We start from the raw sequence: 70,535 nt of genomic DNA on the forward strand, positions 1-70,535 counted from the left end.
AAATAAAATAGCAAACCATGTTTTTCTGTTTTCTAGTACTTAGGTACGGTCAGATACCTGCTACGTGCTTAAATAAATAAAGACTACTTAATCTTCTTTCAGCTTTTACCAGACAAAGCAGTTCACAGTCCAGGAGCACAATCACGGGGCCAAAGTCGTGTTTTACTGCAAGACAGTCATCCCAAAGGTAAAACCCAAAAATAACCTTTTTCGCTCAACTCTTACTTCATGCATAGAGATTAGTGGGCATTTTAATTCTTTACTATGTTTTTCCACTTCATTACAACAAAGAAATTAACTGGGAGTTTCAAGCAGGATTATACCAAAAGACCTTCTCTGAAGATATTTTGAAAGATGGAAATGGACAGTCTTTTTCACTTCAAGAGCATTGCTATTTTCTCTGGGAGCAGAGTTAACACCTTAAAGCTGCACTACTGAGTTTAAATGCTGTGTGTAACAGGGAGAGTATCCTTAATGCTTAAAGTGCTCAAGCTGAAGGTCACTCTTGCCCTTGCTTTTAGATTCACATTTGTAATAGGATCTGACATTCAAATCTTCAGCTGGAGTTGGAAAATGCAGGGTTAAATATCTCTAGTGAGCAGACTCAATTATGATCAAATGGATATAGTTACTCTGAGCTTTATGGGCTAAATTCCTTATGCTTGCTAGGAGCTGAATTTTCTTCTTTGTTTATGACAGTGTGGTTTGAAAAATTCCTATTAATTCTGTATAAACTTATGACCAGATAGTAGGTATTCCCCCCCCCCCCCCCCTTTCACTCAGGTCTTACAGTGTGAGAACTAATTTCTCTATTGTATTGACGTGGCTCTAAAAGTGAAAAACACTGTCTCAGTATATTTTGCTTCAGTACATTTCAAGCTGCCTACTGCATTTCTGAAGGATCTGCAGTGATACAATGTGTTCACTTTGGGTATAGGTAGAAAGCAGTGTTTCTTTGGCATATGTAGGACAGTACATAGAGATCTTAACAGACTTTGCTCTGTGGGCTTCCTCAACTTTATCAGTGTCAGTGGTGGAAGTCTTTATTCTCATTCTCTATCCATAGCTAGGCACAGTTTTTGCCTGTATGCAAGTATTTTCAGTCATGTCCCTGGTGACACTTTGTCATCACTTCCTGCTGGTCTGGCAAGGTGGATGACTCCTGTAACTCTTGCAAGCAACCTCACACATTTCTTGGTCTAGGAGCATGAAGACCAACAGAGTTAACATGACACCCTGTCTGACCGTGCCTAGTGTTCCAGCTGGGCACTCCTTGAATGTTGCTAGGACCTTTTCAGGTACAGCCTGAATTGTTTGAGTAAGAGGGCTTTGGCACTGCTCAAGTCTATCCCCTTTTGCCTTGCGAAGATCCTGTTTGGCAGCTCTTTACACGCAAGATGACAATGATCAAGGAAAGAAATGGCAAAAAGCTGTGTATAGGATGCCCAAGTGAAACCAGGGTCACAGCCTTAGACTTCCACATTTGCTTAATTTGTGAAAATTGGGAAGTCCAAATGATGAAGGATGCCCAGGAAAAACTAAAATCTCTGCGTGTTGTGTTGAAATTCTTCTCAAATTGGATTGAAAGCAATAAACCATTATAAGAACCTAAAGCTATTTACAGATGAACAATTCTGATACAATGTAGGGTTGTGGGGAATGGCAGTCTAACTGTGAAGGATGTTTTATTAGTATTGTGCTAACTGCATTGAAGTAGCAGTCCTTCTGATGTCTCTTCCTGTCCATTTTTGTTATACTAGCTAAAGTTCCCCAGTTCCTTGAGAACGTGCAGCGTATTTTCTGGTGTGGGAAGCATATGGAAAGTGAGCTGAGGAAGCTGAGGATGTTAACTATTTCTTGAGTGTGAAGAGACTGTGAGACTTGAGCAAAAACAGGAGATACTGAGAACCTTCTACAGCCTGAATCATCTCTTCTTCCTTCACTAGTTCCTACAGCTTCTTCAGTTTGAAGTTAATGCAAATGTGTGTGCTATCAGTGCACAGGCAGAGTATTTTCAAGATCCAGTCTGCAGCTGTCTTGTAGTGCTTCTCATCATTGCAGCCTGCTTGCTCCTGATTTCCACATTTTCTACAGCAGATTGGCTGTCCCTGTGACTCTCTGGCTTTACTCACAGTCAGTGACAGTCTAAGTACTTGAAGTAGCTATTCTTTTGCTAGCAGGACATAAGGTATCTTTCTCGCTTGCGATTTAAGATTCATGGTTGCCTGATGCTCTCCCTTCTTTGGTTTAACAGTGTTGATACTAAGTTCAGTGTATATGCTCTGAGCAGCCTTTGGTTGAAATGGCTGTGGCCAAACCCCTTGTCTGGTGGAGAAGGGCTGAGGAGGGCTTGTGTTAGTCCCCAGGGGGAACAAAACTGCCTGGGGCAATGGGAAGCTGTGTTTCCGCTTGTCCCTGGAATAGGGAATAGGGAGTGGTTGACTGAAAGAGGGTCTGCATTAGATTTGCTGGCACAGAAGGGAAGCATAAAGACTGTTTGATGCCAATAGGTAGCTTCTCTGTAGACTTTTGTGGAAGGACTTGGGGAAGCTGGAAGCTGATTCTCCTGATAAGAGCTCCATCCCTTTACAGGTATCGGACGGTGTGAAAAGGATCTGGGCAGCACCAGATCAGCAAAAGAACTTCTTCACCCAAGCCAAATGCCTCTGAGTCAAATATACCCTAGTTGTTGCTCTGCCTAAAACCTGGGGATGCACTGAACTTTGTGTGCAATGTCAGCATTAAGCTGCTATTCTAGGAACTGCCAAGGGAGTGATTTTACTTCCTTGCCCATAATTAAGGATCAGTTCAATAATCCCTGATGCATTTTCTAAGGTACTATGTATTATTGATAATCATTTGCAAGTGGAGGACAGAAGGACAATATGGCCACTGGCTCAGCATAATTTCACTTTACTACATGTAGTTTTGGAAACAGAAATAAGGAAGGATTGGTTCTTGGCCAGTATCTGTCTTTCTGCATTCATCTAAAAATTGCTACCACGTGTTTCTGGTGTGATGAACCAGAAGAGATGTATGCTGAAGCAAAGCACAGTGACAGTTGCTGAAGTTGCAGTTTTTTTTAATTGGAGTGCAGTCCAGGTGTGTCGTGTCATGTCATGTGGACCTCACCAGAGCCACTGATGTTCAAATAACTTAAAAACAAACAGCCTTTCCCAAGGTCCCTTCACAGAGTGTGGGGAACAGATGTTTAATGCTCAATTTATGGATTCTTTATACACAGGAACTTGCCACTTTAGAGATTACAAAAATGTGTTTGATTTGTTAGTAGGTCTTCATCAAGACTATGATAATTTCCTGAGAATTTATGGAAGAAGTGAGTGTGGGGAATATGATTCCCTTCTCCTCCCTGAAGGGTGGTGGAATGTAAAATGCGGCAGAGAATAGCACAGCAGTACCCATTTCCTCTGAAGAAAGCACTAGTTTTGTCATTAATGTCATCTTTCCTCCCCCACCCCTCCCAACATAAATCCCGATCTGTTACAGAAATGGGCTTCTGCCTAGCATTTAACACATCAGATTGTTAGTTTTGCCTTGGGTCTGAATTTGAACCGAAGAGTCTGTAGGAGAATTTGACACACTCGTGAAGGAAGGAAGGATGGACAAGAAATGGCTCTGCTCTAAAACTGATAAACTTGATGTAGAGAGAGACAAAAATCAATACAAAGTATCTTTTCAATATACAGCACTTTTTTAATGTTTTGCTTATACAGCCACATGCTTTTCATTTCTTGACTGATAGTATATTGTACTAATAAAAGCCTGTGCCTGTTGAGGCTATTGCTTTCTATCTCTCTACCACATAATCACCATTGTAATGTGGGGAAAAGAAAAGTAGAAGTGGAATCACTTAACTCATTGTAAATAGCTGTGGCTGGTGAGAAAACAAATTTAGAGGAATATTTAGCAGCCCTCTGTGTGCCTGTTTTTAACCTGTGAAAAAGCTAAGTGAGCTGAGTATTCCTTAGTCAAAATAAAAGATTAAGGAGCATGGGACTTTAACATGTACTCATACAAATAAGGGCTAGTATTTGAATGTTTTGGAAAGGGGTATTTCCAAACTTATGCAATGGTTACAAGAGATGGCAAATCCAATTGCCAGTTGCTTGTTAGCAGATCAAAAATGCCACGTAGCTCTGACGTGCAGTACAAAGTTCACACTGACTGCTTGCCTCTCTTCAAGCATTTTCAAGTCCTGCCTCTAATCTGATTGATTTTTTTTTTTTTTTTTTTTTTTTTTTTGCCCATTCTGCTGTTCTCTATGTGCCTAATTCAACCTGCTGGCCAGCCTTTGCTAGGCTTTTTGCTTCATATTGCTTTGTATTCTTCATATTTGCTTCATGTTCTTTGTGTTTGAGATGCAGCTTTTCTAGCTGCCACCCATATCCACCTTGAGACCCAGGCTGGCTGCAGCTGTGGCCTGCCTTGGAGCCTCATGCCTGCGTGTGGGGTGGCACTGAGAGCCTCCATGCCAGCCCGGTCATGCAATTTGGGCCCCAAAGCTCGGTGCCATAGACCATGTGGGCAGTCACCCATTTGATTGGCTTTGCCTAGTGTGCCTCAAAAATTACAGTGGTGGCTTTTTTTTTTTTTTTTTTTTTTTTTTTTTCCTTAACTCGTTCTCAGGCCTTTCTGGGCAAAAGGGATGCCCAGAAACGTGTGTATGGTTTTATTATTACTATTATTTTCAGCTGTAGCTGAGCGTAGTCACCGCTGCAAAACGCCGCCGGGTGCGGGTGGGGGTGCGGGCCCCTCGGCAGCGGGCACGGCTCAGCTCCCAAGCGCTGCCGCGCGCCATGCGCGGCGACGGCCGTTGCGGAGCGCCACGTTGGGGCGGCTGTTGGGGCTGGGCGAGGCCGCGAGGTGGCGCAATGGCAACGGCGGGTGGCGCCGAGGGCGGGGGAAAGGCGGGCCGAGGGATAAACGGCGAGCCGCCTGCGGGCCGGGGGCGAGCCGGCCTCCGCCTGGCCCCGGGGAGCGGATGGGGCCGCGGCCGCGGTGAGGGGGCGGTGGCGGGGCTTGGGCGAGGGAAACCGGCGGGCGGCGGCGCGGGCCCCGGCCACGGGTGGAGCCGGAGCCGTGCTGGGGAGGGGCGCCAGCGGGGCCGGCGCCGCTGTAGGGAGGCCCGGCGGCCTGGGGCTGTGGGCGGCAGCGGCGCGTTTTGCGCGTCGCTCAGTTTTTCTCTCAGCATCGGCTGCAGGCGCTTCCTGGTGGTGCCCCGTTACCCCGCGGGATGCGAGCCGCTGCGGCAGCCAGCGCCCGGCCGGCCTCGCGGGGCTGCCTAGCCGGCGGCGGAGGTACGCGCCGGGTCGGAAGAGGGGGTAACAAGTACGTTTGCATTGCCAATTGCATTGCCGGCGGCTGTATTTCCTGCTTGCTTTTCTCCCCGTCCCTAACTTGCGGGTGAGGGTTCCTTAAACGTGAGGTTAGAGCGCTTGCACATCGTGTGGTGGAAGCAGGCGCGTTTGCCCAGGCTAAAACTGGTGCAAGAAGCTGCAGCAGAGGCGAGCTCCTGCAGCGGCCCTGGGGTGACCTCTAGGTCCCAGCATGTTGGGGTGGGGGGGAGTTACCATCTCCGCTATGTAGGAGGCGAGTCTGGGTTAGAAAAAAGCCGTAGCAAACGTGCTGTTGTGTAACTAGAGCCGCGCAGGCGACTAGCGTGGATATGTGCCTCCGTGAAGCGGTTTTGCCCTAGTAAATGACAAGAGTTAGTGACTCGTCTGCCTTAGGGGAGTTGCGCGACACCTGTTTGAAGTAGCTACACTAATACGTGCTTTTGTAATATTTCTGACTTAGAGAAATATTAGGGTAGAGAGCTGACCATATTTAATGGTTTAAAAATAGTAATCCTGTAATTGAGCATCAGAGAACTTGAAGACTGTCCATAAAAATGTCCCTGAGCTGTGTTTTTTTGTTTTAACCTTGGGCAAGATGGATAATAACTTGATGTGTAACAAAGTTGAGAGGGGTAATACTTCACTTTTGAATTTTCTGCTATGTACTGTTTACAATTGAGGTGAAAAGCTTTTTCTTTTTTTTTTCCCTCCCCTAACCCTGCATTATTATAGTACCATAAAATTAACTTTGCAGTTAAGGAATTTTAACTGCTGTATTATTTTGCAGCACTGCAAACAAACCACCAACATATGCAGTGTAATAAATTTTTTTGCTGTATTGTTACCAAGGTTATTTTCTGCCTTTTATGTGGATAGCTTCGGAGAACGCTCCAAGGATAGGATAAGAATTTAAGGCTTTTTGATATACTTATGTGCTACCATCATATGAAAAATGAGCTAGACCTGTTATTCATGGATGATGAAAATGAAGTGTGTTAAGGCCTTTAGTGTAAAAAAAAGACAAACAAAAAAACCTATGCAATTTTGTGTTCTAGAATACATGTGACATTTACAGAAATACAGAGAACAGTAACTATTTTTCAGTAACAGAGCTGTATTCTCCCACACATGAAGCTCTGCTTATGATCTTTGGTGGTTATAGTTGGTCCGGACAGCATTTGGAGGAAGAAATGAAAATATGTGGAAGTAGTCTAAATGGCTTTTCTATTTGTGCAGAGTGGCTTTATATTAATTTTCAACATCTTGGGCTTTTCAGTGATTTAAAGGGAATTCTCAGCTCAGAGAGGAAAAAAAAAGAAATTTGCTTTTTCTAAAATGTATTTTTTTCTGTTACTCAAATAGTCATATATAGCCCTAAGTTAGCATTTTAATATATTTAGGTATAGTCATAATCAATTATTGTTTCAAACTCTAGTTTGTATTTTTTACGAACTTAATATTTTTAATTAATGCAGAACTGTTTCAACAGTCACTTTTTTGTTGCTTTCTGTGACTTTAACACTTACTTTAATGAGTGTCTTGCTCTTGCAATGCATGTTCATCAGTCAGAAATACAATCTCTGCAATTCTTTGCAAAGCAGCTGAAGTTATAGTCCAAGTAATCCTTATAAAGCAATTCCATGTGCAGTCTGTTTTGAGACTGTTCTGGCTATATTGGTAGTATTTTTTAGTTTTCTATTTGTGCACATCTAATGCCTGACTTATTAGCTAATTTTACTACTGATATTTAACATATCATGTCTAGTTTAAATTTACGCAGTACTTCTCATACATTCTTAATAAATTGCATAACTTCTCAGTCAAAGTTTATCTCTTCATTTGATTATGTTGATGTACTTGGTAGGTGTTTGTATGAGTAATGCTGCATTGAGCATATGAAGTTTGAAGAGACTGCTGTCTTCTGACTCTCTCCATCTGTTGTCCATTTCCAAGTTTAGAACTTCTCCTTCTGCGAGAATGGTACCCCTATTGCTTGCAAAAATGACTGCCTCAAAATAGTCCCTTAAAAAGGGGGAAGATGTAAGAGTCAAACTGAAGAAGCATCAAGCAGTGAGAACAGGTTTTCAACAGTTTTCAAGTCCATGGTTCTGTAACAGGTCATCTATCAAACAACATCAAGGAAACACTATATTTCATGAAAGTTAAGTTTTATAAAATGTGACTATTCTATTTTATTAGGCAACCTTGCATCTTTCCCAGCAGTCTTTCTTACCATTAGAGCTGTGTGAGAAGTAGTGATGTGAAAAGAATGATAGAAAATCAGAGAGGATATAGTTTAATATTAGAGAAGATTTCTGGAGTTTTCATTCAATCATTCATCCGGTGCATCTAACTGTGGTAGACATCTGGTTAACTGGTAGGTATTCTAGATATTTCCTTCCCTCTCCCCAGCAGAAAGCTGGAGAAAGCACCTTTTATCTCAGTTATGCAGACTTGCTTCACACCTTAGTCTTTACTAGCAACTTCTTGGAATCTCCTATCAGGTAAATATAGAGATGCCGAGCACTATTAGTTCTTGTTAAAATTCTTGGGTTTGTGATAGCTAGATGCTGATAGTGCGGTCCAGCTAAAGGATAAATGGGATGTTTTTTCATACTTGTCAGAAAGAAATCATGTACACTTCTTTTGCTTTTCTTTTTTAATATTAAATATGGATGCGACTGGTTTTATGCTAAGCTTTTGCCATGATCTACCCAAGAGAATTAAGTAACGTAACTGATTGTGCTTAGTGTTTAATGCCATAAAAATCTATTTTGACTTATCAAGTCTATTATTTTTGCTGCACCGCAAAGTTCAGCAGTTTACATACTTTCAGTGTTAAACTCGATTTTCTTTCTAATGTGTTTTGAGAACTTCATATAATCTTTGAAAATGCATTTGCAGGCATGAAGTGGAAGTCAACGGAACTCTGTCGTATGCTCCAGAGACACAATGACATTCATGTTTGTGGTGAATGGAAATCATGGCAGCATCTAACATGGGAGGGAAAGACATGAGTGGACAATGTGGCGGGACTCATTCAGATTGCAAATTTTCTGCCTGCTTCTGGCAGTACTGGCTATTGTGGTGCTGGTCCATAACTTTCTTCAGTTAGAGGTAAGTGAAGCCTGTTTCTTCTGCAAGTAGACTTGAGCAATATTATTGCTGTTTGAGTGTAAGGATAGGACTGTGATTAACAGTTTTTATCTACAACTTGGAATCACAGAAAAATTCAGGCTGGAAGGAAGGGATGTCTGGTGGTCTCTAGTCCAACAGCCTCCTCAAAGAGCAAACTTCAAAGTTGTCTTGGGTTGCTCAGAGTCTTGCACGGTTGAGTTTTGACAGTCTCTGAGGATGGGAGATTCCACGACCTGTCTGGGCAACTGGCTGCACCACACTCATACGGAACAATGTTTTTCTTATGTGCAGTTGGAAATTGCCTTGGTGAGGCTTGTGGTCATTGCCTCTTGTCCTTTCGCTGCATGCTTCTGAAAAGTCTGGTTCCATTTTCTCTGTTGTGAAAGACTGCAATTGGATGCCCTTTCAGCCTTCTCCAGGCTAAAGGAGTCTGGTTGCCTTAGCATCTCCTGTTATGTGATGTAATCCAGCCCCCAAATCACTGCAGTGGTCCTCAGCTGGTCTCTCTGGTACTAGCTGGCCCAAATCCAGACACGGTGTTCTAGATACAGCCTTACCAGTGCTGAGCAGAGGGGAATTATCACTTCACTTGATTTACTGGTTATGCTGGTTTTAATTCATTGCCATAAGGGCTGTGCTCCTGACACGTCTGATTTGCTGTCCAGCAGAATCCCTAGATCCTGTTCTGCAGAGCTGTTAGCTAGCTAGTTGGTCTGCAGCCTGGACTGTTGCAATTTTTTTTTTCTTGGCCTTTTCCTTTTTTCCCCTATTATGTCTGGTTTGCATACTTATGCATTTTGCTTATCATTTTAATGCAGAAGTGGTTTCAAACTGTATCAGTCAATATACACCTAAATAACTGTGGGGGTTTTTTTAATTTTTTTTTTTTATTACTAGGCCAAACTGAAATAAGATTATGTGTTGTCAAACCTTGCTTTGGTGTTGTGCCAGCTCTCCTGGATTTGACCGATTTAATAGAAACTTTCTGTATTTTTAATACAGAGCTGTTTCCCTCCCTTTTTAGGTGGTATCTAAAAGGTACACTGCTTATTTTTTGTAAATCTCATTTGGGGTTTGTATGTACATGTTTTCTGTTGTCTTTTTTTTTTTTTTTTTTTTAAATTAGCTATCATCTGTCTGTTCCAAAAAGGTCCTATGCAAATTATACTAAGATGATTTTACCAACACTTCCTTCTTTTTTTTTTTCTTTTCTTTTCTCCTTTCCTCTTGTTTTAAGACTTTACTTTTAGAGTCAGCAGAGAAAGACAAGTAACACAGTGGTTTGGTATACTTTTCTGTTAACATACTGTCTCTTCTCATCACTGTTTTTAGCAATAACGCTCACAAGTTGCATCCAGTAAGTTCAGTTCAGCCTCCAGTGTTCCATACTCATCAGAAAGATGAACCATATGATACGAGTACATGTGTGACAGGACTAGCTGGTATGTTAAATTGTCACTTAACATGTACTTTTATTATCAAACTTCTACCTCCATGGTGGTGGCTTTGTAGACTATCTGTGGAGTACTTGCTGCACTCTCACAGATCACGGTTTGGAAGCCACTGTCCTGTGGCATCAGATATTGGAAGGGATCACACAGACTACTTGAGATTGGAAGGGACCTTTTGATATCATCTAAGTCCAACCCTTGTGCTCAAAGCAGAATCAACTAGAGCAGGTGTGTACAAAAGATCCAAAGCCCAGCTGTGATATGGCCCAGCTGTGTAATCTTGGTTCAGACTTCTAAAAAAATTGCTAAGTTGTGAGAAAGAGCTATGGTAAAAGTCTGTAAAAAGAAAAGTAAAATTACAGACTGATGTAGGACTGTTGAGAGGGCATTGTCAGTAGCTTAAGGATTCAAGAGGGAAAATGCCAACATGAAAAGGGACAAAATCCTAAAAATTTTGTAAAACTTCATGTTGTCATACACAGTAGCATGCAACTCTAACCCATCTTATTGTGTTGATTTTTCTGAATGGGCCTGCTCTGGTATGGGTTTCTGTCTTAGGCGTAGCTTTCCAGGCAGTCTAGTATAGATTTCTGGCTAATTTTCAGACAGAGATCACAGCCAGAAAAAGTTTTAGAAAGCTTTCGCAGAATAACTGTAATCAAATCCATTGAGGCTCTGGAAGAAGTCTTATTGTTGGTTATTGTTGAAAATGTATTTGTAAACACATCAAACACTCCTCTGAGCATCAAACCATCTAGTCCAAGTTCTCTTTAGCTGGCTATCTTGTTTTTTAAAAAAAATCAAGCTAACCACAAAACATTTGATAGGCTGCTTATTGTGTAATTTGCTTTTTAGTATGGAGTCACCTCACCCTCGAGGTCCAAGGCTAGCCACTGCCTTACAGTACTGGAAGAAATGTCATTGTTTTTGCAAATAGAAGGGCACAGATAAAAATGTTTTATTACTTTCTACAAAGTATCAGGTTGTTGCTAAGGAGTAATGTCCTGATTTTAGGATACAAAAGAGTTTCTATGTGTTTCTGGAGCAGCAGAACCACTTCAGGATTGGTTGTGAGCATGCTTTGATTTAAAAGCACTTTGAAAAGAGAGAATTTGTGGGGAGAGGGAAAGTCTATTGCAAGGATGAAAGAAGAATGATATATGTGAAATCAAACAGTTGAAACTGAACAAAAGAACAAGATAACAAAGTTTCATTTTTTCATTGTTGCTGCTAAATTGCAGGTGCCTGCAAAGGATAATGGCATCATCTTATTCAGATCATTGATGGAACATTAGTCTGTCAGATGATGGCTTGTTAGATTATCTTTGATGCTTGGAATAACTTAGGACCCTCTTAGTGCTGTGAGACAGAGAGTAAAGACAGTGAATTGTTTTCATATCTGTCTTAGGCAACAAATTGGGATAAAGTACCTAAAGCGTAAAATTACTGAATATAAGAAGACTGACCTTTCAGTAATTGGTGTTTACTCAGTTTCATATATTGTATGCTATGTAAATTAAGAATCACTATTGGGGGAACCTGAGTATTTGTTTTTTTCTGCATCTGTCATCTGGATATCTCCTGTGCTCTAATGTTCCAGTGATATATACAGGTTTACAGCAATTGTTCTGAATGTACTAGGCCAAGGTAAGAGTTATAGCTGATGGAGGATATTGTGCTTTGTGATATAGATACAGTTCTACCTTTGCAGAGGTAATTGAAATATTCAGCATTTTCTGTTTATCAGCCACCTACCTTCTTGTATTTAACTGAGGATGGGTCTTCATTGCATGTCTAACCCAAGTCCCCTGTGGTCCTAGAAAATCTTTGACAGTATGATTGTTTACATCCTATTTTTGTGTAATTGGCAGTGAGTATGCAGCTAAAACCAGAGTAACTGAGCTGAAGGTTTCATTAGCCCTCCTGAAAATACATCTTCCTTTTCTCCTGCTCATTCCATGTCTCTCATGCACTGGTAACAGTCTGCTGACTTGTTTATGCTTTATTGACCTGTAATCCATTCTGTCCAGCCTACTTTGCTCAGCAAACATCTATTAAATTACTTTGTGATCACATTTGGGTTCTGGTTAGCTGCTGAATGCAGCAAATAAACAAATATTAGGAATTACACTCAAAATCAAGACATCTTGAATGGAATATATCTGGAAATAAACAAAGTAGGGCAAGTGTTAGCCAGTATAGAGCTTGTATTTAAAAACTAAAAGAACATTTATCATAAGATAAAGGAAGAGGGCTCTGATCATGAGAAATGCTATTTATCTGCCCTACTATAAGAAATTTGACTGTTTTAGCTGCTGACCAGAGTAGAGAGCCCACATTTCTGCATGGCAGGCTTCTGAATGCACTTCATATGATTTCTTAACATAAAGAAGTAAGAGAGATTTGGAAGTGCTGCTTAAAGAGGGGACAGGGAATGGGGTGGGGTACTAATCTGCCCCAGAGCAAACCACGTATATCTTACAGGTAGGAGAGCTTGAGCACTTGTTTGGAGATGACCCTGGGAAGCACCTCAGAAAGGAAGACAGTTGAGAAAGCTTTTCTGCCCCAGTCGTGGAACTTTGATACTGTAATTTACTCTGGAGCTTTCCCTGCCTTAACTGGAAAAGAGAATCTCTGTAATATTTTCTCCTGTGAATGGCATGCACAATGTAGCTTGCTTTTTACAGGTTAGCTTATAATGTTGCAGTAAGAGTTGGTCTTGTTTGGGCTTGGAAGAGGGACGTGAAGATGAACAAGCATGTTATAAGAAGAATTGTCCTTCAGATTGTTGAAGAAGCTTTGGTCTTACCTTCACAGAGGTTTTTTCCCCTTGAAAATTGACTTAGGTAATACTTGTGGTATGGTCTATTCTGCATAATGGAGCATTACTTGGAGATGTTGGAGCTGAAGTGACAATGCTAATCTGGGACTTCAGCTGAATGCAAGTTAAGAGCCTTTTTGGCATGCCACTGGGCCTACGCTGTGCAGAGGGACTGCTTTAGAGACCCTGAACTGTATTCTCTGCTCTGTTTTGTGAACAATGGTTCATTGGCTCAATGGTGTCTGCACCCTTTCCCACTAGAAGATACAGATATGACCTTGGAGAGACTTCACAAAGGCTAGCTAGCTCATAAAGAACATCTTGTAAATCTTTGACAGAAAGACTAACTTAAAAACCCTAAGGAAATTTAGAGAAGGTTTAAATAGTGATAGGCCTGTTGTAAGGTCTTCTTAAATAGCTATGTGTCTTGTTTGTTTGGAAAGCATTTCCCCCCCCCCCCCCCCCCCCCCCCGTTGAAGTACCAACTGTTGAAGAACCAACAAAGCCCTGAAAGGAGAAATTTTGTCTCTTGAGAGCTGGCTCTGAACCCAAGAATTACACACATGCACATTTTCTCCCTCCCGCCCCCACAGGAAAATGGTTAAATATTTTTTGCTGACTCATGCATAATCGACAGCCTGTTGCATTAAAATATATAGTTAATTGTTTCAAAAGCTTTCCATTCAGTGCCCATCTGATAAACAAATATTATCTGTGCTATGTATATGCATGCGCTAGTGAAAGGAAGAGGTGGTGAAGATTGTGTTGAAAATTTGGTTTCAAAAAATAGACACAATGGCTTAATTCGAGAACACAGGGAGACAAGATTTAGGGTTGAAACGTACCAGTGTTTCATTCTCAGCTTTGCCTGAAATTTACTGGATTAATGGAAGTAATGCATAGTCATTCATCTGCATTTTTGCCTGCTGTGATGGAAAATGGAAATACTTAGGAATTACCTCAATAGACTTCAGGGAAAGTTTGTCAAATCCTAGGTGGAAGTGTAAAATAGAGGCAGAAGGTTCTGTTATAAAATTTTGTGTATCTGTGAATACCTATCAATTTACATTTTATAGTTAAAAGGTAACAAGTTACAATTTACGTTTTATAGTTAACATGGATATCAAACAAAGTAAGAGGATAATCGTCACATTGGGATTTGGATGGATATACAGAATCTTCTCTTAAGCTGATCAAAACTGACTTCTTATGTGACAGGCTTCAAAAGCCTGTAAGTTATTAATACTTTGTTAGGTTTACCTTTTTCCTAGAAAATATTTTGAATTTCTGTGTTGTTCAAATGACTTTAATATACTGACAAATTCAGATAAAATATATCAGAAGAGGGGAAACTACTTAATACATACATGTACGCTATGTGACATTAAATATGGACTAAGTAACGTTTAAAACAATAAATGAAGTCTTAATGTGAGTACTGGGAATTTGAGTACATTACTGAACAGTAAATTATGGAGGCGATGAACAGAAAACACTAGGTTATACATAAGTTAAACCAAAAAACCCCCTAAATACTGTATTTTTTTTTAGCAGTTTCTCAAATATAATGTAGTATATTCTCTGATGCCCTATGCATCATATGTTGTATAAATCTTTGCTTGAAAAAAGAGTTGACGTAGTTTGCTGCTATATGAAATGTGAATATAGATAAGTTCTGTTATATACAGCTGATAATTGCTCATTATCTGATGATTTTGTGCATATTTGAGGTGTAAGGTTGGGTGTGCTGATTAGAAATCTCATAGGTAACCCTGGAGTCTTAGTGACTGCGGTAAGTTATACCTTTTCCTAATGCAAACCCACAAAGTTGTGCAAGGTCGTGAAGAGGACGGTATCTGTTTTTGTATATAAATGGTTTTAGACACTGTTCTCTGAAGTCACAGCAAAAGTACCCTTCTCTTAGCCTAATGTAATATTTAACTTTATGAATTTTTAAACACTTCTGTGTGCTGGGGGATGCTGCTTTGCCTGTGTTTCATTTAGCTCTAGAAGTGGATGTATACAGATTTATTTATTTATTTATTTTCCCTTCTCCTTTTTTTGGTCTGTATAGTCCTAGTTTGTCCTAGATTATTTTATTCACCCTCCAGATTATGAATTCATTGCCCCTGAAATGTTCCTTTCTTCTCTGTCCCTTTCTTTCAATCTGTACTTGACAAAGAAGTCCATGCTCCAGCTAGTTAATAAGAAGCAATGTGAGGGTGACTGGATAAGTGACCACAGCTGCTATGTGTAGCAGGCTCTTCTAGAAGGACATGTGAAGGCTGCATCAGATTTATCTGCAGTCATTAGACTCAAAGGTCACTAGTCTCAAAGAAACTCTATTTTCTTGTATGGTATTGGGGAGATATTTGGCCTTATTGTGCTTTAAGACTAAAGTGTTACTATAGTAAGGAAGTTAAATGTTAATTATCCTTTACTATTTAATCGTAGGACCTTGTTGCCATTTTCACACTACTCATATTTACAGAATACACTGGTGTCCAAAATATTACCACAGAAAATGTTGGGCATGCTTTATAGAAAAGCCTCTTTGCCACCGCAGGATAAAATGGCCTTTGGGTAACCACCAATTGCATACCTGTTTTCTGTTGACCTGTTTGTTGACCCATGGTCAAGGTAATGAATTTGTGTGTTCTAGTACAGTTGCTGCATTTGGTCAGCTTCAGATCTATGTAAAGCAAAACACAGTTCTTAAGATCATTTCCTGTTATTCATAATGGTTCATATAATAGCACAGTTTCAGGTAATTTTTTTCCTTCCCAGCACCTAGATGATGTCACGATTTCAGGGTCAAATTGGATAACAGAAAACAGTGACCAGCGTACTCTGTCACAGACAACTAAAATTGCCAGGAAGCTTTACTGTGGTTATGAGCGGCAGACTTTGTCCAAGAGAGAACAAGCAGAAGAGGAATCGTTGCTTGCTGCTATACAGTGGCCAAAACCTCCTGATGGCAAAATCACTTTTGTACAAAGCACTGATCCTGCACGTAGTGATTTTGTGATTGTGAAACCCAGTGCACTCTTTAAGGTGGGTGATCAGTTAGAGGTGCTGGTCCGGATGAAGGATTTCCAAGGAAAACCCAAGCAGTATGGTGGAGACTATCTACAGGCACGAATTCACTCTCCTCTGCTGAAAGCTGGAGCAGTGGGAAGGGTTGTGGATTGCCTTAATGGCTTCTACAAGGTCTTTTTTACTTTACTTTGGCCAGGAGAGGTCAAAGTATCTGTGTCGCTTGTCCACCCGAGTGAAGCAATCCAAGTCCTCCTGCGCTTACGAGAAGAAAGGCCAGACAGAGTCTATTTTAAAAGCTCGTTCAAGTCTGGGAGATTTTCGGAAACCACTGAGTGCAATGTGTGTTTGCCTGGAGATCTCCCGGTCTGTAACTTCACAGATCTCTACACGGGTGAGCCGTGGTTCTGTTACAAGCCACGGAAACTGTCATGTGCCAGTCGGATCAGCCATGCCAAGGGTGGATATCAAAAAGGTCTTCTGACACAAGAGGAAAGTCTCTTTTTCCAGAGGTACGTCTGTTCTTGAATTTATCTGCACTCAGTCAAGTAATCTATCCTTTCTAAAAAACAAACAAATGAATTTAAGGTTAATGGTGAAATGTGATAAATTGTCAGCCTGAGAGGAGGTGTAATCTAATTCTATCTAGTTGTTTGATGCGAGTTGTCAGATATTCCCTTCCCCTCCATACAGTTGTGCAAGAACACAGTAATCTTAAATTTAAGAAACCCGAATATAGTTCTGTCTCTAGGCTTTGAATTCAGCCTTGAGTGCACCTGCTAAATTTCTCAAGAGCATGCTGTCCAAGTCTGGTGGTGGTTTTGGGGATTGTTTCCTTTTTTGTTTGTTTTTGTTTTTACATCTGTGCTTACAATACCAACAACTATACTTTGCGTTCTTTTTTTTTTCTTTTTTTTTGACAATATGAACTACGTATTTTAAAAAAATTCAGTTCTTAAGCTTATTTTTACACAAACTGTTAATGGCTCTTGTCGTCAGCAGAGGCCATCTTAAACATAATGCGGAGTGTTCCTTGTTGCTCAGTCCGACCTTCAAATCTTAGGCATCGCTTTACGTCAGTCGTGATAAAAATACTTGGTAGAACAAACTACCGAACAGTAGATGCATAAGAGGAAATGGTTTGTGCATGCCATAAAAAGTATTGAATTAAAGTAGTTCCACAGTCTTTCCTTCTGGATTCTGTTTTCTTTTTTTCTCTCTCTCTCTCTCTCTTTTTTTTTTTTTTTTAATCTTTAGTGTGTAGGTAGACATGACAGGACTGCTTTTTGTCAATACTCTCAGCTGAAATTAAACTGAGTTAGCTCCCATGTAGTGTCAGAAGTGTAGCCATGGGTTACTGCCTTGACCTCCAAAACAGCAACCATAGGAGAGTTTTGACTTCCAGCAGTGTCTACATTTGACTGGGAAAGATTTTAGAGTAGCTGCTCCAAATAGTTTAATTAGAAAAGTGTGTGTGTATGTATATTGGTAGCTGAAGACCAGAAATCAAAAACAAGCTCAGTGGAATTGGTTTTTTGGCTATTATAAAATTTGTAAGCAAGTGTTTCAACTTCCTGTGCCTCAGGTGATTCACATGTAAAATATAGCTGATATCAGCAGTGTTTCCGTTTCCAAATGGGGGTGGGAACTTTTGTTTTTGGTGTGTTCAGCTTTGAGATCCTCGACTGAAATGGTTTATAGATATTCAAAATAGTTTGTTTATTTCTTAAAAGGAAAAAAGTCAGAAGGGGTTCTCTTTAGGGGGGAAAAAAAAGGAGAGAGAATTTAGCATTAAACCTCTGTCTTTTGCAGCTCCACAGAATTGATGTGTAACCAACACAAAATCATCAGATTTCACTGATGTTCTCAAACACTTCTGGGGCCACTTAGTGTCAGGAGGCTGAACTTTGTTTCTGTATGCAGTAAATTGCTGTACTACCAGATGATTTTGCTGCTGGAGATCTCTGAAGTTGGCTGGACACTGACTGATGCTGCAGTTGCCCACAGAGGCAGGTCACACTACTGGTAGCATAGCCTAGAGCTAGAATTGCAGATCATGGTGGTGCTGGACTGCTGCAAGCTCTGCGTTGTGCTGCAGAGCGAGCTGTGGGATTACGGAGGCTGAAAACAGTAACTGCCTTGAAAAAAGGTATTTACTGTGGTAAGCACCTACAGAGATCCGGCAGAGCTGGGAGCTGCTGCTGCAGTACACCCTTTTCAAGTGGTTTGCCTCCTGGACACGTACCACAAGCTGGGAATTTCCAATCTTTGTGGTAACTCCCCCAAAGCATATAGCAGACTTCTGATAACTTGATATACTGCTTTATCTAGGTTTGTGTTAGTAAAAATGTGCATGAGACTTGTGTCCTAGTGCTACTAAATGTTGAATTCTGTCTGAGAACAGTGATAGTGGTCAGAAGGAAATTAATGCATAATGAATTCAGTTATAGAAAGTAGGGTAAACTTGAGAGAAAAAGAAAAAGAAAAGAAAAAAAAAACCTTATTGTGAGTCCTGTGTGCCTATTCAAAGTTGGTTAAGAAAAAATTAGGTTAATACTACCTTGAAATTTTACAGCCTTACTATATTATTATTTCAATTTTTGTTCAAGTGATGTGAATATCAAAAGGCCAGTGTTCCCCAGTGGACCTGATTCAGTGATTGTAAAGCCCAAGGCATTTACAGGTAAAGTAAACTTTATAAGATTCTTGTTTGTAATTCATTTTTAAAGTCATAAAAAGACCAATCGGCATGAGTTAATAATCAGTTGATTTTTTTCCTCGCATAGAGTGGAAATAAATGTTTAAAATCATATTGAGAAAATGGAGGTCTTTCAGTGTTACTGTAATGTAAGCTCAGGACTATTAACAGAGTGCATCTAAAATTATGTAGCTAAACAGGATTTTTGGCAAATAAAAAGAAATCCTGAGTTTGCCATTTTCCTGCCAGAGGTGTCTTTTTTTCTAGCATTTATTTAGAGATGTAAAACGTCTTACAACAACTGCTTGCCATACTCTCAAGTTAATCTACCAAAAGCAGCTTTGAGGTTTTGTTTCATCATTTTCTTTTGCTAAGAATTTTGTGTAATAGATTTTGATAATTTGCCTAAAAGTATTATCATCATTGGTGTTACCACAGGGTCTAGGAACCTACAGTTGTGGACCAGAACCTAATTGTTTTATACTCCTAAAAAAACCCTGCAAAAAATGTGATACACAGAGAGCTCCTGCTTAATTGAAAGCTTTTCAAACTGTTTTTCTGTCAGGCTGCAGGAAATGTATAGTCATGACTTGAGCAGTAAAGGCTTAATAGAAAACAACCTACAGCATCTCTTGCTTTTAGTTCTGCTATTGCAGACGCTAAAAGACAGAGTGCTGTTATTACGGCAGCAACATTTGTCCCTTTTCTTTCTCCAGACCCTTTAGATGAGGTTTTTTTTGTTGTTTCACAATTGCTTAGTTTTTCTTTATTTCCTCTTAGAAACTAATGCAAATTTGAGATTTAATGGTATCACCCTTCTGTTTTGGTGGCACAGTTACCAAGGGTGACGCCTGCTTGCATTTCTTTAGGATTAATGATGGATTAGGAAGTGTTGATAAGGGAGGCACAGTATTCCTCAGGGAAATTCCTTCCAGCAGAACAGTCTACATAGAATAAACTTAACACCATGGAATAATGATCATGAATGTTTGGATTTCTTAGGATTGATGCACAATTAAATTAATTGCTTTGCCATTTGATTTGTTGCAAATACATTTCTGTTTTGGGGGAAATATGATAAAGCTTATTTTTAAAACAGAGTCAAAATTATCTTTTCTTCTTCCCTCCTGCTATATCATAGCCTGCTTTTTAACCAGTACCTTTTCTGAAATACAAGCTTCTGCTTTTATTTTTGGACTGCAATTATTCAGATTGGAGCTTTTACCTAAAACCTGAAAGTAATGACTTTCTGACTTCTGGAGCAGAACTGATAAGATACTGAGAACAGAACTGAGATGTTGGTGTTAGGTTTACTGTGAGGCACCAATAAGCTGTTCTAATTTTATATGTGTATACATCTAACCTAAGAATCAATTAAATAAAGGTAAAAAAATACACACTTTTTACATCGAAACTTAAGAAACAAAAGAATTGAAGCTATGAATTCACATTATGAAATAGTCTTTAATCATGTGCTGGGGTTTTTCCTTTCTCTTATAGGATTCTTGTTTCATTCAGATCGGATGACTGAACTTCACTAATTGGGGTTTTTTATCTTCCTTCGTTCGGCCTGGTGCCTTATTTACTTCATACTATTTAAACAATTATCTGAAAATAAAACTACTAATTTTCTAAAGGCTTTTTCTGTGGCACTCGTGACTATATTGTTTGAGCAATGCAAACACAGCATTAGTATGCCTTTACAGTGTCCCTGTGAGATGTAAGAAGGCTAAGATCTACTGGTGTAGGACACAACAGAAGGTTGCATAGAAACATTAAGTCCCAAAATGGCATTTACTGATGGGTGTTTAAAGATGCCTAAGGTCTGATTTTTTTGAGTGGTTAGAGATTTTTGGCTACATCTATGCTATAATTTAAGCATCTACTAGGGGATGCTTCTAGGCACTGGAACTCTGCTGCCTGTACTCTTATGTAGTTAAAATGGTCCTTGGCTTTATTTTTGCCTATGGCAATCCATACCTTTCCAAATAGTTGCAAGTTAGGACATGCCAGGGACTGTTCTTAATAAGTAGTTGCCATGCTAAGGTAGCTAAAAGCTTAAATGGATGGCCATGGCTGTACCTTGCAGCTGGATTTGGCGCTAGGGAACAGCTCCACGCTTGTTCCATTTGCCGCTATAGATGTTGCCATTGAGAACTCTTATGTTCAGACTGCCCGTCCCAGGCAGTGAAAGGGGAAAGGGGTCTGTAGCAGAGGGAGAGTCTGAAATCTATGGAATTAGAGACTGCCATAATTCATAAATGCAAGGGGTACAGCCAAAATTCTTGGTGATAGCTTTAGCTCTGGCATTTCCTCATTTTGGAGTCCTTATGATTCAGACTTCATTTTTTTCGCATGTGTGGGTGGAGGAGGAGTGTCAGTATGTGTGTTATTCCATAGGTGGATTTTTATTTTTTTTCTCTTTTCTTCCACTAGAGGGAATAAGTGCACTTTGGCAGAGAGTACTGCAGGTACTTGTTGACAACAGAGGAATAGTGAGGCTTGGGGATTCTGGGGTCCTGTCCAGACTGGAAGAATTATGTTCTCTGCTGATCTTCCAGCCTGTGTCCCCCTGTACCTTTTGCACCCAAGACTGAGCACTTCTGTCTAAAGTGTGAAAAATGGCAGGTGTTTGTTTTTACTTTTTTGTCATTAGAGATAGCAGTTAACTTAAACTGTAAGTGGTCAACCAGCTCTGTCAGTAACTGTGAGTTTTGCTGCAGAAGTAGAGGGGAAAAAATACTTTTATGTACTGTATAGAAATGTGATGCTTTGAGCTTTTTTTTAATCTGTATGGTATATTATATTGACTTGCTTTAAGTTAGGAAAGATGCTCTTGCTTTAAGTTAGGAAAGATGCTCATACATCACTGGCTATATGCCCATGAAGGTTATGGAGGCTATTTTTGTTGTTGTATGTTAACTTAAAAGAATTTTCCTCTTTTAGATTCAAGCGATATGGACAAAGCTGAAGATCCCAATGTTTCCCCTTCTGGTTATTATTATCAAGACCAGTGGAGGCCCAGAACACACAGGATCCATCATTTTAATGAGTCAGATGATATTACCAAGTGCTTACAAGGAAAAGTAATCCACTTGTTTGGAGACTCTACAATAAGGCAGTGGTTTGAATATCTAACAGCATTTGTTCCAGGTTATTCTTTTTTTATTTGGTTTTGTCCTTGTAAGGCCTTTGCAAAGCTATTTCTCACATCTCAGATACAGAGTTGGTCTTTTTGAATGCTAATGGCAAAATAAAGAGGAAAGACAAAACATCATCACAGGTGCTGGCAGAAAGGCAGTCAGTCACATTTTTGAGCAGACATTTACAGTGTCTGCTCAACTGCATTGGAAAGAGGGCCACAACGTACCTGCAAAGTTGTCATTATAAAAAGTTCCATCAGTGAAGGACTCTGCTGTTAGCACTGTGAGTTAGCGTGTGGCCACCAGGTGGCACAGGGTACCTGCGTAAGGCCTTGCAGGAGCCCAAAAATACTAACTCTGGAACAGAGCAGTAATTGACTTCTGTTACTGTTAGGTGGTTTTGGACTCTTTCTTCCATTTCCCTTATTTTTAGCTTTTCCTTAAATAACAGAGCTTCAGTAGCCAATTAGACATTACTCTGTCACGTCCCATCCCCCTCCCCCCCCCCCCGCATGCAATTAAGTTTTGTTGAAATGCAGACGTAGAGAATTGTTAATGCCTACAGGTTAAGTACACTTCAAATTTAATGGAGTCCCAAAGTTGCTAGAAGGCTTCCCATTAACACTGGATTCAGAGGGCAGCTCTGACTGAAGGTGCTTATTTTGAAAGTTCCTTTTTTACAAGAGAAAAGAAAGAAAAGCAGTCTGGGAAGCTAGAAAAAGGCATTGGCATCCCGGTGAAGCTGAAGTGTGCTGTCTTGCTAACTTCAACACCCATCTCTGAAATACGTAGCTAGCACATGTACAATGCTCACCTTCTTTTTCATTTCAGGGTGCTGAGTATTATGTTCAGGTTCCCTTGTCTATTGTTACTGTTGCCCTGTGGCCATAGCATAGTGCAAGGTGGCATAAGAGAGAGAACTAATGCTTGTTCTTGGGTTTTCAGATCTAGTGGAATTTAACCTGGGGAGTCCTAAGAACGTGGGCCCATTCATGTCTGTGGACTTGAAGCGCAATATCCTGCTGAAGTTCCGCTGTCACGGGCCACCCATTCGCTTTACAACAGTCTTCAGCAGTGAGCTGCGCTATATTGCTAATGAGCTGAATGGCATTGTGGGTGGCAGAAACACTGTGATAGCCATAACTATATGGTCCCACTTCAGCACTTTTCCTGTGGAAGTGTATATCCGGCGGCTGAGGAACATTCGCAGATCAATTATTCAACTGCTGGATCGCAGCCCCAAGACTGTAATTGTCATCAGAACTGCCAATGTTCAAGAGCTTGGGCCAGAAGTGAGTCTCTTCAACAGTGACTGGTATTCCTTTCAGCTTGACTCTGTCATGAGGAAAATGTTCTCAGGAATTGCCGTGCACTTTGTGGATGCCTGGGAGATGTCTCTGGCTCATTATTTGCCACATAACTTGCACCCAAAAGAAGTCATTGTTAAGAATCAGATAGATGCATTTCTATCTTATGTATGCCCTCTACAAACTTAGCACAATTAGGTATCCCTATTACATTGTTTTACTGTAGCCAAGGTAAAGTTGCTCCTTGTCAGAGCTAGCAAACTATGCTGGATGGTGTGGAGGAACTCTGGTTATTGCAGTTGTGTGCAGTGTCAGTTGGCTGGCCTTAGCTTTGTGTAGCTCTAAAGGACAGTGAAGAGGAGCTGACTGTTCAGGCCATATCTTCCTGCACAAGGTTGGTTCCTTTCAACCTTATTATTCATAGATTATTAGACAGCTCCTTAAATTAAATGGACAAGATTTGATAGGAAAGTATGTGGGTTATTAGCTTCACTGGTTGCCTGCACTGCATGCCTAATCTGTACAACACTGATTCTGTTGCCAGAGTCTTGCTGCCCAAAACTGTGTGGAACACAGGAAAGAGATTTTTGGGAGCAGTCTTCCTCTCGACGTTCCCGGGTTGGAGAGACATCCCCTCCAGTCATACATCAGTCAGAGAAGCACAGCGTGCAATGTCTGCTCTTGTTTCAAAGCCCTGATTAGAAATCTGAAGGGGGTATCCTAAAACTACTAATACCAATCAAGGAAGCACAATTAAAATATCTATCTTGTTTATCAAGTCATCAAGAGTGTTTGCTGGAGTTTAATAGAGCACACTAATCGGGCACCCTCGGTGTTTTCAGATAGGTGCTAAATAATGCAAATAGCCAGCACTTTAGTTTGGGTACCTGTACTACTGTGCTCATCCGAGCTTTGATACGCTGTCTACTTCTTGCTTTATCTGTAATGGAGAAATGTGTATATGACTATTTAATGAAGACACCATCTCAGGTAGTTTCTGGAAGTTAAAATTAAAATGGTAGGTATGCCTACTCAAAGCTTAAGGTACTTCCTAATGAAAATGTTTACTTTCTCTGTTAGATGAACCTACTCTGTTATGTTCTGGCAAAGCTGGGCTTCCGCATTTGGTGTGGAGGAGCCAATTGACTTGAATGCACTTGACAATGTCTGGCAATGAGTAACAGTATAAGCCTGTCACACACTAGTGTCAAGGCCATACGACAGCTCCCTCCCTCCCTCCCTCCCTCTATTTGGCAATTCTTTTATCACTTATTCATCAGCTTCACTGCTGCCAATACAGATGGTAAAAAACAAAACACCACCACCAAAAAAAACCCCAAAAAACCAAACACATCCAGTGTTGTCCTCCATATGGATGCTTGGTAAATGCTATTTTACTAGTATTAAAGTTGGAGGCTTTTGAGCCTCTTGGAGTGGTGTTTTCTGCTGCTAATTTGATTGAAGCTGTCTATAGTTTTAACTCATGGCACTTTGGTTTAATGATTTGATTAAATTCAACCTGCCAAAAAAACTACAGAGAAGCATTCAGTGTTGTCTTATTTCTGATCCCACTCAAGCCAAAGGTTGTCTTTGCCAGTGGTTTTACCAAGAAATGTCTTAAGATAGAATGAAGTGCTTCTGAAGTTCATCATGCTTAAAGAGAATATGAAAGTTGATTCTTTCGGGAGCAAACTGAGCTGATGAAAGTTAATAAGATAAATTGGTAAGCTGCATGGAGTGGAATAATTGAAACTTCATCATATTAGAAATGTTTTACTCTGCCAGATTTCGTGCTATGTTTGCGAAGACTGTGCTCTTATTGCTGGAACCCGAAGAGAACTAATGCTACCAGCTACAGAGACAGTGTCTTATGTTGTTTGTTCATTTTAAAGGACAACTGAGAACTGTTTTCAAAACGTAAATGCTTTTAGCATCTGAAAGTCAGTAGCATCTGCTTATAAGCTTACTAAGTTTAAAAAGTTTAAAAATGACAAGAGGAGATGCATACACATAGATAGCATTGACCCTTACCTTTCCAGATCACAGTTAAGGAGGTCAGATTTGCCAGTTGTCACTGACAACTGCCTCACAAGGTATCTGTCCATATATTAGCTTTAGGTAAGTTTTTCTTACTTTAATATGTTAATGGAAATTTATCCTCTGCTAAAAAGAGACCACACCAATTCAGGTCTGGGAAGGTAAACCACCACAATGCCAAAATGACCTTTCATGTTTTCCAAGTGTGTTTTTTTTATGATAGGTAGAGCATAAAGCTTTCATCCTGAATAACAAATCTATCCAATATCCATATGTTAATAAACAGAAGACAGTTAAAGCTTAGACTTTGAAGGAAAATACTTCATTTGTGGACTGGCCCTTTGGTTTTCCTCATAAAGTCATATCATGTATGAATGTGCTGTGGGCTGAATGTTGTAGTGTTCACTACTGTTCCTCAACAGCAACTTGTTGTAGCTATTCGCTATCAAGAGTAAATAGGTAGGAACAAATCTCTGAATGTTTTGATATTTGAGGGAGAAAGAGTAGGATTGCTATTTGCAATGATCTCTAATCACCTTCTGGTAGAAGTAGTAGTAATCTTTTAGATTAACTCGGTTAATTCTTTTTAATAACTGATTAACTTTTAGGTCATGAAGTTGGAGAAGATTGCCAGTTAATTTGGAATGAGGACCAATATTTAATTTCTTTTGGGTCCAGAAATAGAAAGGAGAAGGGGAGAAACTGAAGAGTTATTAACGTTAAAACAAGATGAAGACTATGCTTTTACATGTCATTCAGTTGAACTATAAACATGTTCTTGTTTCTATTCTTTTCCTCTTGTTACAAGTTGCACCAGTTGTATATGTACTGTGTGTAGAAGTGTAATCACAAGCAATAATATATTTTAAAATCATTTTCTGTCTTTAAGCTTTTAAGCTTCTAAATGGATTTTAATGGGGACTTAGGTTAAGCTGTTGGTTATTTTTCAAATTTATTAATATGAAATAGGACTGGAAGGGAATTTCTGGGTTATCAGGCGTCTTCCTTCATATGTAAAAATTCATCTCTGTCATGAGACTTTCAATGCCTTGTTTTCTATTTCTTTCCATTTTCTTCAGTTGAGGGGAAGAAATTGTATTAGATACTTGCATTCTCACCCTGAGCCTTTTGATTATTAACCTTTCAGGAGCGAGATCCTCCCTGCCTTTTTTTATTATTATTCAATACCCATCTCATTTAAATCCCAGTGAAAAGACTTTATTTTTATGGTGTTTATCAGAAGATTTCAGAGCAATTTATAAAATGGTTGATGTGAAGCATAATTTCTGTTTTACAGATGAGACTGCACAGTGATTTTTCTGCTCCTGATCATTTTGAGAATTTTTGTATTGTGTTGGGCAGGTTTATTAGTGAAAATGTTTGTTTAATTGTTGGCGAAGAGAGAGGCTAAAAATCAGAAATTGCCATTATTTTTTTTCAAGTTTTCAACTGTTTCCAGTTTCATCCATTATGCACTGTTGCACCTTTGCTTTATGAGATTCAAATTACCATTTTTCAGTGTTCTTAATTGTTAAACGTAAGTATTTCAAAAATGAGAACTTTAACTTACCAGAAGGGTTTGTATGCCTTCTTATGTACTACAGATGACACTTTTATTTTGTATGTGTGACAAAACTAAAGATTTGAAGTTGTCTCCTGGGAAGGGTGAGGGTATTGGGGTTTTTGCTTTGTTTTTGTTGCAGAAGTGTTTCTTAAAATGTCTTTTCACTCATGATAATTTAAGTAACAGCAAAAAAGTTAAATCACAAATGAATATTTAATTTGTAAAGCCCTTACTTGCGAAGTCCAGGTCACTTCATGCTTAGTTTTGCGCTCTTATGTATATTTAAACTGTTTGGGAGATGCTATCATCTGTTAGTCACAGTGAAATACTCTATATCTATATGTTAGAAAAATAACTTATTTTCAAAGGGTTTTTTTTTCTAATATATATAGATATGTTATGGAAGTGCTTACAATACAAAGGCAGTTCTAATGTATTTTCTTTCCTGATGTGTGATCAAAAAATATTTAAATCACCAAGATGCTCAAAGAATAAAAAATTTCTAAAGAAGTGGGCAAGTTTGTGCTCTCTTATTAAAACTCTTTCCTCTCATCTAGTCTCTGTGTATCTTGTTTATCTAACCCCACATACTTTCCTTTCTATTTTTACAGTTGCTCAGAAGTGTGTCATATTTCCCTTAGTTTTACCTAACTATTACATCTTGTGCTGTCTGTTGGGTAGAAGCTTTACATAATGACTTATAGATTAAAATCACTCTGAAAAGATTTCTTTTTTTTTTTCCCCCAGTGATGTATGTTTGGAGGGGAGCAATCTCTGCAAGCAGCACAAGCTTGGTGTGAGACCTAGCACTGAAAGGCACTATGTTTCCTGTTGTCCGTGTGTCAGGCCTGATGCATAAGAAAACCTTGTACATAATACAGCTGCCTTTGCTGAGGGCTTTAGAAACCCAGCTGGCCAATGGAAAATCCTTAAGCCACTTCATTTTAAAAAAGCTGTGTGAAGAACATGGAGCTGAGGCAGCGCGGGCATTTCTTCTCTAGCTTACAACCAGTTTTTACTTTAAGTAATCGAAGGAAAATCATGGGTGGGCTATTAAACATGGGAGATCTCTGTTCTCTAAGGAAGTTGGTGTGTTGAAGGGCTGTGGGGTGTCCTGCCATTCCCCGGCTGCATCCTCGCTGCCGCCTGAGGCCTCGAGCTGCATCTGTGGGGTTGCCGGGAGGGAGGGAGCAGCCACCCAGCGCAGTCTGGGAGCCTCTCGGGTGCTTTGAGGGCTAGGATGGAGGGGAGAGGGGGCCGCTGCAGGGCTATCTCACAGTTACACTGCAGTCAGGATTTACAGCTCAGAAACAGGTAAGCAGGCTGCATCGCCCAGTGCACCAGTTTCCTCAGATGGCTGCACCCTGACCTGCAAATTTCCGGAGACTAACGGAGAGTGCGCTGAGGAAGTAGCACAAAGGATTTGCTCTTACTCTGTTCCCCCTTTTACTTGATGCTGGCTGCTGCAGGAGACAGAGCGTGGGGCTCGGGCAGTGGTGTGACCAGGAGGCTGTTCTTGCCCATTCCTATAGAACGAAAGGACTCATTCAACCCCCAGCCTGCTCTCAGTGATGCCCCCTGGTAGCTGCTAGGGAACAGGGCTAAAGGGATGTACAGCCTCTCTCAGATTTTCCCTGCCTTTTGCCCTGGAAGCTGAAAGTACAGTAGTAGTCCCATTGTGTCCCAGCTGTGTCAGCATTTGCTTAGCCAAAAAAAGGAGAAGGGCTACAGAGCACAAGATCCTTTGCTGTATGGTGCAAGATGAGGCCCAGGCATACTTAGAGGGGAAGTGGGAGTGTGGGAAGGGAAGCAAGGAGGACAGGATGGAGCTGCAAGGAAGAATGCAGTGGGTGCAAAGGTCTTGGGGCCTTTGGGTATAGGGTTGGGGATTCAGTCATGTGCAGGTTTCCAAAGGCAATAATGGCTGTGAGGGACAGAGTCACTTCTGGAATATAGCACTTCCCCCCCTCACCCCCCCCCCCCCCAAAAAAATGTGTGTGTGTATATATATATATATGCACACATACATTTCTCCAAAGGTGTCCAAAAGGAACAATTCCCCCCCCACCCCCAGCTGCTCATGCACCTCATTCTCTACTCCCTGCCAGTAATGCCGTAGCAAAGATTTGGCTAAGTACTACTGCAAAACTTAGCACCTGCAGTCTGTTTGGAGCCTTGTGTGTTGGGATTTCAGGTGTGTTCTACATGTATGAACTTCATCCACGTAGACATGACAGATAAAATAGGTGGGGAGCTTTTTAAAAATATTTATGATGAGAATAAGGAGCCGTGCACTGGCAGGCTTTCATTGTGTGCCGTGTGCTGTTTGGAGCTTGTGGTATGTAACTCACCTAGCTGACGCAGGTATTGAGCAGAGAAGGGACTTGAACCTGCATTCCTGAAAGCAAGGCTAGAGCCTAGTAAGGCCAGGCAGATGGACAGGGAGCTCACCTGAGTTGGTAGAGAGCTGAGACTGTAGGATTTCTGATCCAGTTGAAATGGGATTTCCTGTGCTAATCCCAGGGTTTAGCACTGCATCCCCAATTAGCAAGGTATTACATGGCTTCTAACGTATTTGCTATCCTATTAACAATACAGGACCTATGTATTTAAACTTAAGGCTACATTTTTTTAAATCTTCCTGAATCTGGATCTTTGAGTCTCTCCTGAATGTTAGTTGAGGTGCTTGTCACACAAATCCAAACTCTGATGCTAACCTAGCTGATACTTGGGCAGTGACCGTCTAAAATCCTCTTCAAATTACTCTATCCTCTGTCCACTCTTGGTGTCACCTGTTGTGGGGATATTCCACAGTATTCGGGGGTGAAATAAGTTGATCTGTTTTGTGATTTTCTTGCCATCAATTGTATAGGAACTTCTCTGCCTGGGACAGAATAGAGGGGTCTTGTTGGAAGATGTTAAAGAATTATGAGTATTTGAGTTATTTTGCATGAGTTCCAGTTGCAGGGTAAAGACTTAACTAAACCCAAGTGAAAGTAGAAGTTGGATCCCCTCACCCCACATCTCAACTGTGTCAGCTGGCACGGGCTTAACAGACCAGTAAACCTCAGGGAAAAGTTAATGAATGTGGCCAGAAGAGGGTTTTGAGGCACTGAAAAAAGAGTCTGGGATGACTCTCAAAAGAAAAATAAATGCCACAATGTGTAATAGTCTCATAGCTGCCACTGCTAAAGGTTTGTTTTCTCACTCTTAGGTGGTGTGTTTTAGAAATGAATGGCATGAACACCACTGGGTGAACATCTCTTATTGGGAGCTCTTTTTAGAAAGAAATTTAGCTGATAAAATAGATGTTATAACTTTAGGTAGGCTTAGGACTGTCCTCCTAAGGATGATTACTTTGCCATACATGTTCTGTTACATCTGATGTTTTTTCCTGACGTCAGGATAGAAAAACCCACCTCAAGTCATTTCTCCTTGTAATGGAGAAAATTTAGCAGGCTCTGCGATCTGACAGCAAATCCACAGTATGGGAGCCGGTATCCCCTGGTTCAGCCACCCATTAAGAATTTCGTCTTGCGCCTCCACTTGTTATCCTCTCTCTTCCCTTTCCAGCCTTGAAAATACACAAGCACTTTTCACCCACTGCTCTCAGGCTTGGGCCTTCTGCGCTTCTGTATGAACCTGCTATTTTTTCTTTAGCTCAGTACCGGGCTCTCCTTTTCACTTTGTCTGAATTTCCACTGCAGGTTATTTGCAATGACTGGGACCAGTTACGTGACCAGCACGAGCGCTCTTCCCCAGCGCAGCTCTCACAAAAGAGCTTCAAAATGGGACATGCCCTTTGGAGCTCAACAAGTGAGAGGCAGGACAGAAGTACCCAAACTAAAAAGAACCCACAGAATTCACTTTTTTTTTTCCTTGCCACCCTACATTCAGCTCTTTCCACTCCTTCCCGCCCTCTTGTTGGGTGAGTCATGCTTTCCAGTGCTGCCTGCCCTTTCTGCCTGAATCAGCTTCTTGCAGGGAATTGTCCCTTGCCACCGGCAAGGCAGCTATTTTGAGCCCAGCTGTTTCTTTCCTTCTAATCTTTTCTTCCATTTCTGCTTCACCTTTATTATTTGTGTCCTGTGTGCTTGCATTATTATTATTTTTGCTTCTGCCATGCTTCTTGCAGTTGTTTTGGTAAAAATAGAAATAAAAAGTTACTTTAAAGAAAGAAGACACTGGCTCAAAAATCTCATGATAAAATTCAAGAGTTCCAGAAACAAGCAAATATTGCAATTATTTTACATTGTCATAAAATGCGTCAAACATATGACTCTCTCCCACTCCCAACAATTTCATATCATCCATTGGAGATACAGTAAGGTTCTCTGTGTGAACAGATTTACACCCTCCATGTCCTGTTGTCCCCATCCCTCTCCTGCTCGACAAACATGACGTAGACATTCGTACTTTCTGACTGAAGTGATAACTTTTCTTTCCTGTCGTGCCACACATCTGCTGTTTGACCTTTATTTTGTTGCTTTGCCCCTTCTGTGCCTCAGTTTCTCTTTTTCATCCTGTTTGGGCTTCTCCTGTCCATTGAGCCTTTTGCAAGGGGAACCACCTCTGCTTGCACAGGCAAATGGCTCCTGGGAGGGTGCCGACTGTGGCTGAGTTTCCTCGATGGCTTGAGGAGACTGAGCATTTGAGCTATCCTGATTCAGGAGGGAGCTACAAGAAAAGGGGGAGAAGAGGAGGGGGGGGCCTGCAGGAAGGGTCCGGGTGAGCTGAGCTGCACTCCGACTGCTGCCCTCCCTGATGCCAGGCCCACCTACGCCCCTCTTGGGCTTTGGGCAGCTCTCGGTGCCTCTTGAAGGTGCTGGGTGGCCGCTGGGGTCCCTGACTGTGTCATGCTCTGCTCGGGAGTTGCCAGGGGAGAGAGCGAGGCTGGGAGGTCACCCATGGCATGGACCTTTGGGTGCCTTGGGCAGGGCTGAGGGCACCGTGGCTGTTCAGCCTAGCAAACCATCAGATACCAAACCCAGCTGGAACAAACTGCCCTTATTTCGAAGAAAAGCATTGAGACCATCAAGATTATCAGTTGAATATGTTCCAGCCCTATAATGCAGCTGCGAGCAGGAAGAGGGAGCCCACGCAGCGTTTCCTGCCCACGGGGCAACGGTTTCAAAATGATCACCTTTGGGAAGGAGAAGTGCTCTCCTACATCTTCCAGCTCACCGAGGCGGGGGTGGGGGGGGATGTTCTTGGCTTTACATCCACGACTTTACATCCACGACCCAGTGCAGAAGGCACTGGGGACACGATGGGCGGTGGGATAAGCTGCTCCGTGCTTTTACCCCTTTGGTGGCAGCCACCAGGAGCTGCGCGTGTTATAACTGCACTTGGGAAGGGTTAATGGAAGGCACTGAAGCCAGGAGGTGTTTGAGGGTGTTGGAGGGTCTTCTCCTTGCTTGCCACCTTCGATCAGCAAGGTGAATCGGCATCTCCCTTGCATCTGATGTAACAGCTACACAGGCACCCACGTGTGCGGATTACACGCTCGTGCCAAGGCAGGAAAGGGCTATGAAATGCTTCCTGGCAACATGTGGATATACCTGCCGTACTGAAAGTACAGGGTGGTCGAGGAAGAGAGCCGAGTTTGGCATCAGGAAGGAAATCCTGCTGGGTTACGCTGCGCATTTCTGCCCACCCCAGGGTCACGAAGCTCCTTCTCGCTGTCCTTCCCACGAAACTCTAATGGCGACAACTCAGCGTGTTCGAGCTCCTTTCAGGCAACATTACACCAGCCCGGGGTTTCCTGCCAGCCTCAGTGGCAGGGGAATGTCCCCGAGAGGGCTCGCCCTGCCTGGGAAATTCCTCAGCGCCGAAAAAGTCCAAGGAGCCCCTCTGACAGCGCCCTCCTCCACCCCGCTGCTTCCCCGCGCATGTCGCAGCCTTCCTCCCCCTCGTCAGCCCGCCCCGTGGGGCTTGGAGATAAGCGTGGCTGAACCGCCCCAAGAAAAAGAGCCCCGTGGGTACACGGCCTGGAGGTGTAATAAACTCGGGGGGGGGGGGGGGGGTTGTTTAGTGTTTTTTTTTTTTTTTTTTTTTTTTTTTACCAGAAAGCCAGAGTAAGCGGGACGTTTGGGAGGGAGAAAAAAAAAGTTTCCCTGCTGCTGCTTCTCTGTTTCATGCCGTTAAACCTCAGAGGAACTTTTCACTCATTTGCACAGATGTGGCCATAAGGGACAGTCAGGTGCCAGTGGGGTGCAAAGCAGCGGCTTGCTGTCCGTAGAGCTAATTCTCACTTCACTCTTCCGACATGAAGGTACACTATTATTTTATTTGCTCTATTGTTTAAAAACTGTGATTGATTGGAACTATATTAGTTTGTTGTTTGTTATTATTATTATTTTTTACTTCTAATAGCATTGGAAGTGGCTTGTGCTGTAATTATCCAGTGAGATGTGTCTTGGGGTTGGAGACAGAGTAGTGGTTGGCTTTTGGGAAGGATAATGGGCAACAATCAAGTGTGAAAAAAAACGCACTGAACAGTGGGATTTTTGAAAGGCCCCAGGCAATTTAGAAGCAAAGTACCAGTGGAAATCGCTGGAGTTTTTACCCCTAAATCACCTAGCTGTCTCAGGCAATTCTCTCTCAAATAATCTGTTTTTTTCAGGGGAGGATGTAGTAGCCCTCAAGACTTAGGATGGATGGGAAGCTAAGCTCTTAGAGCAGTGAGCAGAAGAAACATGGTTAGTGGGAGCAGGTGTTTTGTATAACCTTGATTACAGTTTCTTTTTTGGCAGCTTATCAGCAATTTTGGGATAACAGAGCATCAGTAACATGCAAGCCTGGCAGCTTCTGCAGGTCAGGAGTATAAGGTCATGGTGCATTCAGAGTGTGACAAAACACATGTAAAAATAGGGATCTATACCTACTTTCTTGCAATTTAGAGAAATTTTGGAGGAATGAAAAGAAGTAAGTTTAACAAACTTAAACTACACTATGAAGCTTCATAAACCAAGGAATAAACTTCTTTTCATCATCTGCTGAGGGTTTCTTTGGCTTACCACGTGAGGTTGGCTGTGCAGCATCCCAGTTCATTACCAGTCTCCCGTATGTGACAGGGAGGGAAGGAAGCTCTTGCAGAGGACAAGCTGCGGTCTGGATTTTAGACTACTGTATTTTGCGGCATGGCTGTACCACCGCAGAACAGTTGTTTGAGACTTGTGTACCTGTTTGACACTTGCGTACTGCCTTAGATGGCAGCACAGTATTTTCAGCTTGGATATCTTGCCTTGACTGGAGGCATGAACCAAGTCGAGGACGCGTGATGCCCTGGGCTCTCCGCCCACCAGTCCAGGTGACCAGCTGCTGAGGGTAGATGGCCCCTAGGGGCACAGGGAACCATGCTGTATTTCTGCTCCTGCCGAAATTCCTCTATCAGCTTTGTTCTTGAGGCAAGTGACTTCCTTCTGGTTAGTTAAACCTTTCATTGGCACGGAAAGCCACATGTTTCCCTTTGTGTTTAGTGGAGTCGATGGGAGGTAGGGGGAATGCCCTTTGCCACCGGGTGCCTGGGGCTGCAGCTGAGCACGGGTGAAGCTCGGGACACCTGGGGTGGCAAAGCAGCCCCAGCCTGGCACCCTCTTTTGCCTATGCCAGAGCCCTGCTGCGAATAGGGCTGGTAGGATAGATTGGCTTCCAGCAGCTTTTCTTGGTGTGTCCTCCCCATCCCAGGGATGCCCAAAGCGGCAGGTGGCAAGCCTGGCCCCGGGCCTCCTTCCTGCTCTGCTGCCGGCACAGCCAGCCTGGCTCGGCCCCGCGCTTTCGGGGGCAGCACCATTCAACTCTGCCTCTGCTGTGCTTTTTGCGTTCCTGCTTGCAGTCTCCTGAGACTGAACGGATGAGGCAGGGACTAGAGCTGCCTTTAGTCCTGATCTCTTTTTAAGAGATTGCCAGGAAATTAAAGAGAAATTAAAAATCCACAGCCTAGCATCTGTGAAAAGCAAAAGTCTGTAAGACAGGATGTGTCTGACTCTAGTCGGCATCTTTTCCCAGATGAGAACTGAAGGAGAAAGCCAATGTGTGGGAACTGAATTTTGCATGGTGCCCCACTAAATCACAGGGTCTATTTCCATGTTTCTTGATACTTTATACTAACTGATAGGCAATGTACATATTGCTGTAATTTGTCACTACTATCCATTGTCATGGATTCCTTTTTAAATGTGTAGCAATTGCTTGTTAAGGTTGTAGAAGCAAGAACAAACATCATATAATATCCTTTACGCTGACATATGATACTTACTGTTGAGACATTTGTGGCAGCAAATTCTGACCCACAGATGGAGTGATGTTGTCCCAGCTGAAGATGATTGCACACATTTAACTGAAGGCAAAACCTGCCCTAGTATGTGCAGTTCATGCCAAACACCAGGAAACTTTTTACACCACTGCTTGGAAGCACCAAATATTTTCCTTATCATAGTAAAATGTCATTTGGTGGCCCTGGTTTAGGTGCTTTTTAAATGAAAATTTCCTGTTTCTTGAATTCTGACCTGACTAATGGAGGACAACTCTACAGCTGAGTTTCAGGACTTTCCTGAGGTCAGATAGCTGTGTGATTTGAAAACTGGGATTTCTCTCATGAATGGAAGTCTGAACTAAATGCATTTAAAATCTATAAAATGAAAATCATAGTGAAATAAGGTCAAGACATAAGATGTGAACAGCCTGGGCATTCACTTCAATAAGCTTTGCATCAAGTTTACATGATACAAGTGTCCTTCTTTCGCTGTGGTTGTCTTATTTCTCTCTGGGGTTTCCTGCACGCAGATACGCACACCTGGGTCGAGTATATGCTCGTAAGCTGTGTAGGCTTGTGCAAATCAGTGCTGAGGCTTCCTGCAGATGTTGAGCCTCCCATACAAGTACCGTACAGTTGATCTGGGCACATGCTGCCAGTACGTCTAGGATTTCTGGACAGATATCAACCCAGTTCGAAGTACTGTACAGTAGATGTGACTGGTTTGCCATGTCCAAGAATTGGGGCGAATGTCAAAATCTGCCTGGACAACATTTTTTAGTGGAAGAAAAGACATGTTTGAGAAGCCTGAATAGATGGAAACCTGAACCTTAGACAGCCTACCCAGTACTGTACATATGAGCTAACAGACTGGAAAAGCAGGGTCCAGGGCAGATTACAGTTTGAAAAATCGTATTTCTCTTGGTTAAATTCTCAGTGAGATGAAGCAGTTTTTCCTCCTTCCTGTACTAAACAGTTGAACAGTGATGCTGCATTGCAGAAGACAGCTCTGCATTTCCTACTAGATTTTGTTTTAGAGGTGGTTGAAGTGGTTCTTGTCTGTGAAATGTAAGAAGACTGAAACCAAAGTCCGCTTGAGCCTAACTCACCTGCTATGGTTACAGCACAGGTTCCTGCAGCTGACAGCACACAAGAAAAATTACTGTGGGCTCAGAATGAAAGGTTATGGCCCAAGTGGATCACCCGAGCTAGGGGAAAAAGTCCTTTAGTATGAGACCTGAGCAAAGCTCACGCTTAAACCTTTAGACCTACAATGAGACTCCTTACCAGCACCGAGGAACGGCAAAAATGGGATGAATTAATGTTTGCTAGTAGGGTATTGCTATATACTCCCTTTCTAAACCAGAATACTGTAAAAACAGTAAGCAAATATTTCTAGGCAAGAACATGCAGTATTTACTTCATCTATGTACACAGCTGACATCTGACGCTGCCCTTTGGTATGGGGAAAGAGTGTTCTGCTCCTTATTTATATGCCGTGACATCAGTGGTGTGTGTGTTTCCGTAGTGATGAGTGCCTACTGCAAGATGCTTATGAACTAATGAGATAGAGAAACTTATGAGAAATCATGACTAACCATGGCATGGACTATGCTGAGAGGAATGTCGACAAAAATAAGGTGTGCGGGAAAACTGTTTACTTACAAAGAACTCAGATCAACATAGGCAGCTTTGTAACACTTGCTGGGTTTGGTGTTTCTTTTTCTCCTGGGTTTGGTGTTTCTTTTTCTCCGTACTGATTTTAGCTGCTTTATAGCCACAGTGTGAAAGAATCTACTTAGGAGCAACCAGGTTTCTTTCTTTTCTTTCTTTTTTAAATATCAAACACTCTGAGAGAAAAAAAGCAGAACTGATGACTCTTTTCAGATCAAAGGAGCAAGCTGCAAAAAATACACGGAAATAAATAGTCTGAGTTTTCCTTTAATATGAAGAATTATACATGCTCGCTTTTGAAGTTTAAGTTAGTCCTAGAATGACAGTCTTGGAGACCAACAACTAGGAAAAATGTAGCAATACAAGCATAGCAAAGAGGGAAGACTCCTCTGTACTACCTTTTAGAGCAAAAATATGTCACTGACCGCTTCCAGTATGCTGACATGTGGTCTCCTAAATTGGTAAAGCAAATCTACCTATTGATCCTAAACAGGCTCTAAAAGTGAAATAGTTACTATGCTTTTATCTTCAGTTGTCTTGATGCTATTTTAAAAGCAAATTCAATGTTATGTTGGATTGTGTGGAATTTGTGTGCTGTGTGGAAATCCTTTTAGCATACAGAGGTGTGGCAGCTGTATTCCCGCACCTTGACTCAAAGTCTTCAGCAGGAGGCTAATTACACCTATTTGAGAACAAGGAACATCTGACATCGTACAGCAAATATTCATGTACACGAAGAAACTGGTTTGTGAGCTATAACATTTTTATTTCCAGATTAAGAAATACCAGAAAGGTTATACAAGAAAAAATGCACTGCAAACCCAAATCTTTGTTACTAGCAGTTTGTGCTCTGCCACTTCAGTTGAAGTGGGGCGTGCTGAGCCTCATGGCTCGGGAAAGGCAGGAGAGAGATGTTTATTCCACTCTGATGCCTTCTGACCTGCCGGTGCTCTGAGAACCGGCACGCTCCTCACTCTCAGGGGAGACCATGTGCCCTGCAGAGACGTCCATGTGCTGCTTTACAGAAAAAGGAAAGTCCCACTTTCTAGGTTTGATTTTTTTTAAGTCTACAACCCTTACAGCATTCACTCCGGTATGTGACTCAGGGACCAAGCAGTGCAGGCACGCTGGTCTTGTAAAGGCTAGCCTGTTCCCTACAGCAGACTGGCCATGTCTGTACAGCGTAGCCTTGGTCTCCTCTGAACTCCACGTGGTCTCCCTAGGACACATTTTTTGTGGGTTTTTTTTTTTTCAACTCCACACGCCTGAAATAATGTGTCACAGCCCACACTGCACTGCTTTTAAAACAAGATGTTGCATATGTTGGAGAGTGACTTGAAGCTGTAAGGGGATTTTTTGAGGGGGGAGACCAGGTAGGATACCCTTTTGGAGGATAATGCTACACAGAGGGAGACAGCTCTGGCACAGTTTTGCCCATCCTGCCTCTGGGGAGCGGTCCTGGAGCAAACCGTGCCCAGGTTTCATCCAAAGCAGTTAGTTTGCTTGCTTCAAAAGAGATCCAGAATTAAGCTCATGTAAGTGCCCTGTTACCAGCTGGGGACCAGAACATGAGGGTAAACTGTGGGGCCAAGTTATCTGACACAATAGAGGGAGAGGCTTACAGTTAAATGTAGGATTAGATTGGCGGCAATCACTTCCATACTAAGCTATAGAGGATGGTATTGGGTACTGGGGGGATGCACTTCCAGCAATGCACAAATCTCTGCCTGTGCTCTGCAGCCAGAGCGAGCAGATCAGCTCTCTACTCTTCAGAGTAGCAAGTGCCCAGGTGGCCTCTATCTAGTACCCCCTCTATAACCTCAGTTGTGGGCTTTGTAGGACTAATTACACCAGTTGTGCAGCAATTCAGTGTTAAGGCAGTTTTCCTGGACATTTCCGCTAAGCTTCCTTACTGCCATTTCGCAGTATGGGCTAGATCTCCCCTTCCCTGTGGTGGCGTAGCTCAGACCATAAAGCTCACATCAGAAAGGATAAACCAGAGTTGGTTCAAAACAAAATTTCTCCCTCAATCTGAACTTATGCTATCATTATTAAAATACTGTTCTCAATGTGAGGGCCCAGATACAAGAAAAAATATTATTATTATTAAAAAGGGGTTTGAAAACAATGGAAATATATTTTAACAACAACAACAAATTGAACAGGCTTCTTAATTTTACTTCTAATTAGGGCAGCTGTTTCCTTGTAACAAGAACACAGTTATTTGAGGTCTCATGATGAGAAAGCCCAGTACAGCATGTCCAGTGCATCTTTCCTAAATGCTGGCTCTGAACAGGATAGCAAAATGGAGACCTACAACTGTGACTAACCTAGCTGTTGAGCTGGTAATGGAAGTCAAAGATCTCATCTTTCAGCCTTTCTGATTTTTCCAATGGAGGCAGAGACCCTTAACCGCTGAGTATAAACTTTGAGACAGTTGCATTTTTTTTCTTATCTGAATTTCTACATCCCTTCAAAGTAGCTCATGGGTGTGCACAGGCTGCACACTCAAAACCAGTGATCAAACCTGTTTCAGTGATCAAGTATACAGGTATAACCTAAAACAAGACTGATAAGCTACAAAACTTATCCAGGCTATATTTTGAAGAGAGGGAAGAAGGGTTTTTGATTTGGAAACAAATGTGTTTTGTTTCTTATTTTTGCAGTGATCTGAGGTACCAATATAAGCACAACTCACTGTTTGTAGACGTGTTTAAGAAAGGTATCTGGGAAAATGTTGCTAATACTGGCCGCTAGTTGGCATTATTGATATACTGCTGTAAATGAAGGTGGTGCAATAAAAACTTGTGATGCCGGCAGTCGGAGACCTGAGGCATCCTCCTCCGTGCTTGCCTTCTCTGGCTCTGGACACTGATGGATTTTGCTGCATTACAGCACAGCCAAAGGAAGCTGGAGCTGCCCAGTCGCTGTGCCCCTGCAGCTCCTTCCCAGCCAACCCCCCTTCTTTTTGGTTTCTTGCTGCCGATATGGCCTCCATCAGTTGGTTTCCCATGAGGAGAGGAGGTGACAGCCACTTTTTGCTGCTACCCTGCCCAGGAGGAACTTGCTTACCCTGAAGTTGTCTGCCGGGGTTTTGGTTGCCACAGATGTTATGTAGCGTGTGGACCCCCCAAAAATGTTCAAGGTCTGCAGCATTAATAATTTCAATGTAGCGATAATTTGCCAGTAATTTACATGGAAGCACTTTAAGAGTACAGAGTTGTCAGGAGCCAGCTCATCTTGTGCAACAGATGGGTGTGCGTATTTTTGAAAGAGCCTTTTGTTACAGAGCTCACAGGAATTAGACTTGTCCTAATCTGCTTTGACTGGGAGTAGTTTTATGTCAAAAGACCTGATAAATAAGATATCATTGTTGAAAGAATTATGAATTAAGGTATCGGTGTTGCCTGAAGTAGATTTTGCTTGGTAGAATGAGAGCAAGTCAGCGATTCAGGCCCCAGTAGAGTAGGAATGTCAGAATAGAATAGAAAAAAAATCCCAAACCCTCTTTGAACTAAAATAAAAATCTCATTAAATCCTATTTTATAGAATAGTTTTCATTCAACTGTGGAGACTAATCTTTAATCAAGTAAATTCCAAGATCATTAGTGAATGGCAATGATCAGGACACTGTCTACCTCTCCCTGCATGTGTTTTATAAGTGAAATCCACTTTTGGTTTGAAATCCACTTTTAATCTTGACAATTTAAAGATAATTACAGACCACTACAATGCCGAATCTAATTCTTTGGATTATATACTTCTGAGATTCACGTTATGGTTTGCTTGTCAAAAGACAAGATCCATGTGCTGTAGTAGTGGGAGACCCTAACAATCAGATTAAGCTGCTGTTATATTTAAAACTGCTTGCTTTCCTGGATACGTCGCAATGATGTAAATGTAAAGTTTGATCAGTCAGAGATGTTTTCCCAAAAGCTGTGTTATGGATCCCTCCACCAGTTACCAAGTGTGCAAAGAGCCTTCCAGAGCCAAAGGATCTCTGAGCAGCAAATGCTTTTTAACAAAGAAATGATTAAAATAGCTACCTAAGGCTGAGATATCTTAATTGAGATCTAAGGTTTTGAGAACAGAGAAGAATCTTTTTGCATGTTTAAAATATGTGGCCTGATTTCACAGATTCTTCTTTGCATAAAGAGGTTCACTGAAATCAGTGAGAATGCTCGCATGGGAGGCAGCTCCTGATTAGGGAACAAATGAATTTTGACCTTTATTAGACTGTGCCATTTCTGGCACTACTCAGTGTCCGCTTTCATTTGATAGATTCCATTGCAAATTTTACTGTACTTGCATAAATTCAACCTAAAGCTTAAAACAACAGTCTTTGGAAAAGAAAACTGTGTGTATAATTCCAAATGAAACTCTTCCTTCACCTGTCAGGAGAAAAAATACTTGAAAAATATGAAGTAATTCCCTCCTGTGTCCTTGCAATTGATTAATGTAATTTTATGTTGCACCTGTCATTTGTTTTTTAATACCATTAAAACATGTATAATAGCCTAAATTATAGACCTCCAATTTACATAATGTACTTTAGAAATACTGTGGTGCTTTACTACGTATTTTTTGAGGCAGCCAGAGAGCAAAGAACATCCTAATCACATCCTTATGTGGACCAACCCATACTTTTAATGCTTGTGTTTTAGAAGATGGAGACCTCAGTGGAAGCCAAGAAAGCAGAAACGTTTTTTAAAAAGCAGAAATCTGAAAAATCTCCCCTGTGAATATCGCTAATAAATCAGTAACGTTGTTAATAGTAATCACAGGCATATAGTTTCACCCACTTTTAGTTTCGGCATGGTATTACTTACTCAATTCTCTCTGCTAGTCTCTGAGGGGGGATGCTACCACCAGGGCAGGGTGCAACCTAAAAACAAAGTAGCTTTCGTATCTGCCCCCTGCCTACTACAGACCCAGCTTGGAGATGAAGAGAGATGACTTGTATGCATCATAAGTAACCGCTCACGTTCCCCTTCTCTCTGGATGCTGCCCACTTGGCACTTTATGCACACAACCAGGAAAACCCCAGCTCGGTGAGCACTGCCTTAACCGAGGCCCAAAAGGAGCCAGAGCAAAGACTCCGTGCAGCCTCCCCTGCGGAGAGGGAAGCAGGCGTTGGTGTGCCTCGCGTGCGGCGGGGAGAGCGAAGCCCCCTCTTCCCACCTCTGCAGGTGCCATGGCCGAGGCGGGGGAGATTTGGGTTTTCATTCGCTTCAAACACGGCTGCAGAAGTGGAGGGGACCTCCGTGCGCTGCCTCGCCGGGGAGGTGGCAGGATTTCATCCTGTCCCTTTCCCTGCAGGGCTGCAGCGCTGCTCGACGCTTCCCCCGGGCCCGCCATGGGCACCAGCCCACATCCACACACGCAGGGCTGCCCCAGGGGAAGGGGGCCCATGGGGCCCCCATGCATCGCTGGAGGGCCCTGGGCCAGGCCGGCCATCCCTAAAGGCTCCAAGGGCCACGAGGGCTCGAAGGTGTGTATATGAGCGCACATAAGCGTATATGTAAGCGTGTGTATAACTCTGCCCTTGCCCGCCCCCCTCCCCGGCCCCAACCGCCGCCTTTACGGGAAGCGCGGCCCCGCCCCTTCGCCGCATCCGGCCCCGCCCCTGCCGGTGGGGCGGAGCCGCTATAAGAGGTCGCCGCCGCCGCTTCCGCCCCCACTCGTTGTCGCCGCTGTTGCCGTGACGCGCCCTCAGCCCTGGCCGTGCCCGCGCCCTTGCCCGCGCCGCCCGCCACCCTCCGCCGCCGCCCGGCGCCCCGCGGCGCCATGATCGTGGACAGCAGCCGGGACGCGGCGCCCGACGGCGGCGACGGTGGCGCCCTGAGCAGCCCCATCAACCTCGCCTACTTCTACGGGGCCTCGCCCCACTCCAGCGAGGGCAGCTGCTCGCCGGCTCACTCGGCCCCGGGTTCGCCGGGCTCCGACTCGGACCTCTCGGTGAGCAGCCGCGGCGGCGGCGGCGGCCGGAGGGACCCCCGGGGCGGCGCCCGCCCCGCGCTGCAAGGTACGGCGTGCCCGGCCGCCCCCGCCCCTCCCGGGGCCACCCGCTCTGCGCTGACAGCCCCCCGTTGCCGCCCGCCCCCGCGCTTGTGGCGGCGGCGTGGCCGTTGCGCGGGGCGGTGGCGCGTGCTGGGGCGGGCGGTCGTTGGTCCGGCCGTTGGTTTTGCTTCTGACCTCGGGCTCCTTCCCGTGAGGGGCTTCTCCCGCCTTGTCCGTCTCTCGGGATGGTTTTAGTGGCTCAGTTCGCTGTTAGACTTTTGCTTGCCAAAAAAAAAAAAGCTTCTTAAAAAAAAAAAAAAGCCAAAAAAGGCTTTCTATGAATGGGTGGTCTTTATTTTCACATTTAGAGTCCATTCGTAGGCCCTGTGGTGAGGTAGTTGCTATGGTGAGGTGCAAGGAAACTCCTAGAGAGATTATTTACTTCCCTTTTTTTTATGAGAAGCTTCTGCGTTTTGAGGCTTGATCTCTAACCTTGCGTGTTTTGAGTTTTTCTGAGGTTTATTGGTCTTTTTTTTCTTTTCAGATTTGAATATGTGTGTATATATACATATGCATATAGTGCATATGTTGTGTGTGATCATGTGTGTAATATTTACCTGCTAAATCTTGTACTTTCCTTCTTGAGTCATATTATTTCTTGACTCAAGCTGAGTGCATGAAGTCATGATTTCCGGTCTTTCACTTCTGTTTTTAAAGCCTCAAAACGGATCTGATTTTAGAGAAGTTATGAAACAGGAGAGGTCACTTGAGGGAGTGTTATGCTTGAGCTTTGAAGCAAACAGGATCTGAAAGGACAGGGCCATCCAGTATGGACATCAAAACCAAGAGTAATTAAAAATATTAGTTCCATGTTAGGCAAAAGCAGTTCACCAGTTCAATATTCTTTAAGCATTAATGTGAATGTAATGCCTGTGTTTGATATTTCCACCTCTTTACCACCAAAAGCCAAGGTGGGGGAGATTCCAGACTGATTAAACTGAAGGAATTTGCACACTTCTGAAATGGATGAGAGAGTTCTTTGGAACATCATCTTGTTTTGAAGGAATTCTCTCTTCTCATTTGAAAGCAAAGTTCTAGGTTATTTTCCATAAGCTTTGTTTCAATTTTCTTCTAATGAAAATTGAGTTGATGGCTTAAGTGTTGGTTCTGTTTCGTGTCTCAGCAGTTGATCAACACATGGGGGGAGGAAAGCAACACAGAGGACCTTTCCAGGGGGTCCGTGTGAAGAACTCGGTGAAAGAACTGCTGTTGCACTTCAGAAGCAGCAAACAGATGTCCTCGGGCTCTGCTACTGATGAATGCAAGGTAATGAACATTTTTCAGCACTGACATAATTGGGTTTAATGATTCCTGAAGTTGGCAAAAAAGGCATGTGATAACACTAAAAACAAGTCTACTGTTTTATCTGATGTGGATGGAGTCAGTATTTTTCCTTTCCAATGCATAATGGAAAAAGAGCCAGGAAGAAATTAGTAAGAGGGTTTGCTGTGGGAGAAGGAGACACTTAGCAATGTTCTTGCTAAGCTTTATTTTCCAAAGGGAGTTCAGATAGATGTGTTGATATTGTGAAACAATGAAAACTCCCTCTTAACTCATGTGAGGTCATTCATTACAGGAGTAGGGAACTTTCTCAGAAGAGAACCACTTACTAGTTTGTCATGCTGTTGCACTCTTCCTGCATGCTGCACAGGGCATGTAGTGTGATGGCAGAGCCCAGTCTGGAAAGATAAAAGCAGAAAATAAGAGGAAAAGCTGGGAAGATCCAAGATGGAGATTCTTTAGAATACTTGTTTTGAGTGAGTGGATTTCCTAGACAAGTGTTGCTGGGGGGGCGGATTTTCCATACAGAAATGTTCATGGTACTGAAGCAGGAGAAAATTTGCAGGCTTATTTACATCAAATCCTTAGACCTTACTAAGGAGCAGCATCTTTTCTCTAGATTTTGTTTAGTTCTGTGCTGGTGTAAGAAATAGCTCAAAGCCTTAAGAAAAATGGTGGTTTTCATTCAAGTTCCAGAAAAATCCTCCTGTTTTCCAACTTCAATGTAATTGCTTTTAATTAAGGTTAAAAAAACCCCATGTGTTAGAATTATTCTAAGGTGTATTCTATGTTTATAGAAGTAAACCTCTGCTTTTGTTTTCTTATTCCTGAAGTAACGTAATAATGGAATAACTTGAATTTTTCTCAATAGACACAAGGAGGATTGGTGAACTACGAACAGTACACAGGTACAAAACCTTTTTTAAACACCCCAATAATATTGTAAAAGTAGATTGTAAGAGTAACCTCAAAATGGATGTTAAATTCATTTTCTCTTCAGCAGAGCTCAAGAGCATACTTGGCCACGGTGGCAAAAGAAAGGCTCCTGAGCACCTTTCTGATGGACCGTCTTACAAACGCCAAGCTACTGTTCACCCACACCTTCTGGTAAACTTACTAATTTTACTGTGCCTTTATTTTTGTTTGCTTTATGTAACCAGAAATTGCCAGCTAAATAATATTTAAAATTTGGGGGTTTGTTTTTTTTGTTTTTCTGGCAGACACCACCCCAGACTCCAACTTCTATGGACAACATGGAGGAGACTCATAAAAATGAACCAAAGCACGATAGCAATTCTGATCTGCTTCAGAACATCATAAACATTAAGAATGAGTCAAGCCCTGTTTCTCTGAATACAGTGCAGGTTAGCTGGTTGCACCCTGTCTCTAACAATAACTCACCCAGGGAGCAATATCAAGACAGCCCAGGAACGCAGGCTTTCTCCCCATCCCAGAAGTACCAAGCATTCCAAGAACACACCTCCCAGCATATGCTCGATCCTCCTCAGCATTACCAGTTTCCTGCGTTGCAGAACCAGGATTTGTCACAGAACTACACTTCGGATCCATCCCTGGAGTACAGGCCCTTCTCTGCCAATGACCAGTCTCCTGGCTACCCGCAGAATGCCTTTGAGAGCCGTGAACTGCAGTATTGTCCATCACAAAGTTTCTCCTCTCTCTTGAATGATTCTGAAGGCTCAGAGAGTATATCCACTCCCCTGCAGCCCCTGACCAGTGCTCATCCACAGGCTGATGTCAGCACCCATACTCCAAACTTCAGCTTGGTTCCCAATAACATCTGTGGTAGTCTTGACTGCAGTGTCTCTTTGTCTACTTTGAATGTCTCTTTATCGCACCAAAACACTGCCAGAAGCACAGCACAGCTGGGCAAGTCATTTTTTCAATGGCAAGTGGAGCAGGAGGAAAACAAACTGGCTAATATCTCTCAAGATCAGTTCCTTGCAAAAGATGTGGATGGAGACACGTGAGTACTGTTTATCTCTGTGCTTCTGAAGTAGAAGGTTGGAGTATTCCTGTTGAGCTTATGGTCAGCCGTTGGGGTTGTATTGGAAGCTGTTCATTAACATTACTTGTCTTGGGTGCAATAGTTTCTGTAATCAAATGAAATGCATGGCCCTGCTGACAAGCTGTGATACATAGAGTTGCAGCATGTTTAGTAGATAAAGTATTTGTACCATCTGATTTCAGGCACTTACTGTTAGATTTTATCTAATAAATGGAGAGAAAAAGATTCTAATTTAGATGCTTTGAATTGCCCTGGGAAGAATGTACCTGTTTTCCCATCTTAGTCACCTGAATGAGGTGTCTGAGGCTGGCAATGTAACACCCCTTGCATAATGCACACTTGGATCCCTAATGACTTAAGCCCCTGCTTATATGGATGTGTAACTGCTTCCCTTCTTCCCTGCAGCTTCCTTCACATTGCTGTTGCCCAGGGCCGACGAGCGCTCTCCTATGTTCTTGCAAGGAAGATGGCTGCCCTGCACATGCTGGATATTAAAGAGCACAATGGACAGGTGAGGCTCTGAGTTTTTTTGTACCTGCTCTATGCACCTGAGTTCTGCATGTCTGGACCTTGAGGAAGGTGTAGCCAAATGCTTATTTAATATTAACCCTGAGATTTAGCATACATACTAGTATTATCCTTGAGCTATTAATACTTCTTTGGGATCACTTTGAGCTGGTAAAACTATATGCTCAACTTCTTGTCCTGGCTTCCTGGTATTTGTAATCACTGCTTAAATAATACTGGGCAGCAAGGATTTTTATTTGTTTTAGTTGCTGTTTCCTGTTAGAGATCAGATGACTAATAGCTTGTTTTCTTCTCAATGTTTGCAGAGTGCCTTCCAGGTGGCTGTGGCTGCCAATCAGCATCTCATTGTGCAGGACTTGGTTAGCTTGGGGGCTCAAGTCAACACCACAGACTGCTGGGGTAGAACACCATTGCATGTTTGTGCTGAGAAAGGGCATGCCCAGGTCCTTCAGGTAAGGATCAGATGGATGATGTAGCTGTTCCTTACCCATGGTGCTTAAACTTGTGTTAATTGTCTTGGAAAATTCTGAAAGCACAACACCTCCCCATATCTTTCACTCTGTGTGGCCTTGTAAATACATTCCAGGGTTCCACATTAATGGCTTAGTGTTGAATTTCTTAAGATTCTTGCCAACATCTTGGATTAATTCGGTGGAATCCTGAAGTATACTAAAACAAGTCTCAATACTGTTATTTATTGCACCTTCACTGTAGCAAGACTCTATATAGGCTTGAGGAAACTGTGGTTTGTGTAGATCTAAATGCCTATCTGTTCCCACTTTTGCAGGCAATCCAAAAGGGAGCCATGGGAAGTAATCAGTATGTGGACCTTGAGGCAACAAACTATGATGGTGAGTAGCTCTGAGTTTATAATTTACAGAGTTACTGGATGTTATAATGTTTTATAGCTGCTCATGAATGTTATCCTAGGTGAGAAGCAATAAAATGGAGTATATCTTTGCCAAATTGCAATTTACAATTACAATTGAAATTACATTACAAATGGCATATCTATCAGATAAAAATGGTTAGTCTCTGCCTCTTGGGACCCTTTTCCTCTTCCCATCTTCTGTTAGTGAGTAATTACAATGTTTGCAGTGGAGAGTATAGGTCATTGTGGGCCACTGTGTAAAATGTCTGAGTACAAAGGATATATCAGTGGATACAGAATCTCTGGCAACAGAGAGCAGTTTGAACTGAACCTCTCTTCCATGTAATGGCTCTTTCTAAAGTATGGCTTAGAATCAAACTTTAACATACTTTGTTATTTCATTATTTACTGGCTGAGATCTCACAGTACATTACTAAACTTCTCCAGTGACTGACAACCCAAACACTGAGCCATTTGGGAGCAGTCATTATCACTTAGAAATGTGGAGCCATCTCTGGTCTTGGCAGGGGGAGAAGCTCCTTTAGCACTCCTTCTAAAACAAGCAGCCAGTCAATTAGTTCTGCACTATTTATTAATGATGACTTTTAATATTTAGGTTTGACAGCGTTACACTCTGCTGTTCTGGCACATAATGCTGTGCTGCATGAACTGCAAAACAGTCAACCCCCTCACTCTCCAGAGGTTCAGGAGCTTCTGCTGAGAAACAAAAGCCTGGTAGAAACCATCAAGACTCTAATACAAATGGGAGCCACTGTTGAAGCAAAAGTAAGTAAGAACGCAGCTTTGTGTAAAGAGCCAGCTCCTGAGAGAATATGGAAGCTGACCTTTCTCCTGCCCCATATCTCAGCCTATTTATTACAAATGAAGCAGACTAATTTGAAAGCTTTGAGTGCCTTATAGCTTAATTTATCAGAGTGGAATGAGAATGCTGCATTTGTTCAGAACACTGAAGTATTACCAATGCACATGAACCATGGGGAAAGGAGGTGACAGTTTAATTTCTGGATTAAGAATGGTAGAATGCTGGTTGCAGTTGATTCTGTCTTAAGGAAATCTTTGGAAGTATTTCGAAGTATCAGCAGTAATAGTGATGATACCCTGCTCTTGAACTGTGAATTTTAATTCAAATACACTTGCCTGTTCAGTTAGGTCCATGCTGGGCCAAACCATTACTTGGCATATCATTTGATATTTTGCTGTCTCAATTTACTACTAAGTGAGAGTTTGTCCATTGTTCATTAGCTCTAAATATTAAAATACATAGTTACATTGACTTTCAGTGAACTACAGTACAAATATGTACAATAGATGTTTTACACACAAGCTCTTTATGGTTACTCTGCCTGCTATTTTATTTGTCTGCATGTTCACCCTGGGGAGGTGAAGCACCTGCAGAAAACACTAAGTTTCTTTTTTTGATAGGATCGTAAAAGTGGTCGCACAGCTTTACATCTGGCAGCAGAAGAAGCAAACCTGGAGCTCATTCGTCTCTTTTTGGAGCTGCCCAACTGTCTCTCTTTTGTTAATGCAAAGGTACGGTGCTTCTCTGGGCTGCAGAAGTAATCCAGAATGTGTATACATATGGCACTGTGAGTGTCCCAAGACTCATGCCCCTACCTCTCCTTCATGGTGTGTGTCTTCTCTAGGCTTACAATGGCAACACAGCACTACATGTGGCTGCCAGCCTGCAATATCGGGTGAGTCAGTTGGATGCTGTTCGCCTGCTAATGCGAAAGGGAGCTGATCCAAGTGCCAGAAACTTGGAGAATGAGCAGCCAGTTCATCTGGTTCCTGATAGCCTTGTAGGAGAACAGGTAAAAATCAAAAGCAAACAACAAACAAAACAATCCCCCCCTCAAGCCCCAAAACAGCAAAACAAATCTTCCACTGCCATCCCCCAAACAACAAACAAGCCTTATTCCCCTCAAAGTTCTTTAGGTTTTGAGTTGTAGCTTTTAGAGAGAAGATTTGGAAAATGCCATTTTCTTCGGGATTTCTTGCATCTTATCTGATCCTGACATTAAAAACAGACCTGAAATTACAGGGTTCATTTATAGCTCTTATTTTTTGTCTCAGAGCTTTTTATTGTCAAACTAGTGTGTAACCTTGCAGCATATAGGAGCTGACCTTCCCTCTCTAGTTTGTCCCAGTATGGCCTGTGATCATGTTCTTACTGTTTTTGTAATAACTAATGGTAGTTCTTAGGCCTGAATCACAGATGAAAGTCCCTGTTTCCTAGAAGCTGTATAAATATATAACAAAGATGGCTCTTGACTTAAGCTGAGTGAGTAACTCTGGTTCTTTTAATTGATTCTAATAATGAAAAATTAGATCAATTTTGGTGCAACTGAACTCAGAATCTGCCTTAGATAAATGAAGGATGCAGAGTTGGGCCTCTAGGTATTTCATGTCTTTTCAGATATGCCACACTTTAGGATGATGAATACTTAATCTTTTGTCTCTTTCTCTTCTCTAGATAAGACGTATCCTAAAAGGGAAGGCAATCCAGCAGAGAGTGTCGCCATTTTAAACTCTGTGTTTCCTGGATTTCAGATAACTTACACTCACTGTCAGTTAGGCAGTCCTAATGTATCTGTAAATAGACCATTTGCCTGGTGTGGGCAAATGTTAGTTGTTTCTATGAAACAAAAGTATTTTGTTCACTATCATATAGTGGGTTATATAAAAAAAAAAAAAAATCTAATTCCTCTGAGCAAATGGGAATGTTTCATTCCCAAGTATGTGGAACCTTTGCCTGGATACCTGGATTTCATAGCTACGGCAGGACTGATTGTTTTAAACAGTAAAATGAATGAATTCTGGACAAAGACAATGCTACAGGAAACCTTTTTAGAGAGCTATTAGATGACAACATTGCAGAGCTTTTTGTTTTTAATCATACTTAAATATTAAGTGTAGGAGAAATCAAATATTTTTGGAGCTGAAAATTTATTTATATGCTTTGTAGCTTTCTTCTAGTATCTCATGCAGGATTGTATAGTCATTGGCATTATTGTACAGCTGTATAGAATTTACTGAGAGCTTGGAGAATGAACTGAAAAAGAAACAAGTGCCTTGAACTTATGAATTGTGTATGGAATTTCATACTATGCAAATCGTGTGAATTCTGATTTTTGAAAGACTGAGAACGAAAGGTACAGTCAGGGTTGATTTTTCCCTGACACTGATTTGTGTCTGCTTTTGGAGTTGTTAATGTAACAAAAAGCCTTGCTTCTTCGGGGGATAATATCAGTTTTTACTGTACCCAGTACAGGTTTTTCTTTTGACAGGGCAATAGATCGAGGGAGAAGTATGACTTAAATTGTGTATATAACTGTTATGCTTTGAAGAATATGGTCCTGATTCAGTGAAAGTGTGTAGCATGTACTGTACTTTAGATGCATGCTGAAATCTCTTGTTCATTATAATACTTAAATATGTGTAAGCCCCACTAGTGTCAGTAGGACACACATGCATAAGTAGTTTGCTGAATTGGGCTCTAGCTAGGAACTTAAGTGTTTCTTCACCTCCTAAGCAGAGTTAGTCCATTTATGGTTTTACCTTATAGGTATAGTGGATAGCCAAAATAATATTTGAAGCTAACATTTTTCTGGTTTTTAATAACTATGGCTGTTAATGCAAAATGTTTACTAGTGATGCTGTGTACTTGTGTTCTGTCAGGAAAACTTCCTGTCACTTTCAGAACAATCCATGTTGAGCTGTAATCCAGTAATGTTCTCTGTATGGTATCTTTGCTCTTAAACTGTTTTTGCATCCTATGCGGTTCTCTTCTGTAACCATTTAATTAGTCTGTACTGTTTTGAAGAAGTATGTCTTGTAGACAAGCTAAGTGGAAAAATCTGATATACTGAGGCCTAGTTACAACGTGTTTCTTGGAAGGTCTCATGTAACCTGTTTGAATAAACATATTAAAATTTTTTGTGGCTACTGTCTGTGTTATAAATATTGATGAAATCAGGTTTGAGATAATTGCTTTAGTCTGGTGCTTTGTCCCATAATAACCAGTTACTACCAGCACTGAAGAATTGTGTGAAAAGCAGTTAGGTTGAGCTGAAGGTCCATTTGCAAAGGATGAAATGAGGCGATCTTTCTATCCCAGTGTTGGTGCTTATTCCTGCCTGATGCGCTTTTTTCTTTTTCTTTTTTTTTTTGTAGCTGGTGCTTGGGCCTTTTGAGCCATGCACTTTGCAGTTGGTTTTCCTATGTTTTGGATAGCTGTGCCCCAAATGGGAAGAGTTATCCAATTATTTGTCCAAATTGCAGCTTCTCACATGAACAATTGGTTTCTTTCACAGAAGATCCTTTTCTCTTATTCTGGACTGCTTCACTGTACACTTGTCAAAAGCACTGCCATTTTTCTAACCTAATTTCACTGTGGCTTCCTTGTCTCTGACCTCCATTCTTACAGCTCAGGTGCAAGCAGTCAACTTAGCACAGATGAAAGTCTGCATAAATAAATGAAGCTATACATATAGGGAAAGACTGTCCCAGTGCCACAGAAAGATGTGCTCTGAACTGATCCTGAACAGGCAGGAACAAGGACTGTCTGTCATGACAGACATGTCTATCTTACCAGCTCAGTGCTCAGCAGCAGTAAAAAAATAAATCACTAAGGATCCATAGGAAAGGAATGGAATGGGGGGGGGGGGGGAGAAGGGAATGTTTCTATGCTATTGTATGAATGTGTTCACCTCCACCTTACTGCTGCTGTATCCCCTCGTGTGAGGGTGTTTTAGAATTGGAACAGGCCTGGAGGTGTGGAAGAGCCTCCCTACAGCGAGCAGCCAAGTAGATTAGGACTCTTCAGCCTGGAAATGTGGTGACTGACAGCTCTGCAGAGTGCTGGCCAGGGAAACTGAATAGGGATTAACTGATCACTGTTCCTTTCAGTATAAAACCTAGAGGTATTAAGGTATCAAGTGCAAAGCAGACAGCAGGATGTGATTCTCTGAGGTAGTCAAAGAATGTGGCAGAAGCAAGTAGTATGTTGATTCAAGGAGGGAGTGGGCAGGCACTTGGAAGAAAGACTTTTTTGTGAAGGGTTACTGAACAGCCTAACCACATGAGGTGGTCACCTGTGTTGAAGGGTGCAGGGATGGTATTTGGGGAAGTACTGTACAATCAGACAGGCTTGCTTTGCTCTTACTCTTCCCTGGGGATTTGCTAATGGTTGCTGTGGCAGACATTATACTGGACTAGACCGTACCCTTTATCTGAACCATTGTGGCTTGGTTTTTAATGGTTCATGGGTTTGACTTGGCTCTGCTGACTTCTGTTGCACATCTCATGAGAAGAAAATGTAGAAAACTCATTTTCAGTCAGTTGAGCGCTTCACAGGAGCGTGAGTAAATGTTCTCGTCTGCTCCTGCTCTCTGCAAAAACTGGTCCGTGGAGGTCTCCAAAATGGCTTTTCCTGCTGAGGTAAGGTGACAGAGGAGGCTGTAAATAGTTTAGCAGATAAAAGAATATGAAATAATGAGAGGGACTCAAGACCAGGTCAAATTTCTAGTTAGGGTATGCAATGGTGAAGTGGTAGCTATTTATGTGAACAACTAATTGGGCCCAGATTGTGCCGGAGGAGGAACGAGCTGAATACCCCTGAATACCTTATGTCTTTGAGGAGTCTGATAGCACTGTGTCCACTCCATTTCCATTTTCCTTATAAAAGGCAATTACCCAGAAAAAGAATTACTGATAAGCTATTCTTACCTTCAGATCAGGCTGATCCTACTGCTTGGCAGTCCTTCTGGGGTGTAGCTGACAGTCCTTTAACAAAGGGATAAAGTACCTTGGGCTTTTAAGGGTGGCAGAGCTTAAGTGTGCACTCAGTCAATGCTTGAGTGTAAGAGGTGCCAGGGCAAGGGGTGAGAAGCATTTAACTTGCTGTGCTTTGTCAGTGACACTTGTAGTGCAGATCCCTCAGTGTCTTAAAGGGCCACTCCTGGCACTCCAAGTTAGAAAACTCCTGAGGGGAGGCCAAAGTGTTTGAAACTAATTTAATTCGCCTATAACCTAATTTTGTTGTCTCAAGAGCTTAGTAGGCAACTCCACACAAAAGAGAGCATCCTTATTCCAAGTATAACTGACTTGTTTTTCTCTCCTGTGATATCGGGAAGTTCTGGTGTATCTGATGTGATATAACTGGTTATTAGAGACAATCCTTTCTCACTGAAGGGCAAGTGACATTAAATATTTAGAAGGCTAATAGCGTTTATCTGAAAACCTCTGGTGCTAGGAAACTGCTGAATGGCTTTCAGTGATGTGGATAAAGGCGCATCATTTATCTGCCTGGTTAGAAGGGAGACAGAAAAGACTCTGGCTTTGGTCCAAGGAGGCATATTGAGACTCACGGAGCTTTGTTCCCAGGATGTTTCTGATTTGTTTGTCTAAGTAAGCCAAACCTCAGGAAAGGGTTGCTTTTTGATTTTTTAAAAATTTTTTTTTTTTGTGGACTACTCATTTGGCTGGAGTTACGGAAGGTGGCAATTCATGATTTACAAGAAGTGCATTCTGCTTCTGGGGATGGAAAAAGAAGCACATTTCCCACATTTATTGCTCATTTTGTGTTTTTATCAGAAAAAGAAACATATGCAGGAAGTGCATTCTTAGAGAGGTTGGGTGTGGTAGATGCAACTTCAAAGATACAACATGAACTGCTTGTTCTTCTTGCCCTGACAGTTTGCTTATCTAGTTGCCTTTATTTTAAAAATATATATACTTTCCTGTGCAAGGCGAGACCTGAGGATGATTGAAGTGCAGTGAAAAATGGGAAATTAGAGAACAGGTTCAGCTCCTGCAGTTAAATATCTGAGAAAAACTGATCTGTTCTTTCAGTCCATTCAAGTACTACTGTTACCTCCTGCTTTTCTTCAGTGTATGGTGGTGGTCTTGGCCTGAGATACAGATGGCTTTTACTGCTGACTCCTTGTTGGGCTGCTGAAGTGTCAGGGGCCTGTATCCACAGCCAGCCTCTCATAGTACTACCTGCCACTCTTCATGATGAGGGCAAGGACTGGCAAGCCTGGTGCCAGTGCCGAGACTAGCCTCTTCATGGGTTTAGAGGAGAGCAACACCCCTGGGAGTCAGGGACAAGCATCCTTCTTCCCTTCCCTGCTGCCTCCTGCACGGCAGCAAGGGTTAGCTGACTCACTAGCAACCTTTTGCTGTTTTGAGAGGTCCAGCTTATTTCCTGGCAAAATTTCCCATCGGGTGTTCCCCATTGGCTAATGGACCAGCAGCTAATTCTAGCAAGATTTTCTTTAGATTATCCCACTCTTACTAAACACTCAAGGCAGCTCCAATGAAACTGGGAGCCACACTAGTGCAGAGAGGCTATGTGAGACGTTGGCCCTTTTCAAGTAGTTAGACTTGGGGTTTGGTTTTATCCTTCAGGTGCCTATCTCAGCCTAGCTGGGGAAAGGTAATTTATCTTGTGATGTGTTTGCTTAGTGTGTATTTGTTTTCAACTACCATGACTGATTAAAAGGCTGACTCGATAGCTCTTTGTTTTACTTTCCCATTAGCTCTCAAAACTTGACCTAGGCTGTTTCAAGAAAGTGCCTGCATGAACGAACCTATACTTCACACATGGTTTTCCTCTGTTTCTGGTGAAATTTATTCCCTCCCTTTGGTAGTCAGAGAGCCTGAGGGAAGGATGACTAACGTGGTGCTTTAGATTTCGGAGTGGGAATAGACAATTGCAGGAAGTTGCCCTTTGCTTCTCTAAACTTGTTTGGGCTGTGATTTGGGCTTGGGAAGTGTCCAAGTGAAATGTGTTCCCATGCGTACCATGCAGAGATGCATTCACGTGTATTTAATGGAAGTTTGTAGCCCTGTTCAGATAGTTTCAATCACGTGTTAGTAATATGATGGAGACTGGTCCAGATGCTGCCTGGTGGCTGCCTGTGGTCGTTTTTTTGGCCCCAAGTAAAGGGTCTCTTCAGCAATACTGAGCTCTTTCCGTTGGTTTGACCTGATGGAGAAGTCAAGTTTGGTTCATTTCAGCCCATGCCTCTTCAGGACTGCATCCAGTCGCTGCCCACATGGTTCTTGGAGCCCTTTTGAGGGAGGCCTGCAGTTCGTCCAGAGCTGTGCGGTAGCTCTCAGGGTGCTATGCAGCCTGCTAAGTGACACAGGAGGATGTTTGTGCTGTGTAAACCTCAAACTTGAGCTTTCCGTAAAACTACCAAGAGGACCAGGACTAGAGGAACACTGCGGTTTGTGGCCAGCCAATAAACCCTATAGAACTGGGCAGGTATGTCTTATTATCCTAAAACAGACCACAGGTCCTTGCCCAAGGACTTTCACTCTGATAAAAGCAACCTAGTAAGTGGTGCCAATAAATTTGGGATTTCAATAAGAAAATTTGAGGTTGCAGCAATGAAAGATCTTGGGAGATGCTTACAGTGTCACCTGTGAGCTTGTCCTTTGTGCTGTGCTGGAGTTTGGTATATCATCCAAGAGTAAGAACTGGGTCCAGTGGCAACCCAGATGCATTTTGAGGGGAAGGAGTTCTTGGAACAATTTGGGCAAAAGCATCAGGAAAGTAGCATGCTATTATTGTTGTTCATCAGTATATCTCCAGATGTCTTCAAAGGGCAGAAATCATTAATCCCTTCAGCTAGATTAGAAAACAAAGGTAGAGAGATGGAAAGAAGCTTGTCTGAAGATATTTGAAGAACCACTTTGTGTGAGACAGAGATAGACAAGACTCCATGAACCTCATCCAAGGGTGACACTGAGGGCTTGCAATTATTCCTCCACTTGTCTGCTCCTTCCAAATTAACTAAACAGTTCTGAACAACAACTGACCTGTAGGTCCTTCATGATTCTTCTGCAAGTCATGCATGTTGTTGAGCTCATCTCTTCTGCGCACTCACTTTGATTAGAGAGACAGTCTGCTTTTGCTCACTGCTAGGATTGCCAGATCATTCAGATCAGCCATCAGACAAAAACTCAAGAATGAGGAGCAAACTCTTCCCCCCACCCCATGGAAGGCTTTATCTTTCTAAGCCAAGGTTGCTAGAATAGGAGGCAAAAGAGCAGAGCCAGACTAGAAAAAAATACACTGAAGCAAATTCAGTGTGCTGTAGCTGCAGAGCACTCTGAGCTAGACCCATGTCTCTAGTAGTTACATTTTGTGAATATTTGAAGCAAAACTATGAAAGGTTTTTTTATGTAAGGTGAAATCATATATATATTATGACATTTTAAAGAGCTGGTCATAAAACATGCTTGGTTATTAATGAGTTTCTCAGCCTGAAGAGATGATTCAAACTGAGAAATGAACTTTTCTTATTGGTATGGGCTTTTAAAAGGTGCTTAAGCCATTGCAATGAATGTTCTGACATAGCTACAAAAAATAAGTCTTCCTGTTGGGATGGAGGGGGACAAGGTTCAGCTTGGGACACAAATGATCTGCCGGGAGGAAACTATACTTTGAGTCAGCTGCTTCAGTGCTCAGCTGAGTTCTCTTCATTAAAAAAACTTGTGTCTTTAAAAGTTAGCAGATAGGAGAGGATGATTTACTGCCTAAAACATGCAGCTCTTACTCAGTTCTGTCCTTGCCCCTGGCCCTAGTCACAGGCTGGCATGATTTTTTGTCTTAAACTTTCTCACATATGTCTGAAGAAAACAAATGCATATGTAGAATAAGTTTATAACATGGATCAATTTATTTTTGTACTCTGGAAGAGAACTGTATATATGCATGCAAAATGCAAGTATGTAAAATGTATTGTGTGGGAGTACATAAGGCAGCAAAACTCTTTCAAGAAGATTAAACTTTTAATCCTGGAGCACTTCATTACTTTAGAAGTTTTTACTTTCTTTTGTTAAAAATAGAAACTTTTCCCATACTGTTCCTTTGAATTTGCAAATTCAATGTGCTAACAAAAACCTGTAGTAAAAAACAAAGCTTTCTGAGGAATAGAAATCAGGTTTCTAAGGCTTTTCTGTCCTGAGAATGAATGCCAGCATAGGTTCTCCCATGCCTAATAAGGCTGAGGCTTGATCTTCAGCTGTGGGTGAGGAAGGACCCTGATGTTCTCCCTGTTTCTCTCTATTGCCTCTCAGTGTAAATTTGTAAATCTGTGTAAATTAGTAAATTTGCAGTCTTCTCTCTCTACTCCAGTAAAGAGGAGGACTGCAGGAAAGATGTATTGTATGCATCTTCTGCCCTGGAGGACTACAGTGAAGGGGACAGCTGAGCTAACATATTGAGGGGCTGAGCTGCTGTTTGGAAAACAATGTACCGTGTGTTAGCAATTTCTAGCCCTCAACCAGGGCTGAAAACTGCTGGTGTAACCAGTAGTGCAAAGTGTGATATCTTTGTACTTTATTATAGACATAGCAAACATAATTTCTGTTTCTTCTTCTTTAGCTGTCAGAATGAAATCTTATTACTGAAGTGGTTTTATCTGTCTCCTGATGAACATGAATGTTGTTAGCCTCTTTCCCACGCTCCCTGCATCAGCATCCCAATACACTTTTCTTGATTTCACAGCAGCCCTTCCTTTCCACACCTCTTGTCCTCAGTCCTAAATTCAGGCTGGGTCGCGGCGCTTTTGGAGACTGCCAGGGGCCTCCAGTAAGAGCAGCCACTGCTGCGAGCCCAGGGAGGGCTTAAGGACACCTGACCCCTGGCAGGCAGCCACTGGGCACTGAGCCACTCTGGAGCGGTCTGAGTCGAGGATTGAGATTTTCAAGCTTGGACACAGGGCGCAATGACGCAGGTGCATACCTCCAGGTGTTTGGTTTTGGTCCTTGGGTATGAGTGCCTGGAGTGTATTTGCAAGCAAGAGGTATCCTTACTGCAGGGACGGTGCCAATTGACCGCTGTTAATCTGGGCTGGAACCAGCAAGAATGCTACTAATAAACTTTTTTCTTCTTTTGCTTTCTAGGAAGTTGCCAGGAAGACACAGCAAGGGCTCTAGGGAAAGCGGCCTGGCTCTCCTGCCCTCCCTCTCCCCTGTTGCCTGAGTGAGTGCCTGGACTCCTGTTGCCCCACATCCATAGGAGGATAGACCTTTGCGCTCCAGGGAGTTGCCTAGCCGTTGCTCCTTAGCTAAGACTGCCAGGGATATTAAGATATTATTTTAGTATATTATGCTAAGATTTTAAGGCCCCTTGTCCTTTTCCCATGCTTTCTGTGCTCTGCAGGCCCAGTGGTGCCTCGCTCTTTCAGGAAGCTCCTGGTGACTACCAACCCCTGGAAATCACCCCTGCGTGTCTTTTCGACTGTTCCCACAGCACACGGTAATGCTCTTGTGACAGCCTGAGGAGCTCATGGTCTAGGCGCCAGGTGCAGACACAAGCGCATTAGGGGCCCTACTTCAAAAAGATGCATCTTCCCTGGTCACTTGCTTGATGTCTCCCAAAGGGCCTCAGGGCTGTTTCAGGAGATGAGATTTAAATAGGGAGGGAGGACGCCTGGCAGCTCCATCTGTCCCTCTATCAGCTTCTTGCTTGGTCTGTGTACCGAATTTATATGCTGTTGCCCTTGTTATCATGCTGACGGCTCTGGTTCTTGCTCTGCTTGTTTATTTTCACTGTATTGCTGAATTTATTGCTTCTGGACTCTACTCTTGTTGGCTCCTGATAAATTACTGCCTCTTACCAGCCTTAAATTACTGCCTCTTACCAGCCTTTAATTACTTGCTGCCATCATATCTGGTGCCACATCCTCTTAATTATTGCTCCCATAGTGGCCTCGACTCCTCCTTGCCTTTAAATCTATTAGCTTTCCTCTTAGCTGGCTTTGGCTGCTCTTGTGACTCTCTGCCCCTTCTTCCCCATCTCCTTCAGTCTCGCACTGATGCTCTGGAGCCTTGCCCCCATCCTCTCCTGTGAGCATTTTGGGTCTCACTGTAACCTTCCTCCCTTGTCCTGTGCCACCAGCTCCCTGCTGCCTCACTCTGCCCCAACCTGCGTCCCCACTGCCTTTTCGGGGCTAGGGGCTGTTGGTGGGTTTCTTTTGCTCTGCCTTTTCTCTTGCTGCTTTTCTGCATGCTCTGATGTCCTCTGTCCAATTTTCCCTGACTCTCTTACTTTCCACTTCACTAGCGTTCCCTTTCACCAGTGTCCCAGTTAGCTTGGTGAGAAATGCTTTGCAACTTTGTCCTCCCTTTTGCAGCTGAGCTTTGTTTTCAGACCTGCTCTTCCACTCATGACTGGTGCTGGCAGCTCTTTAGTGACTCTTGTCTTGGGCAGCTCCCAAGAGCCTCTGTCCTGCTGTATTCAGTCCACCACGTCTAACTCTGGTACTCACTTTTACCAGTCACCAGCTCAGTGTCTTCCTTGAGCACCCAGGCCTGTGTTCACACAGCTCAGACCCTGCCTCACTTGTTGCCTTTGAGTGCCTCACCTCTGTCTCTTATGGTGCCTGCTTCACCTCCTCAGTTGGTTTCCAGCTCCACATGAGCGCTAAGCAACCCCATTTCTCCATTCTGGCCCTCTGCTCTGTGTGTTCCTGATCTCTCTCCCTCCGTTTGGCTGCATCTATTACCAGGTCGGGCTTCCTGCGTGGATGCAGCGTTCAGTTTTCGCCTCCCTCTCACTCACATTCTCTGTTGCTGTCCCCAAAGTCATGTCCTTACTCAACCGTGCCCATGGAGCTATCTTCTCCCTTGCCTGTTTGCCCATTTGTGCAAATCCTACCAGCCTAAGCTTTCCTTTCCAGCACCACCAGTACATTTCCTTTTGTGCCTTTGCTGCTACTGAAATGTTGGCTGGGGAGAAGGCAAATTGAAATTTAGGGAGACCAGAACAGAAAGGAAAAGTGTTTAAAGCTAGAAACAGCCAAACCTTGCCAATTTGTCTAGAATGAACCTATTCTACCACCTTACTCTTCTCTTAATATTGCTTCAGTTATAACCTATTGCTTCAATGTCGAGTGCCTGTTTTTCTTCCCCAGATCCACGTCCTGGTGTTCATGCAGTACTGCAGCCCATGTGTGTTCTGGTGCCCCTATGCTGTTGGCTACCCATACCCTGCAGCATACCCTCCCTGCCCACCCTTCACATGGGACTTTGTCATCTAGAATAGCCGCCTTGATTCGTTTTGTGTACTACTCCTCAACACAGTATCCAGCAACTGTCTTGACGTTTCCCTTTCTTCCCTGACACTTGGCTGTGAAAATTTCCAGCTGCTTTCTCTATGCACATAGATGTATTTTCTGTGCTGTGTCAAGTCTTCATGGCTTAGGCCATATGTAACTCAAAGGCCACTGCTCCATGAGCAGCCTCAGGAGGAAATGGGAGCTTTGACGGGAGCAGAGTCTTGTACGATGCAAGCCTCACTCGAGAGCCTTGTTCTTCCCTGCTAGTGCTGTCAGTTCTCAAGAGTTATCCTCTTGCCCTAAACATTGCAAGAGACTGGGGGAAGGATTCTGTCTATGAAAGTCATTAGTTTAACGAATATTGTATCTTTTTATTGTAAAAGTGCTCTTTGAGGTTGATTAATGAGGAGTGGGTGGAGACAAAACAAACTCTGGTTTTGCAGGTGAGACACCATTCCTTCAAAACAAAATACTTGTAATGTTAAGAAAAACAAACCCACTTAAAACAAACCTCTACTTCTTCCTGTGGGGAAACGATGTCTCCCACAGTCAGTTATAATTTCTCCTTATGTCTCTCTTTTTTAAACAACATATTCCCTACATCTCCTTATATGCCTGTCTTGTCACCCTCTTTCTGGCATGCTAATACCTTGGGTCCCCAGGATGTAGCCTGGTGGCTTGTCCCTTCAAAATGCATCAGTTGCATGCCATAGAGATATCAGTGTTTTTCTACTTTGAGTAGAACACAGTTTTCTGTTTCTTTTTGTGTAGAGCCCTAGAAGCTGTCAATGGGAGGCCTCCTGCTACATTTCAAGCAGCCTTTTGCACAACGTGCTGTTGATTCAACAATAAATCTTAGCAAACTCTCCAAACACCAGTCTGGAAATCACTTCCTCTGTGGAGACATGCACCTGAAGGGAAGCACGGTGCCTGGCTCTCTGCAGTGTGCCAGGACCATGCTGTGCCCCCAACCTGTGGCCCAACGACTGGAGCCTGCCCTCTGCCGAGGGGTGTCCCCACACGGCCTGCGTGGAGTGAAGGGTTTGCTTTGGCTCCCGGCACAGCCGTCCTCTGCCCGGCTGGCAGGGACCTTGCAGACAAGCCCAGAAATAATCTTCCTAGGTGCGGTTCCTGTCATGCCCTTATCAGAAACCTGTGGGGAAATCTGTCAGGCCTCCTATTCTCTTGCTAAATAGAGGCTCATCTGCCAAGTCTGTCAAAGCAGCTGGAAAAAAGCCTTTCCAAAGGGAGATACCCTGGGGGGAAGTCAATGTGGAGAAATGCAGCAGTTCTCAGCCATCATTATATCTAGTTTCTCATACCACCGACCTCTCTTGGTGTGTTGCCTGTTAGTAAGGCCTCTGCTGTAAGCAGGGCAGTGGGTGAAGAAGTTCCTGGTTGGCTCTTGCAGGGGGTGTAAGGACAGTGCCCTGTTTTCAAGCAGTGGTAAAGACTGCCTTTGGCCTCACAGGATAGTTTTGGAAGACCCTGACCATTTCAACTGTGCTGTACGGCTCTCTTGAAAAAACACTTGTGAAGCTTCAGCATAGGGTGCCCTTTTTTGGGGATCCGTTGTGACCTGTGGGGGTGGGGATGAGGACTGGCTGTGATGCTGAGGTTGACGGGTTAATGCGGAGACCAGGCTGTTGAACGGAAGATGGATGAGCTGAGTTATGAAGTCTGCACCTGGCTTTGCCCCAGCGCGTCTCCCTTGGCACGCTCCTTGGCGCAGGGAGGTGTGTGTGGGGGATGCACCTTGGCACCGCCACGGCATGAGCAGCACGGCCCTGGCCTGCGCCGGCAGGAGCAGGGGGAGACGATGCGAGTGCTGGGAGGTCTCAGCGGCATGGCTCGACTCGCTCTGCCCTGCTGTGCCAGGCCAGGGCCCTGCCTCCCACTGCTGCTCTGCTCTGCTTTCCTCTCCTTTCCATGGCTCTCCTTCACTGCTGGGTGAGCTAAACCTTGTCTTGAGGAGGGATGCAGTGTAGGGGGAGAAGTGGTACAAGTGAGAGACTTTCAGGGATGGGGAGAGCAGAGGATTATTCTCAACCTGCCTTCTCGCTTTTCCCATTCCTGCTCATGAGCTGGTTGCGTGTGCATGGCTGGTAGAGAGCTGTATGGTGGAAACCACCGAGTTTTGCATTAATTGTCACAGTGTCGCCTGAGATTCGCAGCGTCTCTCCGGCGCACAGATTTGGGAAGAGCGGCTATCCGGGTGCTATCAGGAGACATGCAAACGCACTCAGGGCCAGCTCATGCATGTGGCAGGGAGCAGGGAACAAGCCTTCCCTGGAGGTAAGAGTGGGTGGGCCTCGTAGCTGTCTGGGCCTGAGCCATAGGAAACACCCCAGTGTCAGTCCTGGCTCGAGGAGGAGGCAGCACAAGCGCGTTTGTAATCACAAGCTGTGTGGGGACTTCTGACAGCCCTATCCCACATCCCTGTCTGGAAGGAAAAGGATGATTTGCTGCATTGCGGAAAGGGAGAGAGGAATGGGAGCTTACGGGCTCCTCTCCCTTTCAGCGCAGACCCAGTTTGCAGCATGAAAACTGGTGCTGGTGCAACTGGGGGCTGAGGCGCCTTAAACTAGTTTTGCTCTTGACATTTCTTAATACATCAGCCATCACCTCAGCTGCACGAAGACAGTAAGGGAGGCTTCTGGAGGGGGAAATAAATCACAGCAAGGGGTACCTCAGTGCTCCGTGCAGGCGCGGTCCCCGGGCCCTGCTGCCCCTCCGTGGGAAAGGCTGCTGCGGCGCTGGGCGCCTGCCTCGGGCTCGTCAGCTTCTCCTGGCAGGAGCCCGGGTGACTCCTCCATGAGTCAGTCATGCACAGGCTTCCCGGGCGGCTGTGGGGCCCTTGGGTGCTCCTGTGTGTGGGGGGTCAATGGTGTCGAATTGGGTCATTTTGAGGAAGGGGACGCTGTGGCAAGCTGCCAGCCACTGCTGGGGAATAAAAGGCTGCTTCTCCAAGGAGAGCATGGCCCCTGTCCCTAGAAAGCCCCATCGCCACCAAAGCAGAGGTTGACGCTGACACCTCTGGGATTCAAGCACCGGGGCCTCCTTCTGCAGAGGGAACAGGTAGGAAAGTGGTGCAAATGGACCCCATGCTGCCTTCTTTGGGCACGTGGTTGGGGATGCTGGGTTTGCCCTGTCCTTCCTCACCCTCATCCTACCTGTCGCCACCTCCTCAGTTGTGCTGGGCATTGCATGGCCACAGTAACTCTGCCCATGTACTTTTATTTTTTTAAGCGGTTATTTTTAAGATGGACCCTTTCCCTGACTGATTTATTGGTCTGGTCCCACAGACGGCTCCTGCCAGTGTAAGAGACAAGGCACTACGTTGCAGTGTGGACAAATGGCCATGGTGGGGATGAAGGCGATGGGGAGGGGAAAGCTGGCTTCAGCATAGAGGTCACCTCCTGCCCGAATTGCACAGCTTGGCTGGTGGTACCGCAGCCCATGGAGACAAAGCAATGCTGCCTTGAGGAGTGCTGCAGCCAGCTGGGTCAGGGAGATGGCCTGGGATCTGTTCCCAACATGGTGAAATCCTGAGGGAGCTATGTGGCTCCTCGCGATGCAGAGGGAGGTGAGGTTTTGGAGTGACTTTAGAAAGGTGTGGGAGGTCTTTCCAGGTGTGTCTGAGGGGTTACAGCAAGTGCAGTCAGTTAATGAGATGGGGCTATAATTAACACCTTCTGACTTCCTTTAGCTATTTTTTCTTAAATCGAACTGCAGACCTATTTTCTTTTTCTTTCCCTCACCCTAGGATAAATGCAAAGTAAAACAGATTCAATGGAGAAACAAATTGTACAAAACTGATCGGAGATAAGGATCTGGTTTCATCGCCTGCAAAATGGTGGTCTTTCTGCTACCTTCTCACCCTGGCAAAGACTCAGTTGGCAATGGGACCTTTTCCCTATCTGTCATGCAAAAATATTGTTCCTCTTCAACACTCAAAACTCGAACAAAGCAGGTACTGACAGCGCACAAAACTCAGCCCAGACAAACAAGGACAAACTCCCCACCACTGTAATTGCTCGCCAGCGATGCTCCTCGCTCTGCAATGCCAGGGACACTCTTGCAGGAAGGCCACAGCTCCCCGAGCCCCCAGTGTTACATGGGCCTGCTCTGGCCCCCTTTCCCACAGCAGCTCTTCTCTTTCACCCGCCCAAAACTGCTCCGTCTTTTGTGGGAGCATGTGGCTCCCCAAGCATGGGTAGCTCCCATTTGGCAGCTGCGAGGCGGGGTGAAATGTTATACCTTAATGTGCTAAAAAACCCATAGTGCCCATGCATCCACTGCCTGCCCCTGAAACAGGCTGGTCTTTCCCTGGAGTGGTCATGAGGGAGGGGAACAGGCCACCAAATAGCTTGATTCCTGTCTCGATGTCCAGTGGTGAAATTAGCTTTGTAAGTGAAGATAAGAGCTATTTTATTCCCGGGATTTGTGTGTCCGGCTGTGCAGGGGAGACTCACCAGCGTGCCCGGCTGGGGGCTTTGGCAGGGAGCGCGGAGCAAGCGCCGCTGTGTGCAAGGGCACAGTGGCTAGCTTATAAGATGGTTTTTGGCAGGCTTTCGAAAAGCCCGCTTGATTTGTGTTTTCGTTTTTCCCATTAAGAAGTTGAATTCACCTTCAGAAAACATTCAGCCTGACGCTTCAATCTTTTAGAAGTAGCGTGGGTAACTATAGTTAGTTCTGGTTAAAGCAGTGCTGCTGGGCTCTGTGGATGTACACTGGCTGCTAGAAATTGCCTGTCATTTCCAATGAGGAGGAGGAATAATTCAGGCTTTTTATCAAGACATTTTGTTACAGCTCTCATTTAAAGGACATTGGCTGGAGCAGATTTGTAAGTAGAGGTCATATCTGTTTTCAGACCAACTGTTGTAACTGGAAAAAAAATAAGGCAAGCTTTCGGGAACACAGTCATTCTTTGCTATGGGACTGTAGACATGAAAACCAGTTTTTTTCACCTATACCAATAGTTTAATAAAAGACATAGGCTTGTAATTGTGCACTCATAGCAGGTGACTGTGTCTGCACTACTGTGACACAGCAGAGCAACAACTATGAAAATAGCACCTGCAGAGAAGGAGCTCTGCAGGTACACAGCTCGTGTATAAATCAGGTCAAAGAAATAAATGAATTAACCTGTCAAATTCAACAACTCAACAAAGCACGTAATCCAAAGTTCAGCTTTATTTAGGCTTTTATTGAGCTCTGGAGACCAGTCGTTCCAGTAACTTGCTGCTGTTTGTGTTTCTTTAGTGTGTCTGTGTCTGTGTGTTAGCAATATTATCCCAAAGGAGTAATAAAACTTCAAAAGCTGGACTTTGCGTAACACTGTGTCCACTTGGGAACTGAAACTTTTTCAAAAGAGTTTATCTTCATCACCTGGATTGCATATATATGTGTGTGTTTGTACGAGTGAGCAAGAGAGAGATCTTTACATATCTACGTCATCTTGAATTTCAAAGGGCTTCACAAATCTCAGTATTCCAAAATCTACTAAAATGCTGTGTTTTGCATATGATTATATGAAACTCATTAGTAAGGGTACTAATGAGCCTTACATACCTGAGGCAGATAAGTGAGGTTCCAGAGTAAAATGATTTGCTTAAGGTCAGACTCCAGTAAGTTGACAGCAGAGCTAGAAATAGAAACCATTGCTTCCCCAGTGTCTTGTACTACATTCCCACGGAGAGTTTTTTTTTTTTTTAAGATGAAAACACTGCTGTTTGTTCATGCTCTTTCGTTTCTTTTACTTTCAATGTGATCTTCACAAATGCTAATGTCCTGACCTAGAGCTATATAAAGCCTTCATTAAAAACTTCCCTACAATATCAGTCTTCATGCAATTGTATGAAGCAGGAGGGACAGCACAATCTGACAATTCCCACGCCTTACAGGGTGATTGGCCTAGTTTCTTTAGTGCAGGTTTAAGCCGTAGCCCCCAACGTGATTGAACGTGGAAGCCACGCTATTAGTTGTCTGTCTTCTGCCATGTAGGTAGCGAGTTACTGGAAAGTGAGGAAAACCGTGTTTGTCTTTCATGTGTTAATAGCCAATTTTGTTGGGGTTTTATCTGTATTTGTCAGCTGCGAGAGAGCACACTTACCTTCCACCTTCCTTCTGGAGGCCGTTTCCAGGAGCTATAATTATGATGGGGATGAGTTTAGGGAGGCGCGTGATGGGTATGAGAAGTCCCAGTATCCACATCGGAGCTCTGCACTGGGCACGGGCAGCTGCCTAAATGCTCTGTGCCCCAGGCCCCGGCCAGAAACTGGGGATAGCGTCCCCACCTTGGGGCACGAGGACAAAATCCCTCAGGGGAGATGCCTGGGAATGCCAGGTTATGCTCTCCAGAGGGTATCGCTGCTGTCACCTCGCCACCGTGACAGTGTCTTTTACCTGTGAATTCGAAAATCTTTCCCATGTTTTTTCTCTTCTCTCCACTATCTTTGCTCCTTTCCCTCTTTACATATAGTGTGCCGTCTTCTAGTTTCCCTGTTATTTCTGGAACGTAATGCATGTTGGTCTTCCCAGCTCTTTGGAGCAAGCCCAGGGCAAAGCTTTTTTTTTTTTTTTTTTTTTTTTTTGACAATTCTGGATTTGTAGGGAAGACTTGTGGCCTAGAAAAAAAAAATATGTGCGTACGCATATATCTATGTACATAGATATATACATATATGAAGAGAGTTAGCCTGCCCACAAGCCTAGAAAATGAGTGTGCATGTCTATTTTCAGGGCAGGGCACTTGTGACTGGGAACCTGCACACTTTATGCTTTCAGTGACAGGCCTGATTCCTAGATGCTAGTTGAATCCTGAGCCCATTTCGAGCTTGAGCGTGTGAGGACCCAAAACCGCTTGCTGCAGCCGGACAGTGGCACCGGCAGTGGGGGCCATGCCCTGGTGCTGCTGGTGGCCTGCCTCGGCGGCATGTGTTGTGTGAATCGCTGCTGGCCGGGCGCCCTTTTCTTTGCAGCACGGGTAATGAAAGCCAGCAGTTTACTTACTTCTCGTGTAGGCCAAATAGATGAGCGCTTGTTCTCCCACTTTTCCGAGCGCTGCCGAATCCAGCGATGGCCATGGAGCCTGCATACCTCATGTTAATTAAAACCGTTTTTTGCTGGTTATCTGAAACCTGGCTGCTTTTTCAATACACTGAAACAATAGCAATAAAAGCTGTAAAACTGTGTTCTTCTTTTGGCACGAGCCCACTGTAAACAGCAAGCTGCTGGGCTTAATTAGGCAATTCTGTAGCATCATTTTTAATAACTGAATGTTTGTCTCCCAGCTATTCAGGTGGGCTGTTACTGCTGTTTAATATCACTGGCAATGTTGTTGAATACTCTGTTCCAGCACTGGCAAAGAGCAGTATGATTCTTCCAGATAGCAGAACTGCAATAGCACTTTTTCAGATTTAACTGAGAGGAAAGCCACGAAAAGTGACTGCACGTTTTTATTTAGCCTTCCATTTTTCTTGCAAGTGCTATTTGGTCAAACACCTAAAGAGTTAACTGAAAATATTACAAGAATAAGCATGCTGATTCTTGCTTCTCTTATGGCAAACATACAAATGTATTGACCTAAAAGGTAAATGTTGATTGAAGCAAAAAACTGACGTCAATATATACTCCAAAGCACTCTGTATCTTGATGTTTGTCACAGGAATGCCATACCGTATGTATGGTGTGAAATACTTAGGCTTGTTTTAATTAGATGAGTGATCGTCTGGTGATTGTGGTTCTCATTTCAAGTGCAATGTGTGCGTGACTAATTGCTCTGAGAAATGAAATTGTCAGCGACAATCTGGAGGGTTGAGCAAACTGTAAAATGTCACTGTGAATGACATGGATGCATTTTTCAGAGGAAAATTTGTGTACTCCTTGTAGCCTGCCCAAATTCTTGGGGTTGGTGTTACAGACTAGTTTATTTTGCACCAGTATTTCTTCCCCACCCACAAATCTCTGCTGGCAGAGGGCCTTTGGGAGCTGTTTGCAGCTGAAGAGTTAAATGTTTGGTCATAGCAACATGGAAACATCCTTTTCTTCTTGCCAATGTGTTGGTGCAGTTAAGTAAGTCCTGCATGACTGGCGAGACTTAACCTGGGGATGATTTCCAAAATGACATAAAGCTGTGTGTTATACAAATGCTCAAGCAGGTTTGCTGTCACACGAGTGTTTGAGGAATTGCCTTTCTCCAAAAAGCAGGTCAGGCGTGGAGGTGTCTGGGCACGGGAGGCGGCAGGGAGCTGGGATGGGCAGGGATGCTCAGGTGGTCCGGGAGGCGATGGCGCCTGCAGCTCCGCCGGCAGTGACACTCGAGTCAGCTGAGATCGGGACTAGACTTGTGAATCTCCCGAGCAGCCCGGGGAAGGTGCACGATGTGGTGGTTCATGGGGCTTCCCCAAGCTGGAGCCACGCTGCTTGAAATGCCTGGCTGAAGGCCTCAATCCTGTGCGGGTGGGGATGGTTTCTCCAGCCTCTGCTTGCCTGCATAAATTGACTAAAGGCTGTGTTCATTTTTGGGTGTCCCCAGTGTGGCCATGGATGTGCATAATGTAATGGTGCATGTGCGCTCCAAAAAAGCACCTGAGAAAAGAAAGGTGAGGTGGAGGATGAAAAAAACCCAAGTGTTTCTTGGCTTCTTAAGACAGATCTGACTTTACACGCAGGTTCGTGTGCTTTCCCCCTCTTTCTTCTCACCCCAATATATAAATGGAGACTGACTAGTCTCAGGCTGGTACCCGTTGTTCTTGGGACTGGTGTGTGTCATATCTAGCGCGGCTTTCTAAGGATTCAGGAATATCTCCCTCTGGGTCTCACCCAGAGCCCCGGCGCAGGATTTCTGCTTAGTCAACCCGACTTCCTCTTTCAGGAAAAATCAGGCTTTTTGCTCGCATGCCACCACTTGCCAACCCAGTGGTGAGGTTGACTTGAACCGAGGGACCTGGAAGAATGATGTTATTTGGAGTGCTGCTTTTTTCCTCTGTTTTGGGGATATTCCCATGTCCCACTTTCAAGCCTTTTCCCCCTTCAGAAACTCTACGGGAAAGTCATTTTAACTAGGATTTTTTATTTAAATATAAATATGCAATGCTACAGGCAGGGTGAAGAAAATGGGAGCGCTTATTACCAAACCTCCCACATCTCTCATTGAAGGCCTGAACTACTATTTCATTAAGAAATCGCGGTGACGTACTGTTTTAATTTCCTAGTGTTGTGCAAAGTGCAAATTGAGGTATAACACCCAATTTAATGTCACGCTTGTAGTGGTTGCTTTTGTCTTTCACACTGGGAGGTTAAAAAGTATCTGGAGACCGTAGAAGCAGGCGCTTCAAACCCGAAGCAGTTTAAAATGCATGGTTGCTTATGCGAGACGTACCTATTGCTGTGTCAACCAGGTCATTAGACGCAAGTGCTGTCGGGGACGGTTGGTCTCGTGACCTGGTGGTGGATGTCCAGCCACTGCGTGTGGGTGTTGCTGCTGCCAGGCACTTGAGGATCAGCATCTCCCAGCTCCAGGAGACCTCGCCTGGGGCTGGAACCGCTGCTAGAATGTTAAAATAATGAGTGGGGAAATTCTCATTTTTTATCTCAAAAAGAGTCTGATGGGTCCCATTTCCCTTGTCTCTTTCCCCAAAAGTGTTTTTTCCAAGGGGCCGGTGGGGAGGGTGACCACAACCCCTCTCCAGTTCTCCAAAGGTAAGCCCTCTCCTGACTGTAAGTAGTCAATGCTGAGACGGGGTAAACACCTCGGCTGAGGATGTGGTGTGCACCCGGCTTGTATCCAGGGGTGTCTCGATCACTGGAGGCATCTAGTAAACTCTGACTCACCCCGCAGTGTGCGGAGATGCAGCCCACGGTGAAAAGGTGACTTTTCAACGCAGTCGCTCTACGGCGTAAAACTGTGCTTTGGGAAGCCTGCTTCTTCCCACCGATGAGCTCACGAGCTCCCCGCCGGCGCTTCTTTAACCTTGCGAATCATGTCTGAGGGATTTGTCCGAACTGGGGAGCACGTGAAAAGGAGGAACCACTAAGAACACTTGCCACAATTTACCAATAAATCGAGGCTTCGGATATTTTGTTTATAAAGGGCGGAAGAGGTGATTCACCCTTCTCCTAGTAGGTGGGTGATGTTCCTGTTGCTAGACCGGGTATTTCCCTGCCTCCACCTACTTACGCG

General features: G+C 43.3%; 2 protein-coding genes across 17 annotated transcripts; both read left to right on the forward strand.

Moving 5' to 3' along the window:
• Positions 1-4,895: 4,895 nt before the first annotated feature.
• On the forward strand, positions 4,896-27,104 carry NXPE3 (neurexophilin and PC-esterase domain family member 3). Of its 11 annotated transcripts, none has more exons than XM_026112353.2 (8): positions 4,896-5,019; positions 7,316-7,734; positions 8,262-8,474; positions 15,555-16,315; positions 18,413-18,486; positions 21,448-21,654; positions 22,590-22,936; positions 23,496-27,104. In XM_026112353.2, exons 3-8 carry the CDS (start codon positions 8,382-8,384, stop codon positions 23,673-23,675), a joined length of 1,662 nt encoding a protein of 553 aa, XP_025968138.1. In that variant the 5' UTR covers positions 4,896-5,019; positions 7,316-7,734; positions 8,262-8,381; the 3' UTR covers positions 23,676-27,104. The 11 variants fall into 11 exon arrangements, with proteins under 11 accessions (XP_025968138.1, XP_064377617.1, XP_064377587.1 ...); XM_064521547.1 differs by having other exon boundaries at positions 25,597-27,104; XM_064521517.1 differs by adding an exon at positions 5,210-5,349 and having other exon boundaries at positions 7,311-7,734; positions 22,590-23,637.
• Positions 27,105-42,162: 15,058 nt separating this feature from the next.
• Positions 42,163-51,208, forward strand: NFKBIZ (NFKB inhibitor zeta). Of its 6 annotated transcripts, none has more exons than XM_026112396.2 (12): positions 42,163-42,508; positions 43,667-43,809; positions 44,696-44,732; positions 44,825-44,931; positions 45,045-45,808; positions 46,256-46,361; positions 46,684-46,830; positions 47,166-47,229; positions 47,866-48,035; positions 48,693-48,803; positions 48,917-49,084; positions 49,747-51,208. In XM_026112396.2, exons 1-12 carry the CDS (start codon positions 42,271-42,273, stop codon positions 49,798-49,800), a joined length of 2,109 nt encoding a protein of 702 aa, XP_025968181.2. In that variant the 5' UTR covers positions 42,163-42,270; the 3' UTR covers positions 49,801-51,208. The 6 variants fall into 6 exon arrangements, with proteins under 6 accessions (XP_025968181.2, XP_025968183.2, XP_025968182.2 ...); XM_026112398.2 differs by having other exon boundaries at positions 44,828-44,931; XM_026112397.2 differs by having other exon boundaries at positions 43,670-43,809.
• The last annotated feature ends 19,327 nt before the right edge of the window (positions 51,209-70,535 follow it).

This window comes from Dromaius novaehollandiae, chromosome 1, assembly GCF_036370855.1.
Source record: "Dromaius novaehollandiae isolate bDroNov1 chromosome 1, bDroNov1.hap1, whole genome shotgun sequence".
NCBI classification, from domain to species: Eukaryota; Metazoa; Chordata; class Aves; order Casuariiformes; family Dromaiidae; genus Dromaius; species Dromaius novaehollandiae.

What these genes read in the sequence shown, in the direction of transcription:
- NFKBIZ (XM_064521551.1), top strand. Translation starts at nt 42,271, where the DNA reads ATGATCGTGGACAGCAGCCGGGACGCGGCGCCCGACGGCGGCGACGGT. An exon ending in GAACTACGAACAGTACACAG is followed by an intron (nt 44,733 to 44,824) that starts GTACAAAACCTT and finishes TTTTCTCTTCAG; the next exon opens with CAGAGCTCAAGAGCATACTT. An exon ending in GGCATGCCCAGGTCCTTCAG is followed by an intron (nt 46,831 to 47,165) that starts GTAAGGATCAGA and finishes CCACTTTTGCAG; the next exon opens with GCAATCCAAAAGGGAGCCAT.
- NXPE3 (XM_064521517.1), top strand. Translation starts at nt 8,382, where the DNA reads ATGTGGCGGGACTCATTCAGATTGCAAATTTTCTGCCTGCTTCTGGCA. An exon ending in ATAACTTTCTTCAGTTAGAG is followed by an intron (nt 8,475 to 15,554) that starts GTAAGTGAAGCC and finishes TTTCCTTCCCAG; the next exon opens with CACCTAGATGATGTCACGAT. An exon ending in AAAGCCCAAGGCATTTACAG is followed by an intron (nt 18,487 to 21,447) that starts GTAAAGTAAACT and finishes TTCCTCTTTTAG; the next exon opens with ATTCAAGCGATATGGACAAA.